General features: G+C 44.8%; 1 protein-coding gene across 1 annotated transcript; it reads left to right on the forward strand.

The window, feature by feature from the left end:
• The first annotated feature begins 31,816 nt into the window (after window positions 1–31,816).
• On the forward strand, window positions 31,817–60,488 carry ACP6 (acid phosphatase 6, lysophosphatidic). The gene is made up of 10 exons (XM_055402175.2): window positions 31,817–32,497; window positions 40,203–40,331; window positions 40,452–40,582; window positions 41,384–41,463; window positions 45,109–45,196; window positions 46,589–46,721; window positions 47,713–47,813; window positions 50,426–50,521; window positions 51,770–51,935; window positions 52,578–60,488. The coding sequence occupies exons 1-10, from the start codon at window positions 32,279–32,281 to the stop codon at window positions 52,719–52,721; spliced, it is 1,287 nt and encodes a 428-aa protein (XP_055258150.1). The 5' UTR covers window positions 31,817–32,278; the 3' UTR covers window positions 52,722–60,488.
• The last annotated feature ends 460 nt before the right edge of the window (window positions 60,489–60,948 follow it).

The following is a 60,948-nucleotide window of genomic DNA, read 5'->3' on the forward strand; positions in this document are numbered from 1 at the left end:
TACTATCTGCCTTAAAAGTTATAACATCAGTGAATAAGATTAACACATTAATCTGAAGACAGACACTCCTATTTGTAAATAGAAGCAAATACAATAGTAGATGAAAGAAGGGACCAACAAGCCATATTTAAAGAAATTTTATTTTTTTTTCAGTATACAAAGGTGGTGCTTTTTAAAATCAGACATAAACCTGTCAAAGTATTTTTGTTGGCTTCTCTAAAGGACTAGAGAATTGATGAATTAAAAATTTCATGTAAAATGGCATACCCTTTACCCAGTAATTCTGGGAAGTTATCCTAAGAAAATAATTTAGAACACATAAAACTTTTATGCACAAAATTTTCATTGTAACATTATTTATGCTAGTGAAAAACTAGAAACAACTAGAAACAATAATAATTATTCTAGAGGTAAATAAATTATAATACACTCAAATGTTGGAATAGTTACTTAAGATTATGATCAATGGTCTCCAAATGTACAAATGAGTTTTTTTCGTTCTACTTAAATATATACCGTTTTCTATAAGAAAGAAGCGGAGAAGGCAATGGCAAGCCACTCCAGTACTCTTGCCTAGAAAATCCCATGGATGGAAGAGCCTGGTAGGCTGCAGTCCATGGGGTCACTAAGGGTCAGACACGACTGAGCGACTTCGCTTTCACTTTTCACTTTCCACTTTCACACATTGAAGAAGGAAATGGCAACCCACTCCAGTGTTCTTGCCTGGAGAATCCCAGGGACGGGGGAGTCTGGTGGGCTTCTGTCTATGGGGTCACACAGAGTCGGACACGACTGAAGTGACTTAGCAGCAGCAGCAGCAGCAGCATAAGAAAGAAGAATACTTTTGAATTGGAGGGAAAAAAACTTTATTGATTAAAAAAGATAGAGTTGAGATTAGATAATCTCTAAGGCTGGGTTCTTTGGCAGCAGATGTTAAGTTGGAGTTTGGGTATAAGATGTTTGGAGGTATCAACATTGTAAAGAAAGGGAGAGGAAGAAGGATTAAGCAGAGGAAAGGTTTAAACTCTAGTAAAGACCTGAGAAAATCTTAGCCAACCCACTAGGAAGCTTTAGAGCAAGGAATACCCACAAGAGTGTCCCACACTGGGCAAAATGGCCTGACCTCTATTCTCCCAACCCTCTCAGTCACCAAATGCAGGCTGCACACTCACGTGACCTAACCTTCTGTAACGAAGGCAGAATCAGAAAGACCTGACAGCTGGAGGCTCTCTATTGATTACACCACCAAGAAGGGAGATCTAGGTGGCTTTTTCCATTTATCCTGTATCCCTCCTGGGTCCAAGTTCTTTTTTTTTTTTAATTTTTATTTTTATTGGAGGCTAATTATTTTACAATATTATATTGGTTGGTTTTGTTTTACATTGACATGAATCCGTCCCGGGTGTACATGAGTTCCCCCTCCCGAACCCCTCTCCCACCTGCCTCCTCCCCTTATCCTCCCTCTGGGTCATCCCTGCATACCAGCCCCGAGCATCCTGTAACATGCATCGACCCTGAACTGGCGATTCGTTTCACATATGATAATATACATGTTTCAATGCCATTCTCCCAAACCATCCCACCCTCACACTCTCCCACAGAGTCCCAAAGACTGTTTTATACATCTGTGTCTCTTTTGCTGTCTCATATACAGGGTTATCATTTGCATCTTTCTAAATTCCATATATATGCGTTAGCACACTGTATTGGTGTTTTTCTTTCTGGCTTACTTCACTCTGTATAATAGGCTCTAGTTTCATCCACCTCATTAGAACTGATTCAAATGTATTCTTTTTAATGGCTGAATAATACTCCATTGTGAATATGTACCAAAGCTTTCTTATCCATTCGTCTGCAGATGGACATCTAGGTTGCTTCCATGTCCTGGCTATTATAAACAGTGCTGCAATGAACATTGGAGTACATGTGTCTCTTTCAGTTCTGGTTTCCTCAGTGTGTATGCCCAGGAGTGCAATTGCCGGATCATATGGCAGTTCTATTTCCAGTTTTTTGAAGAATCTCCACACTGTTCTCCATAGTGGCTGTACTAGTTTGCATTCACACCAACAGTGTAAGAGGGTTCCCTTCTCTCCACATCCTCTCCAGCATTTATTGCATGTAGACTTTTGGATAGCAGCCATTCTGACTGGTGTGAAATGGTATCTCATTGTAGTTTTGATTTGCATTTCTCTGATTATGAGGGATGTTGAGCATTTTTTCATGTGTTTGTTAGCCATCTTTATGTCTTCTTTGGAGAAATGTCTGTTTAGTTCTTTGGCCCATTTTTTTATTGGGTCATTTATTTTTCTGGAATTGAGCTGCAGGAGCTGCTTGTATATTTTGGAGATTAATCCTTTATCAGTTGCTTCATTTGCTATTATTTTCTCCCATTCTGAAGGCTGTCTTTTCACCTTACTTATAGTTTCCTTTGCTGTGCAGAAGCTTTTGATTTTAATTAGGTCCCATTTGTTTATTTTTGCTTTTATTTCCAATATTCTGGGAGATGGGTCTTGGAGGATCCTGCTGTGATTTATGTCAGAGAGTGTTTTGCCTACGTTCTCCTCTAGGAGTTTTATAGTTTCTGGTCTTACATTTAGCTCTCTAATCCATTTTGAGTTTATTTTGGTGTATGGTGTTAGGAAGTGTTCTAGTTTCATTCTTTTACAAGTGGCTGACCAGTTTTCCCAGCACCACTTGTTAAAGAGACTGTCTTTTCTCCATTTTATATTCTTGCCTCCTTTGTCAAAGATAGGTGTCCATAGGTGCGTGGATTTATCTCTGGGCTTTCTATTTTGTTCCATTGATCTATATTTCTTGGGTCCAAGTTCTTATGGTCCAATTTTATATGCTTATTTATTGAACAAACATTAATAACAATAATGCAATCTTATAAAGCACTTTTATAATGGTGTCACATATGGCATGCTTCCTTAATTTTTAGAACTGAACCAAGAAGACTCTGAGGGATATTTTTTAAAAGCACCTCCTTCACAGATTTTTCATGACAATTGTTTTCACCATATTTCAGTAAGAACATTTTATTTAAAAAAAAAAATTACTGAGGCTGAATCAAAGCGATTGTCCACTTTCTAAGATTTTAAAGTACACAGCAATATTGAGCAATCCATTTGGGGATTTAATAAATATAACGTGCATACTGTATAAGACTTCTGTTAAACAAAACCAAAGATGCCTAGTGTCTACCTTAGAGGAACTTACAAATTTTTGGCAGAAACAAGTACACTTAACTTCAATACAAGGCAGAAAGTAAGTACCATGTGAGTGACATAATGATCCACACCTAAGAGTTTGGCAAAGTAGAAAATTACTACTTTGGGGCTGATGAGGAAGATTTTGTGGAGGTAGAGCTTTAAGGATGTAACAAGTTGTTAGAAGTTTCAGCTGAGGCACATTCCAGAATTTTGTGTTGGACCAAAATGCAACCACTTTCAAAGTGAAGTGAAAGTCGATCAGTCATGTCTGACTCTTTGCAACTCCATGGACTATACAGTCCATAGAATTCTCCAGGCCAGAATACTGAAGTGCGTAGTTTTTCCCTTCTCCAGGGGATCTTCCCAGCCCAGGGAGGATTCTTTACCAGCTAAGCCACAAGGGAAGCCCAAGAATACTTGAGTGGGTAGCCTATCTCTTCTCCAGTGGATCTTCCCAACCCAGCAATTGAACCGGGTCTCCTGCATTGCAGGCAGATTCTTTACCAACTGAGCTATCAGGGAAGCCTGATGGTAAAAAGAGGAGAAGGGAGAGGCAAGTAACTCTTAACTGGTCACCCACATTGATGACATAAACGGATGCTGAACTGGAGATAGGAAGCTTTTTGAAAAGGATTTCTTTGGAAAGAACTATTAAGTATGAAGGGTTCTATCTTTCTCACTAAGGATGAAGGAGGAAGAGGAGGGACATGTGCTGTTTTTCTTGTTGTTGCTGTTTAGTCACTAAGTTGTGTCCAACTCTTTGTAGCACACCAGGCTTCCCTGTCCTTAACTATCTTCCAGACTTTGCTCAAATTTATGCCCATTGAGTTGGACGCTATCCAGCCATTTCATCCTCTGCCACTCCCTTCTCCTTTTGCCTTTAATCTTTCCTAGAATCAGGGTCTTTTCCAATGAGTTGGCTCTTTGCATCAGGAGGCCAGAGTATTGGAGCTTCAAGTTTCAGCATCAGTCCTTCCAATGAATATTTAGGACTGATTTCCTTTAGGACTGACTGGTTTGATCTCCTTGCTATGCAAGGGACACTTTAGATTTTTCTCCAGCACCACAATTCTAAAGCATCAATTCTTCAGGGCTTAGCCTTCTTTATGGTCCAACTCTTGCATCTGTACATGACTATAGGAAACACCATAACTTTGACTATACAGACCTTTGTTGGCAAAGTAATGTCTCTGATTTTAATACCTTGTCTAGGTTTGTAGGCCAAGCTCCTCTGTCCATGGAATTCTCCATGCAAGAATACTGGAGTGGGTTGCCATTCCTTCTCCAGGGGATCTCCTGCAGTACAGGCAGATTCTTTACCATCTGAGCCATCAAGGAAGCCCATCAGCTCCTTACCTCAAATCAAAGGACAGGACTTTGATGGAATCATCTGCAGAGTTTAATGTGTGCCTCCCACGTTTGAAGGACACAGGTCTGCTGACTGGCTCACACTTCAGAAACTGAAATCTCGAGGACTGAAGTGTGGGAAAGTAGCTGCATTCTCAGAGTCTGCCTGGGCAAATGGGGTTTCCTATGGACAAGACGAAGTCCCTAAGGGAAAGGGAGTTGAGGTGGTTATGCTTTGCTCCTCATCAAAATGGCCTCCGGGGAGGAGGGTGAAAGCTGGAGATGAACTGCTGCTGGACACCTTGATGCTGCAGAAACGGGGAAAGGGAAGGTCTCTGAGGAACCCATGAAAGTCCCTTGAGAAAGAAATCAGCTTTCAACATCTGCAAAGTCCAGAGACAGTGTGATCACTTCCAAAGCATCAAACAAGAATTTTGTGAATCAACGAATTCCCCTCCTCAAGCTCCAGGTCCTGAAAGGGTCAGAAACAAGTTAGTAAAATGGTAGAAGAGAAGAAGGAACATGAAAGGAGTATAAAGAGAGATGAAGCCAAGAACCCTTCTCTCCCTGGTCTTCAAATTTCAGACTTTTAGCCTGTGGCCAGCCTGAGCTGGAGGAGAAGAGACACTTCAACTGTAAGTTAGAGTTGAAGTTACAACAATTCTTATCTGGAACTGCCATTTAAATTCCCGATTGACATTTTGTGCCTTAAAAAGTGACGGTATTGTTTTTACCTCTGAGGAAACACCTATGTCTTTTCTAAGAGTAAGAGATAAATAGCCCCTTGGTGCAGACTTAAAGAGACAGTTCAGTTCAGTTCAGTTCAGTCGCTCAGTCGTGTCCGACTCTTTGCGACCCCATGAATCACAGCACGCCAGGCCTCCCTGTCCATCACCAACTCCCGGAGTTCACTCAAACTCATGTCCATCGAGTTGGTGATGCCATCCAGCCATCTCATTCTCTGTTGTCCCCTTCTCCTCCTGCCCCCAATCCCTCCCATCATCAGAGTCTTTTCCAGTGAGTCAACTCTTCGCATGAGGTGGCCAAAGTATTGCAGTTTCAGCTTTAGCATCAGTCCTTCCAATGAACACCCAGGACTGATCTCCTTTAGAATGGCCTGGTTGGATCTCCTTGCAGTCCAAGGGACTCTCAAGAGTCTTCTCCAACACCACAGTTCAAAAGCATCAATTCTTCAGCGACCAGCTTTCTTCACAGTTCAACTCTCACATCCATACATGACCACTGGAAAAACCATAGCCTTGACTAGATGGACCTTGGTTGGCAAAGTAATGTCTCTGCTTTTTAATATGCTATCTAGGTTGGTCATAACTTTCTTTCCAAGGAGTAAGATTGCTGGGAGAAATATCAATAACCTCTGATATGCAGATAACACCACCCTTATGGCAGAAAGTGAAGAGGAACTCAAAAGCCTCTTGATGAAAGTGAAAGAGGAGAGTGAAAAGGTTGGCTTGAAGCTCAACATTCAGAAAACAAAGATCATGGCATCTGGTCCCATCACTTCATGGGAAATAGATGGGAAAACAGTGGAAACAGTGTCAGACTTTATTTTGGGGGTCTCCAAAATCACTGCAGATGCTGATTGCAGCCATGAAATTAAAAGACGCTTACTCCTTGGAAGGAAAGAGACAGTAGGAGAAAAAATGAATTTGGTTTAAGATTGCATTCTACCGGTGGTCCTCATTCAATGTAACCTTTACAGGTAAAAATAGGAGAAGGCCTCAAGCAAAGGAATAGAGGTGACCAGATCCAAGCTCTACTTGGAAAAGGAAATATAAACGTATCTCTCCTTGGGATGGGGGAGGGCAGCAGGGAGCTGGGACTGTAGACAGGGGGCTGACTGGAGGGCCTCCAGAGCCAAGCTCGAGTCATTTAAATACTGGATAAAATTTCAGGATATTTTGGTACTTATTTCACATAGTATATAAATACTCGAGATCAGTAAAATTAAGTATTTTTGTTTCTTTCTGTTTGTTTAGTTGCTAAGTCATGTCCAACTCTTTTGTGACCCCATGGACATGCTTTTGATCCCTGGGTTGGGAAGATCCCTTGGAGGAGGAAATGGCAACCCACTCCAGTATTCTTGCCTGGAGAATCCCGTGGACAGAGGAGCCTGGTGGGCTGCAGTCCACCTGGGGCCACAAAGAGTCGAACACGACTGAGTACACACACACTAGCATAAATGTAAACCTATGGAATATATTAAACATATTATTTTAATATAAAAATAGAATCCTGCTTAAAGTACTACATAAAATAGTTTAATTGGGGTTTAAAGTGAAGTAAAATTCCGTTCCGTTCCGTTCCGTCGCTCAGTCGTGTCCAACTCTTTGCGACCCCGTGGACTGTATGTAGCCTACCAGGCTTCTCCGTCCATGGGATTCTCCAGGCAAGAATACTGGAGTGGGTTACCGTTTCTTTTAAGTGATATTAGTCTATCAACGATATCATCATTGAGCTGTGAAAAACTTTCCAGTTGTTGAAAACTTCTGAATGTATGCTGGTTAAAGGAATGATAAGGAGATATGTATAAGATGTTCTCAAATATTTTCTCTAGTCTTGCGTATTCAAACAACCCTCTCTCTAGGTTAATAAGTTCGAGGAAATTGGGGTGAGGGGCAATATTTTCTTTCTTTGCAGGGACAACTTTTTGTTTGTAACAATCTTTTTTTTTTTTTTTTGCTTCAAAGAAAGTATCTCTCACTTGTCTTCATCTCCCTAGCTCATCTTACATTTATGAAGAGTCTAATGTGGACACCATATTAATAACAGTAGTGTTCTGACCCTACTCCTTCTGTTGGAAATCTTTGTAACAGATAAGAATTACTCTTGCGTTAGAAGCTTTGCTTTAGTGGTTGTAATTTTCTTCTTTGGCTTAAGGATTATGGAATTATAGAAGATAGCTTTCTAAACAAGCTCACTTATATTTGATTCAAAATTTTAATGAAGCATGTCTCTGATCTGCCTGAAGATATAAATGATTCAGATTTTTTAAACTCCAAAATAATCATATCACACCAACAAGACTGCCAGTATTCCAGGACTTTAAAACAGCGTGGGAGACCAGAGCAGTGGACCACTGAACACTGATACTGTAAATCATTCTTCCATGGGCAATGTGGGGCCAATAGAGATGTTTAAACAAGGAAATGACAAAGATACATAGAAACAGATATAGACAGACCCAGTTAGAGTTGTAGAGAGTGTTAAGCCCACCCACCTCTGCTGAAAGGTCAGCAACTTCAGCGTGAGTCACTGACAATCACATGGGAAGATGATTAATGCGGGGAAGAAAGCTGGGAGAAAGGCATGGAAACATCTGTTGTTTTCCCCCATCATTCTGTCACTCGTTTCTAGTAAAAACAGTTCTGAGTCTCCTTTGAAGAACTGCCTGTACCCATCTAGCTTATGTGTGTGGGTTTGACTTCCCCTTCAACTCCAGAGATGGTTGGAAGTGATTTGTCATGAATTAAACATGTGTCTCCAATCTTGCAAATGATTGCGGTCTAGGGTTTATTTATGTGGGGGAAAATCTTTTTTTCCGGATATACTGGATGGTCAAGAGATAGAACTGCTATAGCCATTGTGTGACCCAGGGGTGAGTTAGGAGTCACTAGATAAAGCTTCAGGAAAAAGGCAACAGAGTGAGAGAAAGATCTGGAGGTTTCAAAAGAACCAGAACCCATTATTATCTGAGCTTATACACAGCCAAGCCTTCTGAAGTTTCCGATTATGCAGCCTAATTAATTCCTTTTCTTTTTTCATATTAAGCCAACTTGAGTCAACTTTTCTACATTTACAACAGAAAGTTCTAAATGATATTCAAGAAGAAAACAAGAAAAACACAGAAAGCCATCAATTAGGACTGAGGTGATAGTAGGAAGAAGACTTAGTGGCCCCAAGTCATGAAGGAAAAACCCTTTCAGTCTCCCAAGTTAGAAGGGTATAATGAATGCAAGTAAGTAAATGCTAAGTCCTTTCCGTCTGTGACCCCACGGACTGTAGCCCACCAGGCTCCTCTGTCCGTGGGATTTGCCAAGCAAGAATACTGGAGCAGGTTGCTATTTCTTTCTCCAGGGGATCTTCCCAACCCAGGAATGGAACCCGAGTTTCTATGTCTCCTGCATTGGTAGGTGGGTTCTTTACCACTAGCACCACCTGGACTGAATCATGTATGCAAAATGGCACACAAATTACTATCCCTTCCCCAGTGAGTTCAGCAGTATAGTATCTGTGGCTCATAGTGCTGGCTCAGATGTCAGGCAGACATGGGTTCAAATTCAGACCACCTAGACTCTTGGACAAGTTACTTGCATCCTTGGACAAGTTACTTAATTTTTGTTCTCTAACCTGTTTCTCAAGAGGCAGGTCAGGTGGTCTGGTATTCCCATCTCTTTCAGAATGTTCCACAGTTTGTTGTGATCCACACAGTCAAAGGCTTTGGCACAGTCAATGAAGCAGAAATAGATGTTTTTCTGGAACTCTCTTGCTTTTTCCATGATCCAGCGGATGTTGGAAATTTGATCTCTGGTTCCTCTGCCTTTTCTAAAACCAGCTTGAACATCTGGAATTTCACGGTTCATGTATTGCTAAAGCCTGGCTTGGAGAATTTTGAGCATGACTTAACAGGCGTGTGAGATGAGTGCAATTGTACGGTAGTTTGAGCATTCTCTGGCATTGCCTTTCTTTGGGATTGGAATGAAGACTGACCTTTTCCAGTCCTGTGGCCACTGCTGAGTTTTCCAAATTTGCTGGCATAGTGAGTGCAGCACTTTCACAGCATCATCTTCTAGGATTTGAAATAGCTCAACTGGAATTCCATCACCTCCATTAGCTTTGTTTGTAGTGATGCTTTCTAAGACCCACTTGACTTCACATTCCAAGATGTCTGGCTCTAGGTGAGTGATCACACCATCGTGATTATCTTCGTCGTGAAGCTCTTTTTTGTACAGTTCTTCTGTGTATTCTTGCTACCTCTTCTTAATATCTTCTGCTTCTGTTAAGGCCATACCATTTCTGTCCTTTATCGAGCACATCTTTGAATGAAATGTTCCCTTGGTATCTCTAATTTTCTTGAAGAGATCTCTTGTTTTTCCTATTCTGTTGTTTTCCTCTATTTCTTTGCATTGATCGCTGTTTTCCTATCTCTCTTTGCTATTCTTTGGAACGCTACATTCAGATGCTAATATCTTTCCTTTTCTCCTTTGCTTTTTGCTTCTCTTCCTTTCACAGCTATTTGTAAGGCCTCCCCAGGTCAGGAAGCAACAGTTAGAACTGGACATGGAACAACAGACTGGTTCCAAATAGGAAAAGGAGTACGTCAAGGTTCTATATTGTCACCCTGCTTATTTATGTACCTGCCTGCAGAGTACATCATGAGGAACGCTGGGCTGGAAGAAGCACAAGCTGGAATCAAGATTGCCGGGAGAAATATCAATAACCTCAGATATACAGATGACACCACCCTTATGGCAGAAAGTGAAGAGGAACTAAAAAGCTTCTTGATGAAAGTGAAAGAGGAGAGTGAAAAACTTGGCCTGAAGCTCAACATTCAGAAAACTAAGATCATGGCATCCGGTCCCATCACTTCATGGGAAATAGATGGGAAAACAGTGGAAACAGTGTCAGAGTTTATTTTTTTGGGCTCCAAAATCACTGCGGGTGCTGATTGCAGCCATGAAATTAAAAGACGCTTACTCCTTGGAAGGAAAGTTATGACCAACCTAGATAGCATATTAAAAAGCAGAGACATTACTTTGCCAACAAAGGTCCGTCTAGTGAAGGCTATGGTTTTTCCAGTGGTCATGTATGGATGTGAGAGTTGGACTGTGAAGAAGGCTGATCGCCGAAGAATGGATGCTTTTGAACTGTGGTGCTGGAGAAGACTCTTGAGAGTCCCTTGGACTGCAAGGAGATCCAACCAGTCCATTCTAGAGGAGATCAATCCTGGGTGTTCATTGGAAGGACTGATGCTAAAGCTGAAACTCCAATACTTTGGCCACCTCATGCGACAAGTTGACTCACTGGAAAAGACTCTGATGCTGGGAGGGATTGGGAGCAGGAGGAGACGGGGACGACAGAGAATGAGATGGCTGGATGGCATCACCGATTCGATGGACATGAGTTTGAGTGAACTCTGGGAGTTGGTGATGGACAGGGAGTTGGCGTGCTGCGATTCATGGGGTCGCAAAGAGTTGGACAGGACTGAGTGACTGAACTGAACTGAACCTCAGTTTACCCCACTCTAGTACTCTTGCCTGGAAAATCCCATGGGCGGAGGAGTCTGGTGGGCTGCAGTCCATGGGGTCGCTAAGAGTCTGACACGACTGAGCAGTTTCACTTTCACTTTCATGCATTGGAGAAGGAAATGGCAACCCACTCCAGTGTTCTTGCCTGGAGAATCCCAGGGATGGGGGAGCCTGGTGGGCTGCTGTCTATGGGGTTGCACAGAGTCAGACACGAATGAAGCAACTTAGCAGCAGCAGCAGCAACCTCAGTTTCCTTCTCTATGAAATGGTTATAGGACCTTCCATTTAACTTACTAGGAGGATTAAATGGCACATTGCATGTGAAAGGTTTAGCATGAGGCCAGGTATTAATATTATTATTGACAGTTTCTCTTTTCCAAATTTGCTGGAGATATTACTGGGGAAAATTTTTGTTGGAGGTAAAAATACCAATGTCAGTTACCTGCCTCCAAGCTTATGTCTTTATCTCCTTTTCCATCTTAATGGGAGGTGGTGGTTTAGTCGCTAAGTTGTGTCTGACTCTTGCAATCCCATGGACTATAGCCTGTCAGGCTCCTCTGTCCATGGGATTCTCCAGGGAAGAATACTGGAGTGGGTTGGCATTTCCTTCTCCAGGGGTCTTCCCGACCCAGGAATCAAACCCAGGTCTCCTGCATTGCAGGCAGATGATTTACCAACTGAGCTATGAGGGAAGCCCCTTAATGGGTGAGGTAGCCCTTAATGAAAGAAGATTTAAGGCTCTTTCTGCCTAAGACTGATCTAGAGAGGTTGACGCATCTCCTGTCCAAGACTGATCCTTCTCCTTTCTTCTTTATCACAATTTCTCTTTAGAGATTTTCCCTATCAGTGATTCCTTTTTGTCTTCTTGTTTCTCCCCTCACTGGCAGTTTTCTCTCATTTTATTTAAAAAAAAAAAACCTCTCCCAGACCAAAATAATCCCCTCCTGGTACTCAGCTGGTAGTCCAGTAGATAAGAATCTGCTTTTTAATGTGGGGGAAGGCAGGTTCGAACCCTGGTTGGGGAACTAAGAACCCCTGAGTGCCACAGAGCGACTAAGCCTACACGCCACAACTACTGAGCCCGAGAACCACAACTAGAGAATCTGTGTGCCACAACAGAAAATTCCACATAACACACGGACGACCCTGCGTGTCTCAACTAAGACCTGATGCATCCCCTCCAAAAAAAATCCCCTCCTGACTATCAGTAGTTCTCAAAGTGTAATCTGAAGAACTCCTGTATCAGAATCACCTGGGGACCAGCAAGCCTCTGGCTACCTCGTAATCACCCTCTGTTGTGCTGCTGCTACTTCACTTTCCCATGTCCCTCAAATCTTCAAAAGTACCAAAGCTACCCCTCCACTCTCAGGGAAAAAAAAGAATCATCCCCCCTACACACACACACAAAACCCCTCTAATTCCCACACTGTAAGTGAAGCCTCACTTAGGTCTACTTTTTCTTTTTTCCCATTTGTCAACGTTGACAATATGTACCGTCTTCTGAAGCTAACAGTCTCCTAAATACTTCACTCAGTTATCCTGTCTTTTGTATTTTCAGCCTCTCCCTATCTACAGCCTTATTTCTATCAACATTTAAGCACACATAGGAACTTCTCTCATCTTCAAAATACAGTTCAGTTCAGTTCAGTCGCTCAGTCGTTTCCGACTCTCTGCGACCCCATGAATCACAGCACGCCAGGCCTCCCTGTCCACCACCAACTCCCAGAGTTCACTCAAACTCATGTCCACAGAGTCGGTGATGCCATCCAGCCATCTCATTCTCTGTCGTCCCCTTCTCCTCCCGCCCCCAACCTTTCCCAGCATCAGAGTCTTTTCCAGTGAGTCAACTCGTCACATGAGGTGGCCAAAGTATTGCAGTTTCAGCTTTAGCATCAGTCCTTCCAATGAACACCCAGGATTGGATCTCCTTGCAGTCCAAGGGACTCTCAAGAGTCTTCTCCAACACCACAGTTGAAAAGCATCAATTCTTCGGTGATCAGCCTTCTTCACAGTCCAACTCTCACATCCATACATGACCACAGGAAAGACCATAGCCTTGACTAGACGGCCCTTGGTTGGCAAAGTAATGTCTCTCCTTTTTAATATACTATCTAGGTTGGTCATAACTTTCCTTCCAAGGAGTAAGCGTCTTTTAATTTCCTGGCTGCAGTCAGCATCTGCAGTGATTTTGGAGCCCCCAAAAATAAAGTCTGACACTGTTTCCACTGTTTCCCCATCTATTTCCCATGAAGTGATGGGACCAGATGCCATAATCTTTGTTTTCTGAGTGTTGAGCTTCAAGCCAACCTTTTCACTCTCCTCTTTCACTTTCATCAAGAGGCTTTTGAGTTCCTCTTCACTTTCTGCCATAAGGGTGGTGTCATCTGTATATCTGAGGTTATTGATATTTCTCCCGGCAATCTTGATTCCAGCTTGTGCTTCTTCCAGCCCAGCGTTCCTCATGATGTACTCTGCATATAAGTTAAATAAGCAGGGTGACAATATACAGCCTTGACGTACTCCTTTTCCTATTTGGAACCAGTCTGTTTTTCCATGTACAGTTCTGACTGTTGTTTCCTGACCTGCATACAGGTTTCTCAAGAGGCAGGTCAGGTGGTCTGGTATTCCCATCTCTTTCAGAATTTTCCACAGTTTATTGTGATCCACACAGGTTAGTTCTCCCTTAATTTCCTGAATCAAACACCTCATTATACTGTACTTGTTCACCTCCTCTTCTCAGCTAAACTTCAGGAAGATGTCTACACTGTCTTCCTACTCACTACCCAGTTCTATTTGATTTTCATCCCACTATTTCACTGAAACTGCTCTCCCTAACGTGGCCAGAGAATATTTTGTTAAATTCAGGAGACACTTGGTCCATCCATTACGACCTCTCAGCTCCATTTGACACTACTGTCCATTCTTTTCTTTTGGCTTTCTTTCTTCTCTTGGCTTTCCTGATACCTGAGTCTTTTCTATCTCTGCCACACCTTTAAATTTTTTTTTTAATTTTTAATTAAAAAATTTATTTCTGCCACTCCTTATCATTCTCCTTCTCAGGTTTCTCTTTCTATGCCCTTCCCTTTAATGATAATGTTTCTTATGTTACTAATCAAGGGCTTCCTGCCTCACACGGAAGCCAGCACAGAAGCTAGTATTATAGCACTGGTTTTTGAGAAAAGAAAGCATTATTGCAAGGACTACTTGATTTCGGACATGCACAGTAGTAAGTGGCAGCTTGCAACAGGCAGCATTGAGCGGTAGCTGGAAGCAGGGTCTCAGTTTCCCAGACGGGGAATCCTAACCACTGGACCACAGGAGCCAGCAGTTAGGGCCAAGTTCCGTAGTCTTGCCTGCCTAGTCAAGAACTGTCGGGAGCCATCGAGGGAAATCCTACCCATGGCAAAGGTCAATTGGGGAAGAGACCTGACGGGCAAAGGCTAATCAGGACTCGAGGAACCCCCTGGACTTACCTGAGCATCTACCCCAAAGAAAACCGGAGTCTAACTGCCTTACGCCTCTTACCAAGTCCTCTAATACTTACGGGGGCTTCCCCCAACCACCTTTCTCTGAAAACATTAATTCAGAGCTGTAGTTTAAAAGTTCTCCTTGGCTTAATAGGAGTGTTCCAATCCAAGCCCCTCTGATAGCTTTCTAACTTGCATGACAAGTTTGTCCGGGCTCTTACAACTATGAGTGTGACTGTTTATAGCCTCCCAGCCATGCAAAGACAGAAAGCCTAATATTCTAAAATACAGGAATCTGTTGAAGAAGTTAAAATCATTAGAATAGTACTAAAAAAGATTTCATTGTTGAATCAATGCTTGCTGCAAAGTTTCCTCTATCTATTGTATCCTTGGAAATATATTAATCACATATAGAGAAAATAAGTAGTAGCCTTTGATTTAACCACATCAGATCTTAAGTTAATAAATTCCTTTCTTGTAGCTCACTACACCTGTGCCTTATAGGAATGTAACTTTGTCATGATTCTAGCACCTGACTTTAGGAAAATCATCTTAAAAGAATATAAGACTTTTTCTAGCTAACTAACCTTTGTTACGAGAGAGGGCCATAAACTGTTAGCAGGCCACCTGGCCAGAAGATGATGTAAACCACCTAAAACTTTTGTATATCACGAGACATACAAAAATAAGCCCTGATCCTGATAAGGGTCAAGACTGCTGACCCCGCATGATTTTGGCGTGACTCTATACCTCTCTTTCTCTATTTTTTATGTGCACAACTTAGGGTATAAAAACAGCACTGGAAAATAAAGTTTTGGGCCTTGCTCACTGAAGCTTGGTCTCCCCATGTCGTTCTTTCTCTTTTTCCGTCCTTTTCTCTAGTCTCCTTTTTCTGGTTGAGATCCTTGGAGCGCTGGGCCCTCTGCGTTTACTTATCTGCCTGGGCTTCTAAGACCCACTCGAGGGGGTGCCCTGGTGGGGTGACTCCAGTGATTCGATAGGGCGCCTGCGGCCTACGTAAACAGAGCAAACCCCGTGCTGGGGTTTTATTGGTCTCCTGCGTAAACCAAGGAATCATCAGCCCCTGTCTCTCTCTCTCTCTCTCCTTCTCTCTCTCTCTCTGACGCCGACGCCGTTCATCCCGAGGATACCCTGGGCCATATCGAGGCTGGTCCCCGATAAAGAACGAATTCAACTGAGGAAGCAGAAGGTAAACGGTAAAGTAAAAAGTTTATTGAAATGAAAAGTACATGTGGAAAGGCATACAGGTGAGATCAGAGAGAGAGTTGTGCCTCTGGAAGTTTAAATCCTTTATAAAGGGGCACATTTGTGGGTCTTCATCTTTCCTTAGGCCAATCACTTTGCTTTGTCTCCTCGCTGGTTAATTTATCTCAGGACATTCCCCTGAGGTGCACAAGCACACCCTAGCCAAGATGGATCTCAAAGTGAAGGCTTCTGAAGGAACAAGACTCATTATGGCCTGGAATTATCCTCTGACTTTTGGCTCCAAGGAGCCTTTCTGCACATGTGTAGTGTCTACCTTATCAGACAGGGTTTTTTCCTTTCTTTGTCCCTGCCATGATTATTCCCTTGAGGTAAGAGAGAAAGACTGGCTATTTACCCTGTTTTTGTTGGCTGAAAACTCCTGAGCTGAAGCCCACCTATCTCATCTCAATAAATGCAAGCAGAAGGGTGACTGATTATGAATTTCCAACCTGGAGCCCACCTATCTCCTACCTCATACTGACAAAGACACAGGAGGCAAGGCTCTCAAACCTGTCTCATCAACCCAGAGTTTGGGGAGAAATTCAAGGGGTTAGGAGAAAGAAATGGCAACCCACTCCAGTATTCTTGCCTGGAGAATCCTGTGGACAGAGGAGCCTGGTGGGCTGTTGTCCATGGGGTTGCATAAAGTCGGACACTGCTGAAGCGACTTAGCATGCGTGCATGCATTGGAGAAGGAAATGGCAACCCACTCCAGTGTTCCTGCCTGGAGAATTCCAGGGACAGAGGAGCCTGGTGGGCTGCCATCTATGAGATCTCACAGAGATGGACAAGATTGAAGCGATTTAGCAACTACAGCAGCAGGGGAATTTCAAACCTGGAAGCTGATTGGTTAGTCTTGAATAGTCCATGTGAGCTACTGTAAGCCAGATTTTCCTTATTGAAGGACTTGTCATTTTGTAAAGGGCTCTGGTGGCAACATTTATATTCTCTGAGTTCTGTAGACTGAAGATTTTTGGTTCTAGGGTCATCCTGGAGACATGGGTTCCTGTCTGGCACACGCGCAGTGCTATCTCTGTAAAATAACTCCAGCTTTGATTAATCAACAACCTGTTTAAAGGAAGTAAAACCAGTTTAAGCTGGCGCTGTTTCAGTTCGATTAGTCAGCAACCTATTGAAGGAGGCAAAAGCAGTTGAAGCTGGTTGATGTTTTATGTGCTATTTCAAAAGATCTCCCCTTTTTATTTGTAAATTCTTCAGCCTTGAGGGAAATAGGGCAATGACCATTCTAGGTGCTTCCTGTTGATTGGAGGTATGAATTTTTATTTGAGGAAGGAAATTGTTTTGCATTTAATCATAAATATTTGCAAATTCCACCTTGAACTCTTAAGTCTTGAGCAATCTCATGCAAATGGGGGTGGCCTTTTTAAATATACACGATGAACAATAAGTACAAAATCTGATGAATGAAAGGATTAACCTTTAAATACACAAAACTATGACTCCTAACTTTAAGAGTCCTTCAAAAACACACCTATTCCTTTGGGAATCCATGAAAACATGTAGTATCGAATTGTTTTACAATATGAGCTACTCATGCTGCATGATCATTTTCAAAACTGTAATAATACATAGTTTTAAGGAAGATTCTTTCATATAACATTTCATAAGGGCTCATTTGGAGAAGGCAATGGCAACCCACTCCAGTACTCTTGCCTGGAAAATCCCATGGGTGGAGGAGCCTGGTAGGCTGTAGTCCATGGGGTCGCGAAGAGTCGGATACGACTGAGCTACTTCACTTTTACTTTTCACTTTCATGCATTGGAGAAGGAAATGGCAGCCCACTCCAGTGTTATTGCCTGGAGAATCCCAGAGATGGCGGAACCTGGTGGGCTACCGTCTATGGGGTCGCACAGAGTCGGACATGATTGAAGTGACTTAGCAGCAGCAGCAAGGGCTCATTTGGAGCTTGTGTCTAGGGGTTATTCTTATCCCAAGCTAAGTTGGTTTCTGACATATTTTGGTGATTGTTTTTCTAAAGGTATGATTCATCTTTTCAGTTTATCCTGTAGACTGAGGTCTCCATGAAGCATATAACTTTCACTGTATTACAAGGGTCTAAGATAACCCTATGAGGGACTGGGGGTGGGAGGAGACGGGGACGACAGAGAATGAGATGGATGGATGGCATCACCGACTCGATGGACATGAGTTTGAGTGAACTCTGGGAGTTGGTGATGGACAGGGAGGCCTGGCATGCTGTGATTCATGGGATTGCAAAGAGTTGGACACAACTGAGCGACTGAACTGAACTGAAGATACCCCTTGAGTTATCTTGGCTATGAAATCTCCACTGTCACTTTGATAGAAAGAGGCAAGTAAAAAAGAGGGAAACTTTCCTTTAGTAGGTCTTTGTTACCTCGGAAGCTTTCTCTGTTCAGCATAGAAATGCTTCGACCCATCCTGTGAAGGTGTCCACAAATACAAGCAAATATCTGTTATCTCTCCTGTTCTTGGCCTAACAGTAAAGTCTGTTTACCAATCACTTCCTGGTTTTGTCCCTCAAGTTTGCACCCCTTTTACTATTGGGCATGGCCCAGTTTTAGGAGTGTTTCTGGTGCAAATGAGGCAATTTTGTACTACTTTTTGGATGATCCTTTGAATTTGCTAACCAACAATAAACTTTGGTAGCCAATGATAGGTTGTATCCTTCCCATAATGGGCTCCTTGATGTAGATGAGTAATAGTTCTTTCCAGTAAATGTGCAGATGTAAGCACTAGTCCCTATTCATTTTAAGTCCAGCCTTATTTGGTTGTTTGGTACTGATTATCATCTAAGTCTTGAGTGTTAGCCACTCAGTGGTGTCTGATTCTCGGCCACCCTATGGACTGTAGCCTGCCAGCTCCTCTGTCCTTGGAATTCTCCAGTCAAGAATACTGGCCTAGGCTGCCACTCCCTTCTTCAGTGGACCTTCTAGACCCAAGGATCAAACCCAGGTCTTCTGCATTGCAGGCAGGTTCCTTACTGCCTGAGCCACCATGGAAGCCCGAAGTCTTAAGAGTCATCAAAATCTCCATAAGTCTTTTTTTTTTAGCTACATTTTTTAATACTAAGGCTTAAAAAGTGATGAATCCACTCTTGGAAATAGTGCAAGGGCCTTAGGATCCGGCGTTTTGGCTCTGGCTGCCTGTTTATAGCCTGATCCATCAAATTATTTCCTTTAGCTACATAACTATCATTCTTTTGGTGGCCAGGGCAATGTACTATGGCTACTTCTTTAAGCATTATAACAGAGCCTAATAAGGCCAGTATCTCCTCTCTGTATTTAATTTCTTTCCTCTCTGATATCAGTAGACCTCTCTTTCCCTCTGGCCCCCTGGGTATGCACAACAGAGAAGACATACTTAGAATCAACATAAACAGTTACCTTTTTCTTAGCTCTAAGGTATGCGGCTCTCAGGAGGGCTATGAATGCTGACTTTGGGGCAGATGTACCTGCTGCTGCTGCTGCTAAGTCACTTCAGTCGTGTCCAACTCTGTGTGACCCCATAGACAGAAGCCCACCAGGCTCCCCCGTCCCTGGGATTCTCCAGGCAAGAACACTGGAGTGGGTTGCCATTTCCTTCTCCAATGCGTGAAAGTGAAAAGTGAAAGTGAAGTCACTCAGTCGTGTCCGACCCTTAGCGACCCCACAGACTACAGCTAACCAGGCTCCTCCATCCATGGGATTTTCTAGGCAATAGTACTGGAGTGGCTTGCCATTGCCTTCTCCGAGATGTACCTGGGAGAGGGCTATTGCTTCTCGGACTTCTGATGAATTACAATTGCACGATCAGCCTTTTGAAGTCCTGGTCCGTGAAGCTGCTCCATCTATAAACATTTCCACATCTGGCTTTTCTAAAGGTTGATCAGTCAGGTCAGGTCTGCTAGAATAGACTTCTTCAGTTATTTTTATGGTATGCAGTGCCTTAGGGCATTCCACAGCCCAGCTTAATGGTTCACTGTCATTTCTTCTAAGAGCCTCATATAAGGATTTAGCCATGAGTCCAAAGTTAGGAATTCAAATATGGCAAAACCCGGCCATTCCTAAGAATCCTTGCAGTTGCCTTCTGGTGGTGGGTACAACCACCATACCTAATGCTAATGCTTCCTTTAGATTTGTCTTTGTCCTTTTGGTAAATCAAGTCCTAGACATTTTACTGGAGAAGGCAATGGCAAGGCCACTCCAGTACTCTTGCCTAGAAAATCCCATGGATGGAGGAGCCTGGTAGGCTGCAGTCCGTGGGGTCACTATGGGTTGGACACGACTGAGCAACTTCACTTTCACACATTGGAGAAGGAAATGGCAACCCACTCCAGTGTTCTTGCCTGGAGAATCCCAGGGACGGGGAAGCCTGGTGGGCTTCCGTCTATGGGGTCACACAGAGTCGGACACGACTGAAGTGACTTAGCAGCAGCAGCAGCAGACATTTTACAGTTGGTTGAGAAATTTGTACTTTTCCCTTGGACTTTATAACTCTGGTCTGCCAAAAAGTGAGGACTGTATTTTGGCCTGAAGCAATCCTTAGTTTTACAAGCAATTAGTATAAGGGAGTTAAATGAGGGAATCTTTTAATTTGAGGTCCTTTGGCTAATGCTACCCTGAAGTTGGTGGGAGCATTCTTAAATCCTTGTGTGAATATATTAGTCACTGGATCATCCCATTCAAAGTCAAATGTTTCCTGGGAGTCAGGATTTAGTGATTAGATGCATTAAAAGGCAACTTTTAAGTCCAGAATTGTAAACAAGTCAGTCTCAGATAAAGTTGCATAAGGATTTGGCACCACTGAATGTATATTCTCCACAATTTGGTTAATGGCTTTCAAATCCTGCACAAAATGATGCTCTTTTGTCCCAGGTTTTTGTACGGGCAGGACTGGAGTGTCACATGGGGACTGACAAGGTCAGATTAATTGGAATTTAAGAGAGATGATTATCAGAGGCTTTATACCTTCCTTGGCATGCCTCTTTAAAGGGTATTGCTTTAAATTTGCGGCCTTGGCACCTGGACAGAGTTGGCTCTCCTTTTGGCTCTCCCTATGCACCCATCAGCCCAAATATCTGTTCTTACACTTTGTGGAATTTCTTCAGGGACTTCTAGTTGAGGCTTGTCTCCCAATTGTAATCGTGCAGCTTAGAGGGAGCAGGGTTGCTTTCTTTGGTGATAAAGTCATTTAATTTTGTTAGTAGATCTCACCTACAAAGGAGTAGAACATTCAGGCAAATGCAGAAAGCTGTGCTTTAAATATTTTTTTTTTCCCAGTTGTATCGATCAGAGGTAGAAAAGCAGGAGGACACATATACAAATCCCCTGAGTTGACCTTGGGCACCTAGACCTGTGGGAAATTGCCTCCATGGATATTACCCTGCCTGAGGCAAAGTACCCCTGGGCTGAACCGAGTACCTTCTTGGGTATGAGGGGGCTTCTGTGGCTCAGACAGTAAAGAAACTGCCTGCAATGTGGTGTTATGCCCTGAGTCCGGTCCCCCCATACTGGTAGAATAAGGCACTCGCAGCAATGCAAAAGCAAGAATGGGGTTTATTTGTAGCTCGAGCTAGGGCTCATGCCTCCTCCAGCGCAGTGGAGTGGTACAAGAGCCCCGAGCCCAGGTCACAGCGGTTTTTATAGTCTCAGATTACATAAGCACCTATTTTTGTTCAAAACATCAAGCTGGCAGAAGCTCATTGGCCAGTTCATGCACGTACAGAAGCTCATTGGCCAGTTTATACAGCGTGGGGGTTTTTCTGGGGGATTTCCCTTTTTCCTCTGATTGGCCTGATTTTTGGCGCTGGCGGGACTTTTCTAGGGAGGAGTTTCTTATTTTTGGCTGGCAGGATCTTCTTAGGGAGGAGTTTCTGTGAACTTAGCCTCCACCCTGTCTCCAGGAAATCGAAACTTAGGCCTAAGCAAGGTCTCAGGCCTATCCTGGCTACTCAGATGTTAGGGCTCCTAACAGTGGGAGACCCAGATTTGATCCCTAGGTCGGGAAGATCTCCTGGAGAAGGGAATGGTAACCCACTCCAGGATTCTTGACTGGAGAATCTCATGGACAGAAGAGCCTGGCAGGCTACAGTCCATGGGGTCACAAAGACTCAGACACGACAGCAACTAATGCTTTCCGTTCCTTTTTGGGTATGGGGAGGGGAGACTGTTGATTGACTGGTGAGGAAGGTTCCAGGGCTAGCGCTGGACCTGGGGCTCTAGGAGGATTATTGGTAGAAGCTTCAGCACCACTCACAGAGATTTCCCCCTTCATAGGTGGGGGAACAGTGGGAGGCACCAAAGGAGAGACAGATGTAGTAAGTCAGGATCATCATTGGGCTCTGACTCAGGGAAGACAGTTTGTGGGGGTCTTCCTCTGAAGCATAACTTTACACATCTTCTGCAAATTCTTATTCTGATATAAAGACTCTGTTTGGACACGTTGCTGAAAAATGTACAAAATAACTTAGAAAAACCAGTTGAGGTCAAATGTTGTGAGGCCACTACTCATACCTGCCAACTCTTGATCTGAGGAAAGTTGATAACCACAGTGCAAGGCAGAGCTGATGGTAGGACAGTCAAGAGTTCTCCAGTTGGTAGTCCCTTCTCTGAAGAAAAACAGGCCCTAGTCAAGTCTGAGCTTTGCAATTGGCTGACTGGATTGCCTTCATTTTATTGCTCAAAATAGTGTATACATGTACACACATGCTTAAAAGTAGTTCAGTGCTAACTCCTTGAGAGAGGAGTTGTACAACTCTCAGTGAAGAAAGGCTAAAATGTGTCCTATTGTATAAAAGCTCTTCCCTGTAAGAAATGGGGATAAAGCTGATTTTGTTCCATTTATCCTCTTTTTTTTTTTTTGCAAAACAAGTCTAATTGTAAGATAGTCTTATAATTCCTAAGTAACATTCCTCATTTTGTGTTTTCTTCCTTAGGATAACCAGAGCAAAATGACAAGAAGCAGATTCAATAAAGCTTTGCTGTGACCATCCAGTAGTTAACCCTATTGCTGTTGTTCAATTGCTAAGTTGTGTCCAACTCTTTGCAACCCCATGGACTGAAGCACTCCAGGCTTCCCTGTCCTTCACCATCTCCCAGAGCTTTCTCAAACTTATGTTCATTGAGTCGGTGATGCCATCCAACCATCTCATCTTCTGTTGTCCCCTTATCCTCCTACCTTCAATCATTCCCAGCATCAGGAAATTTTCTAATGAGTCTAACTCATTACAGTCAATCTAACGAGTCTAACTCTAATGAGTTAACCCTATTAGCCAAGCATCACAGACTCTGTGGACATGAGTTTGGGTGAACTCCGGGAGTTGGTGATGGACAGGGAGGCCTGGCGTGCTGTGATTCATGGGGTCGTGGAGAGTCAGACACGACTGAGCGACTGAACTGAACTGAACTGAACAGATAAAAAAATCATAGACAAACATACACAAGCAGAGAAATCCAAAGACCTTGGCCTCTAACCCAGGGCTTTCGACTCTAATCCTCTTGAGTACTTTACTGGCTGTAACTGTACAAAAAAGATCTTCACGACCAAGATAGTCACGATAACGTGATCACTGACCTAGAGCCAGACATCTTGGAATGTGAAGTCAAGTGGGCCTTAGAAAGCATCACTACGAACAAAGCTAGTGGAGGTGATGGAATTCCAGTTGAGCTATTTCAAGTCTTGAAAGATGATGCTGTGAAAGTGCTGCACTCAATATGCCAGCAGATTTGGAAAACTCAGCAGTGGCCACAGGACTGGAAGAGGTCAGTCTTCATTCCAATCCCAAAGAAAGGCAATGCCAAAGAATGCTCAAACTACCGCACAATTGCACTCATCTCACACGCTAGTAAAGTCATGCTCAAAATTCTCCAAGCCAGGCTTCAGCAGTATATAAACCGTGAACTCCCAGATGTTCAAGCAGGTTTTAGAAAAGGCAGAGGCACCAGAGATCAAATTGCCAACATCCGCTGGATCATGGAGAAAGCAAGAGAGTTTCAGAAAAACATCTATTTCTGCTTTATTGACTATGCCAAAGCCTTTGACTGTGTCGATCACAATAAACTGTGGAACATTCTGAAAGAGATGGGAATCCCAGACCACCTGACCTGCCTCTTGAGAAACCTGTATGCAGGTCAGGAAGCAACTGTTAGAACTGGACATGGAACAACAGACTGGTTCCAAATAGGAAAAGGTGTACGTCAAGGTTGTATATTGTCACCTTGCTTATTTAACTTATATGCAGAGTACATCATGAGGAACGCTGGGCTGGAAGAAGCACAAGCTGGAATCAAGATTGCCGGGAGAAATATCAATAACCTCAGATATGCAGATGACACTACCCTTATGGCAGAAAGTGAAGAGGAACTCAAAAGCCTCTTGATGAAAGTGAAAGAGGAGAGTGAAAAGGTTGGCTTGAAGCTCAACATTCAGAAAACAAAGATCATGGCATCTGGTCCCGTCACTTCATGGGAAATAGATGGAAAAACAGTGGAAACAGTGTCAGACTTCGTTTTTTTGGGCTCCAAAATCACTGCAGATGCTGATTGCAGCCATGAAATTAAAAGACGCTTGCTCCTTGGAAGGAAAGTTATGACCAACCTTGATAGTATATTAAAAAGCAGAGACATTACTTTGCCAACCAAGGTCCGTCTAGTCAAGGCAATGGTTTTTCCCGTGGTCATGTATGGATGTGAGAGTTGGACTGTGAAGAAGGCTGATCGCCGAAGAATCGATGCTTTTGAACTGTGGTGTTGGAGAAGACTCTTGAGAGTCCCTTATACTGCAAGGAGATCCAACCAGTCCATTCTAGAGGAGATCAGTCCTGGATGTTCATTGGAGGGACTGATGCTAAAGCTGAAACTGCAATACTTTGGCCACCTCATGCGACGAGTTGACTCACTGGAAAAGACTCTGATGCTGGGAAAGGTTGGGGGCGGGAGGAGAAGGGGACGACGGAGAATGAGATGGCTGGATGGCATCACCGACTCGATGGACATGAGTTTGAGTGAACTCCGGGAGTTGGTGATGGACAGGGAGGCCTGGCGTGCTGTGATTCATGGGGTCGCGGAGAGTCGGACACGACTGAGCGACTGAACTGAACTGAACTGAACTGAACCTTTTATATTGGCTCCCTTAGGGAAGGACTCTAATCCACAAACTGGACTTGCCTCTAGAAATACTTCCACCAGAGCCCTTTACTAAGTGAGAAGTCCTTCAATAAGGAAATTCTGGCTTCTAGCAGCACGAGTAGCTTATGTGGACTAATTCAAGACTAGCCAATCAGCTTCCACATTTGAAATTTCCTCAACCCCTTAAACTTTGCCCTTATACTGGATCAAGGAGACAGGTTTGAGAGTCTTGCCTCCTTATCAGTCAACCTCAAGATAAAGTTCTTTCTTTTCTCAAAAGCCAGTGCCTTTTTATAGCTGAGTAATATTCCAAAGGGGTAAGATGGGGAGACGAAAAGATGGGTAAGATGGGGAGTGGAAGCCCACTCCAGTATTCTTGCCTGAAGAATCACATGGACAGAGGAGCCTGGTGGGCTACAGCCCATGGGGTCACGAAGAGTTGGACATGACTGAAGTCACTTAACAACAGCAAGATGGGGAGGGAGGTTTAAGAGGGAGAAGACGTGATTATGCCTGCGGCTGATTCATGCTGATGTATGGCAGAAACCATCTCAAAATAGTAATTATCCTCCAATATAAAAAAGAGAAGCCACAACCATAGTATTAGCTTCTATGTGCATTATACAGTGAGTCCTTGCTCGGTAACACTTAGAGTCCTGTTTTAGCCTTCTGTTTTTCTCCTTCTACTCTATTCACTCACCCTGGGAATCTTATCTGCTCCTTTTGTTTCAATTAATAATTATGTGCAGAGGAGTTCCACCTACATTTTCCTAGACCAAATATATCCTGAGGGATATGTAATCTAGAGGGCATTTCTATTTAAAAGCTTCACAGGTAACCTCATAATGTACATGTTCAAAATTAACTTGCTAATCTCCACTCAATCTCCCTCCAAAAGTCATTCTCTGCAAGTTGCCCAACCCAGGAACTAAGAAGTCATCCTTGACTCCTCCCTCCCTCTCACTCTCTATTATTAGCTCTCTGTCTTAAAGATTTCACACCTGGAGGCCTGCAACACCCTCACTGACCTTTCTCCAGTTTTGCCCCCTTCCAATCCAAAGAAAGCTGAGCACTGAAGAATTTATGCTTTTGAACTGTGGTGTTGGAGAGGACTCTTGAGAGTCCCTTGGACTACAAGGAAATCCAACCAGTCTATCCTAAAGGAAAGCAGTCCTGAATATTTATTGGAAGGACTGATGCTGAAGCTGAAACTCCAATACTTTAGCCACCTGATGCAAAGAATTGACTCACTAGAAAAGACCCTGATGCTGGGAAAGATTGAAGGTGGGAGGAGAAGGGGCCGACAGAGGATGAGATGGTTGGATGGCATCACTGACTCGATGGACATGAGTTTGAGTAAGCCCCAGGAGTTGGTGATGGACAGGGAGGCCTGGCGTGCTGCAGTCCATGGGGTCACAAAGAGTCGGACCTGACTGAGCTACTGAACTGAACTAGTCCGGGGTGATTTTCCTGGAGGAAAATATCACAGTTATACTAGCTATTAGATTCTAAATATTTGCTGTGGTCAAGTTTAAAATTAAGCTCCAAGCTTCCTGTCAGCCAAGGCAAAAATGAAGGAAAAGTAATCTTCATATGTTTTGCTGTTTTTTCTAATGCTAACACTAAAACAAGGTTCTCAAGAGGAGATTTATATAGGGAGCAATAAGTGATGTAATGAACAATGTCCTCAACACTATTCCTATGATATAACCTATAATTTCATCCCACAAGTATTTGTGGGGTACTTATGAGTCAGGCACTATGCTCACTCAGATCAGTTCAGTTCAGTTCAGTCACTCAGTTGTGTCCGACTCTTTGCGACCCCATGAACCGCAGCACGCCAGGCCTCTCTGTCCAACACCAACTCCTGGAGTCCACCCAAACCCATGTCCACTGAGTTGGTGATGACATCCAACCATCTCATCCTCCGTCGTCCACTTCTCCTCTTGCCCTCAATCTTTCCCAGCATCAGGGTCTTTTCAAATGAGTCAGCTCTTCACATCAGGTGTCCAAACTATTGGAGTGTCAGCTTCAACATTAGTCCTCCCAGTGATCAACCAGGACTGATTTCCTTTAAGATGGACTGGTTGGACTTGCAGGATTTCCTGCAAGATGGACTCCTTGCAGTCCAAGGGACTCTCAAGAGTCTTCTCCAACACCACAGTTTAAAGCATCAATTCTTCAGCACTCAGCTTTCTTTATAGTCCAGCTCTCACATCCATACATGACCACTGGAAAAACCATAGCCTTGACAAGACAGATCTTTGTTGACAAAGTAATGTCTCTGCTTTTTAGTATGCTGTTTAGGTTGGTCATAACTTTCTTTCCAAGGAGTAAGCGTCTTTTAATTTCATGGCTGCAATCACCATCTGCAGTGATTTTAGAGCTCAGAAAAATAAAGTCAGCCACTGTTTCCACTGTCTCCCCATCTATTTGCCACGAAGTGATGGGACCGGATGCCATGATCTTAGTTTTCTAAATGTTGAGCTTTAAGCCAACTTTTTCACTCTCCTCTTTCACTTTCAAGAGGCTCTTTAGTTCCTCTTCACTTTCTGCCATAAGGGTGGTGTCATCTGCATATCTGAGGTTATTGATATTTCTCCCAGTAATCTTGATTCCAGCTTGTGCTTCTTCCAGCCCAGCGTTCCTCATGACGTACTCTGCATATAAGTTAAACAAGCAGAGTGACAATATACAGCCTTGACGTACTCCTTTTCCTATTTGGAACCAGTCTGTTGTTCCATGTCCTCTAACTGTTGCTTCCTGACTTGCATACAGGTTTCTCAAGAGGCAGATCAGGTGGTCTGGTATTCCCATCTCTTTCAGAATTTTCCACAGTTTATTGTGATCCACACAGTCAAAGGCTTTGGCATAGTCAATAAAGCAGAAATAGATGCTTTTCTGGAACTCTCTTGCTTTTTTGATCATCCAGCAGATGTTGGCAATTTGATCTCTGGTTCCTCTGCCTTTTCTAAAACCAGCTTGAACATCTGGAAGTTCATGGTTCACATATTGCTGAAGACTGGCTTGGAGAATTTTGAGCATCACTTTACTAGTTCACTATTGGAGATAAAACAGTGAGTGTGGTTGTTTCTTACCTAATCTCATAATTCAACCTGAGTTTGGGCATAATATTAAAGCCAACCCTCTAAGGAGGGTGAAAGTAAAGCCAAGGTCACAATATCAGTTGTTCAGTGCACCCACCACCTACTACCCCCAACCCTTGCTGCTCTGCAGTCCCAGAGCATGATTTCAGGATTTCTAGTCTTTCTTTTATCTTTTTAAAAAACTTTTAATCTTGTATTGGGGTATAGCCGATTAACAATGTTATGATTGTTTCAGGTGGACAGAAAAAGGACTCAGCCATACATATACATTGTATCCATTCTCTCCCAAACTCCTCTCCTATCCAGTCTAGCCTTTCTTTTAAAATGCAATTTATTAACATGGCCCGGACCACTGTATACAGCACACCAAATATTCATAGGATTCCCCAAGTGTTATCTCACATGTGCTGAGAAACAGGGCTTTTATTAATAAACAACCTCAAGGAATCTATCATTTTTCCAACCTTAATCTCTCTGGCTTCTGGCAAAGGTCTGCTGCTAAGACTGCTCCCCATGTCAACCACACACTTGTGTCCTGACAGCATGCACTCTACCAGGTCAAAGGTGCTGCTCACGATGCCTGACAAGACTGTGCTGAGGCTGCCAGGGAACAGCATGTGGACTAGGCTGACCTATCCATTACGCAGAAGGGAATGAACCTAGATGCCAACATTACATTGCCCTGGAGCTGCTCTGACATCCTAGAACGACCAGGGCTCCTGTAGCTGCTCAAATGCCAGGGCCCTTCTGTACTCAAGTCACACCACATTTTCGCTCAACCGCTGAGAACATTTTTCCCCACTGAGGTTACATTTCATCACTCAGTTTCCGAAGCAGTGTTGTCTAGTGCTTCTGATACCTTACTTAGGCTAGAGAAACAGCTTTCAGTTTTTAATAATATCAGAACACACAATAAGACTCTGAGAAGTGAGTCCATGGGCCAGGCCAGGGAGAAAACTGTGACAATGTGCAGTGTTTCGAAATGACCCCTCCCAATGATAGGACATTCAGAATTTTCTAGCCTGATGAAGAAATTTAGACTCATGTCAGGAGCCATACTCCATAAGTATGTTGCCTTTACATCTGACCCAGTTTGACACAATGATAGAATTCAGAATGATACAAGAACTGGTTGGATGTTGTTAAAAAGAAAACCACAAGCCCCAAATGGCATTGTTTGTGTTGCCAAAATCTTGGCTCTCTGTGCACTGATACCAGACAAATACAGGGACAGTTATGGAGGAGAAGGAAAGTATGGCTTTATTATTTTGCCAGGCAAAGGGGGAACACAATAGGCTAGTACCTCAAGAACTGTGCCCCCCTCCCTCGTGAGTAGGAGGAGATTATATAGTCAGGCAGGATATGTGATAAGTCAGTAACAGTCTTCATTCTTTCTTCTTTAAAGTTTCAAAAGTGTGGGGTTGCTGACAAGATTAGGGTGTGTGCAGGGTCTCAAGTGACTCATCTCCTAATCCTGTCTCTAGGACAGCAAGGAGATCAAACCAGCCAATCCTAAAGGAAATCAACCCTAAATAGTCATTGGAAGGACTGATGCCGAAATTCCTATACTTTGGCCACCTGATGTGAAGACTCATTGGAAAAGACCCTGATGCTGGGAAATATTGAGGGCAGGAGGAAAAGGGGGTGACAGTGGGTGAGATGATAGGATGGCATCACCGATTCAATGGACACGAGTTTGCGCAAACTCCAGAAGATGGTGAAGGACAGGGAAACCTGGCAGTGCTGCAGTTCACAGGGTTGCAAAGAGTCAGACATGACTTAGAGACTGAACAACAACAACTGGTCCCTTTAATCTTGCCTCAGGTGGTTTCATGAGTCTTTCTCCTTTGAGTAGTAACTGTTCTGCCCTTTGGAACTCAGAGAAGGTCATGGAGGCTGGAGTCTTGCCTACAAGGAATGGGGGACAAAAAGGCCTCCAGGCCCAGGATCCCACAAGGCCCTGCTCAGCATCACTTGGACTAAAGTCCGTGGTACCAAACCTAGATTTAGTATCTCTGTCAAATTGCAGTTTTAACCTCCCCTAGAAATGTAATGTTAATGGACCAGTCTGGAATTTTCTCGTTAAGCACCAGTAAGTTAAGCTGTCACAGGGTCCCTCTCCATCAACTCCCCCATCCCCAGATGCAAAAGAGGCAGTCTGCATGATAAAACCCTTGCCAGTTCCTTTCTCCTTCCTCTTCCCAGTAGGGGAATTCTTCTTTTCTTTTATTACTACCATCTTTTCTTTTGTTAATACTTTCTTGCTCCCCCCTATGAAAAACCTTCCATTTTGTACAACCCCTCCCAGCACCCTTCTAGTTGCTAGATGGGGTGCTGCCGAATTCATGCATAGTTGAATAAAAACAATTAAATCTTCAAATTTACTCAGTTGAATTTTTTTTTTTTGAATTTAAAAAAAAATGTCAATATACTCAGACTCTCCTCACAACTTGACCTTTGCCTTGAGGACACAGATGTGCCCTGTTGCAAAGACCTGGAACAGAAGTTTGGAGCCGCAGTATACTCATGAGAAACCAGACCAGCAGGTGGTTTAGGCTAGCTAAGGTGCTTACCCACTGGGACATCTACAGATAAGGCCTGGATTTTTCCACTAGAAATATTCTGGATACAAGTAACGCATCAATGGGCTTGAACTTCTATATGTTTGCAACCAAATAGGAAAAGGAGTACATCAAGGTTGTATATTGTCACCCTGCTTACTTATGTACCTGCCTGCAGAGTACATCATGAGGAACGATGGGCTGGAAGAAGCACAAGCTGGAATCAAGATTGCCGGGAGAAATATCAATAACCTCAGATATGCAGATGACACCACCCTTATGGCAGAAAGTGAAGAGGAACTCAAAAGCCTCTTGATGAAAGTGAAAGAGGAGAGTGAAAAAGTTGGCTTGAAGCTCAACATTTAGAAAACTAAGATCATGGCATCCGGTCCCATCACTTCGTGGCAAATAGATGGGGAAACAGTGGAAACAGTGGCTGACTTTATTTTTCTGAGCTCTAAAATCACTGCAGATGGTGATTGCAGCCATGAAATTAAAAGACGCTTACTCCTTGGAAGGAAAGTTATGACCAACCTAGACGGCATATTAAAAAGCAGAGACATTACTTTGTCAACAAAAGTCCGTCTAGTGAAGGCTATGGTTTTTCCAGTGGTCATGTATGGATGTGAGAGTTGGACTGTGAAGAAAGCTGAGTGCTGAAGAATCGATGCTTTTGAACTGTGGTGTTGGGGAAGACTCTTGAGAGTCCCTTGGACTCCAAGGAGATCCAACCAGTCCATTCAAAAGGAGATCAGTCCTGGGTGTTCCTTGGAAGGACTGATGCTAAAGCTGAAACTCCAATACTTTGGCCACCTCATGTGAAGAGTTGACTCACTGGAAAAGACTCTGATGCTGGGAGGGATTGGGGGCAGGAAGAGAAGGGGACGACAGAGAATGAGATGGCTGGATGGCATCATCGACTCGATGGACATGAGTTTGAGTGAACTCGGCGAGTTTGTGATAGACAGGGAGGCTTGGCATGCTGTGATTCATGGGGTCGTAAAGAGTCGGACACGACTGAGCGACTGAACTGAACTGAACCCTCTTTAAACATATAAGTGGGATATCAAATGATTAAATATAAAGCCCCCCTCCCGCCAACCCCCGTTTAGCCAAGAGTAATCATTCAGTAAGTGGTGCCTTGGCTCTTAACTCAGTAACTTCAACTTCAAGGAAGTCTTCTATGCTCCCTGGACTCCAAATAGATGATCTACATTACCCAATTCTATCTACCCCTTTATTCATGTCTCCTACCCCAATCAGCCTGGCAAACTCGCCAATTCATTCCCACACACTGGCCGCCCTGCCCCAGAAACTTGCAACCTGCTAGCCTACCAGGCTAGGCCCACTGCGGAGGGCCGGGTAATACCTCCAACTAAGGCCTGCGGCGCGCAGCCTTGTGGGAGTTGTAGTTCTCGCAACTCAGAGTCCCCGGACAGGCGTCACCACGGGACTCGTTTTCCCGTGCTCCTTTGCGCAGGTCCGCTTGGGGCAAGTCCCTGGGTAGGTGACAAAGTGTTTCCCAGCTTGCTTATAAAAAAGTGGAGTTCAGCGGTCCTTGTTAATGGAGCCACTGCCACGGAGGAACTCAAGGCGTGTTTCTGCCCCGTCAAGAGTGCTGGAGGCCGAACTTGAAATACAAGTTTAAGGTTCCCTAGAGGACGAAAGATCAGGAGCTGAGCTCCCGGCTCCCGGTATCCCCGCCCAGTCTGCTGCAGGAGCGGCCAACCCCGACCCGGGTTAAAACTCCCGGGAAGTCTTCGCTGCTCCCACTCTGGGTCCCCTTGAAAGCTGGGAGTCGTAGTGGTCGCAACCTGGGCGGCTGGATGTGTGCGCCCTCCGGTTCCCGGGAACTTAGGGGAGGCTGCTGAGCCCCGTCGCCCGCGGGGGACTTGTATTCGCTTTCTGCACTCTCACCACGAAGGGCAGCCCAAGGGTTTCCACCATGATCTCCCGGGTCTTCAAGCTGCGCTTGTGGGCCCCCGTGGGCGTCCTGACCTCGCTAACCTACTGCCTCCACCAGCGGCGGGTGGCCCTGGCCGAGCCTGGGGGGGCGGACGACCAGAATCCTGTCGACCGAAGCCTGTTGGAGTTGAAAATGGTGCAAGTCGTGTTTCGACACGGGGCGCGGAGCCCTCTCAAGCCGCTCCCGCAGGAGGACCAGGTGAGAGACCGGCACGGTTGGGGAGCGAGAACTGTGTGGCCAGCTAGTGGCGGGCCAGGGTCTTTGCCCCAACGCACACCACCTTTGGAATTTTACTCTCACGGAGCGGGAATTCGGACTGGGTTCTGAGGAAGGGAAAACAGGGTGAACAAAGGTGCTGATCACGTACCCCCAACCCCTCCCTTCCCCCTCGGACACGCGGATTGTGGGGCAGCCCGGAAACTTCACATGGCTGTGATGTAGCCCAGCTAGTAGTAGTGTGCTTCCTGCTAGGTGCGTATAAATTGCCTAGGGATCTTGTTAAAATGCGGATTCAGTAGATGTGGGCGCCTGAAACTCTGTATTTCTAGTGAGTATTTGTGGGAACTTGAATACAAGGGTGTAATAAAGTTCTGTGTGACCATTTGAATGGTTGTCAAAGAGTTGCAGGGATCTTTGTGACAGGAACCAACCTGACTGGGATCACAGTGCATAAGAGAGGTTAATAATGCCTTTGGAAAGGGACCTCCGTGGCGGCTCAATGGTGGCTCCTGCCAATGCAGGAGACAGGGATTCGATTCCCTGGATGGGGAAGATCCGGGCAGAAGGAAATGGCAACCCACTCCAGTATTCTTGCCTGGAAAATCCCATGGACAGAGGAGCCTGGCGGGCTATAGTCCATGGGATTGCAAAAGAGTTGGAGTGACTTAGCGACTAAGCAACAAAACCAGCACCACTTTTGGGAACAGATTTTACCTCAACTTTCTCTCCGGGTTTGCCGGAGACCAATTGAGATCCTGAAGATTTTTTTTGCCTACAAGTGCTGTATCTTGGGGCTTTCCTTTTTCATTCTGGGTTCCTAAACTTACTGTAGAAGAGATCTGAGGTAGGGAAAAAAGCAAAATTAATTGACCAGTCTTAAAATCCACCTGGTTTTGCTCAGGATAATTATGATTAAAGTACAAATAGCCGGTTTTGAAGATGATTACCCTTTCTGGATTTGATTCTTGGGGAGACCCAGTAAAGATCTCTGGCCTTCCATAGCAGGCAGGCCTGTGATTAAAGAATTGTCTTCCTAATGAGGATAAATAGGCAACCTGGAATTCCCAGGCTTCCAGGTGGCAAATGTACCTGTGGGGTGCTTTTGCATTGTTGGTTCTCCAGGTTGATGTTGGAGCAGGTTCAGCAGGATGTCCAAATTGATATTAGGCATACTCATGACAGTTGCTTTTAAGATATCCTTAGGGTTCTACAACTCACGGTGTACAACTGAAAACCCAGTTTTTAAAGTGGGCCACACGTGAAATCAAACCTCAAAGCATCTCCCACATAATAAATCTTGGTAGGCACTTAATTCTGTTATCAAGTTTCTATTTAGCCTTTCTATATGACTATCCCACATTCTATCTGGAACCTGAACTTCACTCCTTTTCTTCTCTTTCTTTCCTTATTCGAATATTTGGATCTTTTCCCAGTCTCTTACTTTGCCTTTTTATATTAGATCACTAAATTTTCCTTCTAGTTTTGTACATAGCCCAAGTCTTGTGTACTCCCCTTTCTTCTCCATTTATTCTTGGTACAGAATTGTTATTCAATCACTCAGTTGTGTCCAGCTCTTTGCAACCCCATGGACTGCAGCATGCCAGGTTTCCCTGTCCTTCACTATCTCCCAGAGCTTGCTCAGCCTCATGTCCATTGAGTCGGTGATGCCATCCAACTGTCTTGTCCTCTGTCATCCCCTTCTCCTCTTGCTTTCAAACTTTCCCAGCATCAGTGTCTTTTCTAATGAGTTGGCTCTTTGCAACAGGTGGCCAAAGTATCGGAGCTTCAGTATGAGTCCTTCCAATGAATATTCAGGATTGATTTCCTTTAGGATTGACTGGTTTGATCTCCTTGTGGTCCAGGGTACTCTGCAGAGTCTTCTCCAACACCACAGTCAAAAAGCATCAGTTCTTTGGTACTCAACCTTCTTTATGGTCCACCTCTCACATTCATACATGACTACTGGGAAAACCCATAGCTTTGACTAGACAGACCTTTGCTGGCAAAGTAATGTCTCTGCTTTTTAATATGCTGTCTAGCTAGGTTGGTAATAGCTTTTCTTCCGAGGAGGAAGCGTCTTTTGATTTCATGGCTGCAGTCACTATCTGCAGTGATTTTGGAGCCCAAGAATAAAAGTCTGAATGTGCAGGCCTGGACCTCTTTCAGACAGTATATGTGTTCCCTGAAGGAACCGGAAAAAGATTTAGATTCTTTTAGGGCTTTCTCCTGAGCCAGTGGGTGTGTGATGGGTATCTCTGCCTTTGTTGGAAGGGGCAGTAGCTAAGGTAGAATGCCGACTTCATTCATCTTCTGTTTTGTAGCCACAAAATATGGTGCATTTGAATCCTTTGTCTCATTTTGCAATTAAATAAGGCACATTACCACTCAGGCCAGCTCACATTTTCAGATGTAGATGCACTGAACGCCTTTGGTTATTCTGTATAAAGTCTTGTGCATAAAAGCAAGGGATATAACCAACCTTTGTTCAACTTAGGCTATAAGTGGGTGTCATCAGCCTCCTGTGACTTGTTTATGGCTATTCTATCAGGATTTTTTTCCAGGCTCCAGGTTGATAGAGGTTGTTAGGTTCTGCTATTAATTAGAGTCAGAAAGGACTATTTGGCAGCAGTTCTAAAACTAAAATTGCCTTTGGTAGATATTTCCAGACTTCTGACTGGTTTATAGATAAACATCTAACAAGTCAATGCATTCATTATCTCACAAATCCTTAGAAAATATCATTGTTTAAAACTAGATGTTTTATTGAGTTTTTTTTTATGATTGAATGACTGATGATTAACCTGTCTCCCTGAAAGTATTGTGTCTGTGCTCTGGAAATAAAACTCTGGTCATTTTCTCTTATTGTTAGATTAGATGCAAGTATGCTTTCCAAAGATAAATTTGACCCTACTTCTGGATTTTTGTCAGCTTCTCTCTTTCATGGCAAGATAGCCCCCAACCCAGGAAGACTCCAGTTTTTAGAAAATAAAGTCCAATGCGTTCAAACTCCACAGTTCATAAAGACATTGCTGCTAAGTTGCTTCAGTCGTTTCCGACTCTGTGCCACCCCATAGACAGCAGCCTACCAGGCTTCTCCATCCCTAGGATTCTCCAGGCAAGAACGCTGGAGTGGGTTGCCATTGCCTTCTCCAATGCATGAAAGTGAAAAGTGAAAGTGAAGTTGCTCAGTCATGTCGGACTCTTCTCAACCCCATAGACTGCAGCCTACTAGGCTCCTCCATCCATGGGAGTTTCCAGGCAAGAGTACTGGAGTGGATTGCTATTGCCTTCTCTGTATGAAGACATTAGAGTCCACATTTATTCTATAGTTTAAATGAGCCGGGAAGAATAATGTCAGGTGGGCTGGGAAGGATGATATCAGTGTCATTGTAGATTAACACTTATTCAAAGCTCAGCTAAGATAAGTGGTTTTCAGGAAGCATTACATAAAGATGTGCCAGTCAGTCCATTAATTCCTGTGCAGTGGTGGTTCTTAACCTTGGTGGGACATTGGGTTCAACTGGGGAACTTTAAAAAATACTGAAGCCTAGGTTTCTCTCCCAGAAATTCTGATTTAATTGACTCAGAGTATCCAGTCATGATAAAAGCTTCTCTGGTGAAGCTTTATAATTATCTAGACTGAGTAGCATTTAAAAAAACTGAGCCCCATCCCTGGGAGACTTGGTTGTGATTAAACCATGTGGGGCTCAGGCATCAGTAACTTTAAAAATTTTTTCCAGCTATAGTAGTGTGCAGTGTGCAAGCTTTCATATCATTAGTTTATTCTGAAAACTGCACCTGGAAGTTTTTGTTTACTTTTATGTAGATTTTTTTTTTTTCCTTTTACCTGGAATGTAACATATTGATCCCTGTATAGTATTGTCTTCATGGAAATGTGCTTTGGTGAGATGCTATCATTCTGTGTCGAGGGAACAGTGAGAAACAATCCCACAAAACTCACTGCTGTGACTACTGAAAAGATGTTCATTATATTACTCTATCCTCTTTATGAGGACCCTTGGGAGGAATTTGTCTGTTCACTTGAGAAATGGTGTGCTTCTGAACAGTTGGCTTGCCTTTATCTTTAAGCTTGTCTAGCTGATCAGGTTTCTCCTTTTACATAAAAGCCAGAAAGCTTAGTGCTGAATCTTTTGGCCCACCTACAGTAAGTATATAGATCTTCACAGCATGTATTAATATTTTTTGAGAAACTTTATTGCTGTATCCATTTTTTTGGTTGCTCTACTCACTTGCTTTTGTCTTTCTTTTCGACTTTAAATTGGTTATCTTGGGAATTCCCTGGCGGTCCAGAGGTTAGGATTCCATGCTTTCACTGCTGAGGGCACAGGTTCAATCCCTGGTCAGGGAACTAAGATCCCACAAGCCTCATGGTATAGCCAAAAAGTAAATAAATCGGTTATCTTGCTATGTTTTAGGTATTGCTACCACCTACTTCAAGTTCGTTCTTGAAAATGGAGTATAAATAAATAAAATTATAAAGTTACTCTTTGCTGCTGACTCTGGACTGAAAAACAGGAGCAAGAATGACAGAATGTATGTGGGATGGACACTGTGTGTGGAACTGATGTATCATCCATTCTTGAAAGTCTGAAAACATGTATTTTAGACTTGACGTGACCTAGACCTCAGGAGTCATCTCCTAGGAGAACCAGAGGTCCTCTGTTGGTGGACACACCTAACAGAAGAAGACTTTTTAGTGTGGCTGAGCAGGCCTTATGGACCTGGTGTCGGAACCTGTGCTCAGACACTGCACTTACAAGGATGGATAATTCAATCTCAGCTATAAAAAAGAAGAGTTTACAGTGTGATGAAGAAGAGAGACAAAACGGACTCCAGTTATGGGAATATGCTGGGAATGCTGGAAACTCAGAGGGGATATCTCAAACTTAAATTGTACAAAACTGAACTCAGTTTGTTAACTGTTCTGTCTTAGCCTCAGTTTTAGTCAAGAAGTACCTCCATTACCCCTTACCACATCATGCACCCAGACTCCAAGTGAAAGTAATTTTTTTCTTTATTCTTTCTTGTTCACCTACCAATATAGCTTTCAAAAAAAAGAAAGAAAGAAAAAGCTTTTATCTACTTACTTGCCAGGACTGAAGCAATGTCTTGAGTTCACCCCTTCTGTTCTGACCGCTTAGATGAGCCCTTAGGTGCTTGCTGGCTCCAGTACAGACATCTTGAAATTGGCTTTTTCTGGGTTGAGTCTTCCCAATTCAGTTGTGATCTATCTGAAAGTCTTCAAACCATTCTGTAGAGCCTGTGGGCGAAAGGGATGCTGCTCTGAGTTCCCACTCCTGCTTCAGCTAGAGAAACTCCAGGCCTTTTGTGGCTGAGTAATATTCCATTGTATGAATATACCACGACTTCTTTATCCATTTCTCTGTTGATGGACATCGAGGTTGTTTCCATGTCCTGGCTATTGTAAGTATTGCTGCTCTTTACAGTGGCTATTGTAAATATTGAGGTACGTGTATCTTTTAGAATTGTGGTTTTCTCAGGGTATATGCCCAGTAGTGGGATTGCAGGTCACATGGTAGATTTATTCCTAGTTTTTAAAGGAATCTCCATACTGTTTTCCATAATGGCTATATCAGTTTACATTCCCACCAGCAGTGTAGGAGGGTTCCCTTTTCCCTACATCCTTTCCAGCATTTGCTGTTTGTAGATTTTTTTTTTTTTTTTGTTATGATGGCCATTCCAACTGGTATGAGGTGATACTTCGTTGTAGTTTTGATTTGCATTTCTCTAATAATGAGCAATGTTGAGCATGTTTTCATGTATTAGTAATAAGGTTTTATGAAGCTTCCCTGGTGGCTCAGTAGTTCCAGTGCAGGAAAGATGGGTTCACTTCTTGGGTCAGGAAGATCCCTTGGAGAAGGAAATGACAACCCACTTCAGTATTCTTGTCTAGGAAATCCCATGGACAGAGGAGCCTGACAGGCTATAGTCCATGGGGTTGCAAAAGAGTCGGACACGGCAGAGTGACTAAAAACAACAACAATAAGGATTTATACTCTAATAATAAGATAAAAGAAGGACCAGTGGGAGTGACATTTTCTTCTAGCCAGTGATCCACAGGGTTTGGGGTGGAAATGAGGGAGCAATGGGAAGAGTCAGGTTTGAGTTCTAAGGATTAGAATTGGGGTAGCCTTGAGAGTCATACCACCCTTATGGCAGAAAGTGAAGAGGAACTCAAAAGCCTCTTGATGAAAGTGAAAGAGGAGAGTGAAAAAGTTGGCTTGAAGCTCAACATTCAGAAAACTAATGGGACCATGGCATCTGGTCCCATCACTTCATGGGAAATAGATGGAGAAACAGTGGAAACAGTGTCAGACTTTATTTTTTTGGGCTCCAAAATCACTGCGGATGCTGATTGCAGCCATGAAATTAAAAGACGCTTACTCCTTGGAAGGAAAGTTATGACCAACCTAGATAGCATATTAAAAAGCAGAGACATTACTTTGCCAACAAAGGTCCGTCTAGTGAAGGCTATGGTTTTTCCAGTGGTCATGTATGGATGTGAGAGTTGGACTGTGAAGAAAGCTGAGTGCTGAAGAATTGATGCTTTTGAACTGTGGTGTTGGAGAAGACTCTTGAGAGTCCCTTGGACTGCAAGGAGATCCAACCAGTCCATTCTAAAGGAGATCAGTCCTGGGTGTTCATTGGAAGGACTGATGCTAAAGCTGAAACTCCAGTACTTTGGCCACTTCATATGAAGAGTTGACTCACTGGAAAAGACTCTGGTGCTGGGAGGGATTGGGGGCAGGAGGAGAAGGGGACGACAGAGAATGAGATGGCTGGATGGCATCACCGACTCTATGGACATGAGTTTGAGTGAACTCTGGGAGTTGGTGGTGGACAGGGAGGCCTGGCGTGCTGTGATTCATGGGGTTGCAAAGAGTCGGACACGACTGAGCGACTGAACTGAATTGAACTGGGAGTCATAATAAGTTGGGAAGAGGAGCTGGCATATGGAATTAGAAGGAAAGACTGGTTTTTAAAATTGAGTCATCACATCCGCCTCAATGAGTGTAAGAATTTTATGGGCTGTTGGAGCTATGAGGCCTATGACTACTTGTTATGTTTTGAAAACCAGTACAGCTGGGGCAGGAGCCAGATTATGGGGAGTAAAGGAAGATGGTAAAAAGTGAAGGTTTCTTAGAGGGCAGCTACTTGTTTGAGAAATTGGATGAAAGGAAGAGATATATTTAGTAGTTCAAGGGGCATTAAGTAGAGTCTTTAACGAGGGGCCACAAAACCATGCAGGTTGATTCCTTAAAAATTCTTACAAGTATATGGTCACTGAGATTGTATTATATTCATTCATCTGTTCATTCATTCACCAAGTATTGGGTGCCAGGCCCTCTGGCTGCTTCTACCCTTTACTTCAGTCTGGGCTTGTTGCCAGAATAACTCCTCATCAGTGAGTACTAGTGTGGCAATTACAGGACTTGGGCTGAGGACACCTGGAATAGTAAATTACAGTCATTTCTTCCCTTAATTGGAGCTGGAGTTGAAGTTTCTTTCCTTCTTCCCATCCTTCTTGGGAAGGTTGCTCGTCTAGCATCAGTGTGATTCTAGCTATGTGCTGCCAGATGTTAACGCTCTAAGTTTCCAGAACCTTTTTAAGCAATGTGTTGTTTTTTTGTGCTCACCGCAGGTAGAGTGGAAGCCCCAGCTATTCGAGGTCCCACCCCAAACTCAGCTTGATTACACAGTCACCAATCTTGCTGGTGGCCCGAAACCACACTCTCCTTTCGACTCTCAGTACCGTGAGACCACGCTGAAGGTGAGCGATGCTTTCCTGCTCCCTGAAGCGCCTTGCAGAGCTGTGATGGTCCGCCCTGGGCCGAGGTTATTTAGCAGGGTGTGAGATTTCTTCATTCTTCTCTCCCCTCCTACACCTCAGGGGGGCATGTTTGCTGGACAGCTGACCAAGGTGGGCATGGAGCAGATGTTTGCCCTTGGGGAGAGGCTGAGGAAGAACTACGTGGAGGACATCCCCTTTCTTTCACCAACCTTCAACCCACTGGAGGTCTTGTGAGTCACTTGAGAAAGGATTATAGCACCCAGTGTCAGGTCTTGGGTGTGAGAAAACCTGTCCTGACCCTCTGTGTGGTTCCCACTCTCATCCAAGGTAGTCTAGGTGGGAGATGTGAGGATGATTTGGTTGCAACCTGTCGCCCATTGATCGCCAGGGTTGATTTTGCTCATCTGGCTGGCTAGGCTGGTGTCCCCTTCCTCTCCCACTGCTCTGTGTATATCCCTCCTGATGCTGCATGCTCGGTCGAAGAGGACGACCTTCCCTGAGGGAGGAGAACCGTTCTTCGGTCAAGGGTATACAAGAAGCTGCGTTCCCTTGCTTGAACCTCCTAGGCAGTCTGGGGACATTTAACCTAATATGATAGGATTTGGAGAACAAGCGGTCCCTGGAGGTCATGTTCACTGGCCCTCAGGTCCCTTGGGCAGCTATCCCACAGAGAGAGAAAGGGTATTTCCCAGCCCTCTAGCTCCCTTTTGGGGCTTCCCCAGTGACTTAGATGGTAAAGAATCTGCCTGCAGTACAGGAGACCCAGGTTCGATCCCTGGGTTGGGAAGATACCCTGGAGAAGGGAATGGCAACCCACTCCAGTATTCTTGCCTGGAGAATTCTATGGACAGAGGAGCCTGGCAAGCTATAGTCCATGGGGTTGCAAAGAATCAGGCACAACTGAGTGACTAACACTGTAGTAGCTCCCTTTATGTAGTTTAGAAAGCCTATGAGTGCTCTGTGGAATAAGGTAGTGTGCACATGTAAATCTTCCTTCTGTCAGTTTCTTTATGTTTTTGTTTTGTTTCCAGCATCCGTTCCACTAACATCTATCGGAACCTGGAGTCTACCCGCTGTTTGCTGGCTGGACTTTTTCAGCATCAAAAAGAAGGTTCGAGTTCAGGGTCTACAAGTCAGCCCCTGTCCCTGAGGTGCCTTTTCGTCTTGCTTCCGAAGCCCCACTCTCTCTTTCTTGATGTCTGTCCCCACTGGGGTCTCTCTCCGCCTGCTCCTGGGGCCTCTCTGGCGTACCAGCTGTGTGGCGGGCCCCTCGCTGTCTGGCCTGCCGCTGCACCTGCCAGCCTGACCTCACACCTACACCGACATGTCAGCTGCTCCGATGCACCCCTGGCTCCTGACTTTTTCTCTCAAGTGTCTGCACAAGCTGCATAAGGTAGCTGCAGCCAGGTTTTTCAAACAGTACCTGGGGCTTTTTGTTTAGTTGAGACACTGCTGGGAAGGAAAGAGAGTAAGAGGAACTCTTTACTGGGACCCAGGCCTGCTGCCACGGTCCTGCTCTCGGTGATAATACACAGCATAACCCAGGCGGTGTTAACAGTGTCCCATATGGCCTTTCCCAGTTAAGGAAGTCTGTTGAGTTTGGGTTTTGACATATTCAGCCAGTGAATGATCACAGTAGTGGGTTCTGCAACTTTTTAACCTCAAGGACTACGTTTATTATTTTCCCTTATGGATCTCATGTATTTGAGGGCTTTTGACTATCAAGTGAAGCTGCATTTTGTCATTTGTAATTGATTCAAATTTACACTTAATTACTGGTATGAGTTTCAGATCATGACCCCGCCAATATTAAAATACTCAAATGATGCCATAAGGCAAAAGTTCTTGTTACTTTGTTTAGCTTTTTTAGCAGTATCTCAAATTGAGATAAAATTTCCATCAGGCTTTTAAAAAATGTGTAAGATACAGAACCTCCAGACCAAAGGAGGCTGGCCTTGCCCCTAGCTGGTTTGGGTATGGCTGCTAATTCTGGCTGACACTGGCTGAACACAAATAGCCTGAGTAACAGAGCTACTTACTCTGTAGCCTGCTCCTTACCTTTTGGGAGCCCCTGAGCTTAGGAATAGTCTACAGTGCCTGGCCTTCTGAAAATGGTTCACTTGCTCAGCTTCTGAAAGGCAAATGTCCTGTCCCCAGAACCACCTGAAGTATAAGTAATGTAGAAAGGGTGTTTTTTGGTAACAGCCTGATCTACAGGTGGGTCTCAGACTCAGGCTGCCCCAGGTTTCCTGCGAGGAAGGAAGTGGTATCATCACCAGCTGCTGGTGTGGCTGCCTGGGTAGACGCTCCCTGGACTCAGAGAGCCTCACACTCCAACTTGACTTGTGACCTGGCTACTTCCGTGCCTTGGCCAGGATCATGGGATTTGGATAGACGAAAGAACCCCACAAGGAGCTAACATTGGTGGGAGTGGTTCAACTTTGGGATATCGTGTCAAGAAGTCCTAGTGAAGTCCAAGAAGGTTTTGAGTAAGCTCCAGAGAATCAGTCTGGTGGGGAAGGGCTGGAGGGTATTGCTCTGTATCACTTGGTCATTCATGGCTTCAATACATATCTGAGTGCTAGCTCAGATATACCTTATTTATCATAAACTGAAGGTCTGTTATCCAGACATATGACAGGTACCAGGTAGGAATTACCATGTGTTAATTGGAGGCTTAAATCATAGTTACTATTATTCTCACATTTAAAGGACTCACTGTACATGAAACGTGGTTCTAAGAGCTTTGCAGATACTGACTTAATTCTTGTGATGACCCTGTGAAATAGGTAGCATCCCTGTTTTACAGATAAGAGAACTAAGGCAGAGGCTAAAGAACTGTCTGAGGTACACAAAGCTAGTAAACGGAGGAGCTGGGATTCAAGTTTAGGCAGTCTGGTTTCCCAGTCCATACTTTTCACTCTTGTGCCATCTTGCTTCTCAGAAGACTTGGGTGTCTGGAGAGGGCCTCTGATCTTGAGGTCTGTTTTACAATGTGTCCTGCAGAACTCCAGGATTCTTCAGAGGGGTCAGGAGCTACAGAAAAGGAGTGGGTTGGGGCATGCAAGTACACCGTGCTTCAGACCCCTGCCTTGTTCCTTGACCCCTTTTCTTTTATTACCTTAGTTCATAGTGGGAGAAAAAAGCTCCCGCTGCTTTAGAAACAGTTGGAAATTGCTGATACTAGTCTCACCCCTTCAATTTACACGTGAGCCCCAAAGAAGAGAAGTGACTTTCCAAAGTCATCCTGCTGGTTGGTTGTAGATTCAGGGCTAAACTCATGACACAGTCTGATTTCCTCCTCCTGTCCAGACCAGCCAAGTGTGTGTGAATTCTGGTATTCTGCTCAAGTCACCATAGGCTGCTCTTTAATCCTGAGGTTTTTACTATCAGTAGTTTGTTTGGGAATGGTAGTTCTTTGGGGTTTGGATTCACCTGAGGGCTTCCCAGGTGGCACTAAAGAATCTGCCTGCCAATGCAGGAGATGCAAGAGACGTAGGTTTGATACCTGGATTGGGAAGATCACCTGGAATAGGAAATGGCAACACACTCAGTATTCATGCCTGGAAAATTCCATGGGCCGAGGACTTGGCAGGCTATAGTCCGTGGGGCCGCAAAGAGTTGAATACAACTGAGTGACTGACCACATAATATAGCAATCATTCCACAGATTGACCTCAGTGAATTCCATAAAGCTCCTCTGCCATCAGAGAAGAAGAGGCTTGAGCTGTGTAGAACAGGACGCTGGTGCAGAGCAAAGCATGGAAAGGTGTTAAAGCACCTCCTTTGGGCATTGATAGGAGACGGGTACCTGTCAGCTCTGAGCAGGAGCTCTGCTGTGAGGTGTGTAAGAAACACTGTAGTCTATAATTTTTGGTTTCTGCTAGTGCATCTAGAAGCCTGGCTTTTCTTTTGGGCAAGGCCATGGGGTCTTAGAGGATTTGTGACCCTGTGGGCACCTTTCTCAGATTGTTTCATAAGTCACCATATTGGTGTATGCATGCATGCATGCCAAGTTGCTTCAGTCGTGTCCGACTCTTTGTGACCATATGAACTGTAGTCCGCCAGGGTCCTCTGTCCATGGGATGTTCCAGGTAAGAATAATGGAGTGGGTTGTCATGCCCTCCTCCAGGGGATCTTCCCAACCCAGGGATTGAACCCACGTCTTACTTCTGCATTGGCAGGAAGGTTCTTTACCACTAGTGCCACCTGGAAAGCCCATATTGGCCTATAGGATTGGACTCTGCAAAGCAAGAAAATCACCTTGTTCTGCTAAAGTAAGAGATGGCCCATTTGTTAGAATCTCCGAGTGCTGGTAGTATCTTGAGGCAGGCATTTTTTTGGGAATGCGTCATAGATGTGCCTGGAGTAGGAAATAGCTACCCACTGCAGTATTGTTGCCTAGAAGATCCCATGGACAGGGGAGCCTGGCAGGCTACAGTACATAGGGTTGCAAAGAGTCAGACATGACTGAGCATGGATGTGCCAGTCTGATCAAGTCTGTACCTTCTCCAGGATATAGGTAGCCCAGCAGGAGAGGTTGTGCTAGACAGAACTGGGCTGCTGTGTGCTTTCTCAGACCACAGGGGAGCTCCTATTGGCAAAGCCAGGGCATATTGAAGGCATTCACTGTCCTTAAGGAGTAACCTGGATGATGGCCTCTGGGAGCAGCTCCATCTGTGTAGACAAAGAGAAGAAGAAGCGGGTGGAGCTGCTGGGAAGAACAAGCTGAAGCCACTTCCCACCTTCCTTCCAGGACCCATCGTCATCCACACTGACGAAGCAAGCTCAGAAGTCTTGTACCCCAACTACCAATACTGCTGGAACCTGTGGAAAAGAACCAGGTAACTGCCCCTGACTCTTGTTCTTCAGGGTGGGGGTACAGGCAGCATTGTACCATCTCTGCCAGCAGACTGGCTGTGCCGGTGGATAATGGATGGGAGAGATGACATTAAATGGGTCTGACATCAGCTGTCTAGGACGGGAGGCAGCTGTTGCTCACAGGACAGGCTCATGGTGAAGGGAAAGGACATCCAGGGAGACCCACACTCTGGGCTGGAGGGATGGTGTATACAGCCACGAGTGGGGCTTCACCATTTACTGAGCGTTGTCCTTTGTGTTCAGTCCTGGGCTCTCAGGTGGGGTAACTGAAGAAACTTAGGGAAAAGATGAGTAAGCCAGTCATTAACTGCAAATCTAGATGGGCACACCAAAGAAGACACAGATTCCCCTTCTCTTACCAATGTGCTGCTGTGTAGGATAGATTGGTTTGGAGCTGATGGCACTATTTAGGTTTCAGGTATTTGGGGATGGCACTTATACTATGTAGAGTGTGTTCCCCAGAAGAAGTAGACGTGTTTTCAAGCAGACCTGGCCATGCTTGCATTGTTTTGGGTATAATAGAAGGGAATGCTAGAATGGGATTTGGAAAATCCATTATTCTAGCCCTGGTATGTACTAACTCACAAGTCAGTTGGCCTCGTAGAGTTTCAGTTCAGTTCAGTTGCTCAGTCATGTCCGACTCTTTGCGACCCCATCAACCGCAGCACGCTAGGCCTCCCTGTCCATCACCCACTCCCGGAGTCCACCCAAACCCATGTCCATTGAGTCAGTGATGCCATCCAACCATCTCATCCTCTGTCGTCCCCTTCTCCTCCTGCCCTCAATCTTTCCCAGCATCACGGTCTTTTCAAATGAGTCAGCTCTTCACATCAGGTGTCCAAAGTATTGGAGTGTCAGCTTCAACATTAGTCCTCCCAATGAACAACCAGGACTGATTTCCTTGAAGATGGACTGGTTGGATCTCCTTGCAGTCCAAGGATCTCTCAAGAGTCTTCTCCAACACCGCAGTTTAAAGCATCAATTCTTCAGCACTCAGCTTTCTTTATAGTCCAACTCTCACATCCATACATGACCACTAGAAAAACCATAGCCTTGACTAGACAGATCTTTGTTGACAAAGTAATGTCTCTGCTTTTCAATATGCTGTCTAGGTTGGTCATAACTTTCCTTCCAAGGAGTAAGCTTCTTTTAATTTCATGGCTGCAATCACCGTCTGCAGTGATTTTGCATTTCGTAGAGTTTACCTGTCTTTAAATTGACAGTTATGCTAGCTAATCCCAATGAGTTGTTGAAAGGTAAGTGAGATCCTAAATGACGAATGAGATACACTTCGTAAACTTAATAACCATACAATATAAAGAAATATAAGGAATAACTTTTTTATTTTTCGGCAGAGGCCGGAGGCAGGCTGCTTCTTTGCAGCCAGGAATCTCAGAGGATTTGAAGAAAGTGAAGGAAGGGATGGGCATTGCCAGTAGTGATGAAGTGGACTTCCTCGCCTTGCTGGACAACATGGCTGCTGAGCAGGTGGGCTGGCTGTCCTCCTCGGGCTCTGGGAGGGTGGGGGGAGCCTGGGCAAGTCTTGGTGGACTGGCTCCTGAGTTAGAAGTGGGTGGAGGCCTTCTGGCTTGGAGGCAGCTGTGAAAGCACTTGCTGGCAGAATGGACCTGGGAACTAAGGGGTAGGGTAGACTCCTCACCATATTAGGAGCGTAGACATTTTAACTCTTGACCAGAGTTCTTTGAAGCATATTCACCAGAATGCCCATGACGCAAGTGTGTATAATGTGGGCAGGCAGGGCTGGGGTGGGTGATGAGTAGGGAGGGATTGTGGTCTAAAAAGTTTGGAATGCCTCTTTATTGTATCACTTTTTGGAGAGTCTATATGCATGTCAGCCTATTAAAGAACCCGAGAGCACTCTGGTAAAGAAAACTGGTGAATCTTTAATTCTGTTTTTCTCAAGCTTGTTTAGCCCTAGAATCTTTTTTTTCCCCTAATAAATACTGAAGGCCACACAATGGGAAATGCTGCTCCAGATTCAGAAGTCAGACACCCAAAGGCTGTACAGCCTGGATCCTGCTTCCTTCTCTTGTGAGGATGACAGTGTGCCTTGAAGGCAGAAATGCACCTTATGCTTAAGTGTAAGATGGGTTTAAGGTTATAAAACAAGAGTTGATAAAGTATTTATATGGCATACTTTTTAGAAATCATTTTGGGGATGATGAAGGCCAAGTGAAAATTTATGAATTCCTTGCCTTGTATTTTATTTATTTAGCTTAAAAGAACACAAATGTTTTTTACTTTGGAGTAGATGAGCATCAGAAAGAGAGGAGAAAACAATTTTTATCTGGGACTTCAGATCTGGAGGAATAGCTTCCGACAGGCCTTGGGGACATAGAGTTTTGAGCCAGTCTCTCTCTGAGAGAAGGCAATCCCCTTGGACTCCATGGAAGCGGACCGGCTGCCAGGCTCACTGGATGAGTATTTCTTTCTAAAACTCTACCCATGGCCCTTTCAGGTGCACAACCTCCCGAGCTGCCCCTCGCTGAAGAGGTTTGCATGGATGATCGAGCAGAGAGCTGTGGACACAGCCTTGTACATCCTGCAGTGGGGAGACAGGTGAGGGGGGAGCCTCTTCAGCTGCTGGCATACAGTCACGCTTGGTCAGGCCTCCCAGAGTGTGGGGAAGGGGACTCATCAGGCCCACTCTGTCAGCTGGCGTCTCTGTGTGCAGAGGTTGAAATCACCCCATTCCGCTGGCCTTCTGAATAGACTTGGCCCTGGGTCCTTTCATTTCTGGAGCAGGGACTGGTGACATAGTGTTTTCATTCACTGTTACACAAGACCAGGGGCTGCTACTCGATCAAGTTTCTGTCTCTCTTTTTAAAGTATTTATTTTATTTTTATTTATTTATTTGGCCGTGCCAGGTCTTAGAGGCAGCATGTGGGATCTAGTTCCCTGACCAGGGATCAAACCTGGGCCCCCTGCATAAGGGAGCATGGACTCTTAGCCACTGGAGCAGCAGGGAAGTCCCTTGATTGAGTTTCTCTTAATCACCGACTTTTTCCTTTGCTTTAAGTTTCAAAACATTGGGGTACCAGGGGATGCTGAAGGAAGAATAATTAGTGCTCATTTTATTCATCACATTACAGTTTACAAATCATTTTCCTGTTCTCGCCATGAGGTTGGTGTCATCATCCTTGACAAGGCCAAGTCCTGGCTTTAGAGATGGAGAACTAGGCCCAAGAGATGTGGGCCACCTTGCGTAGGCTCAGCTAGCAGGAGGTGGAAGCAGGACTTGTCCTGTGTTTTCTCTGTTTTACTGGTATTTAGGTCTATGGGGTCGCACAGAGTCGGACACGACTGAAGCGACTTAGCAGCAGCAGCAGCAGGGCTCTCTTTATAGAAGGTCTATTTCCTGACTATCAGAATGAAGGGTATCTCTCTTCCCAAATATAAAAAAACACCTTTTAATGGTTGGTTCAGAGCATTCAGCTTGTACTCAGAATAGGTGACTTGGTAAGAGAGGGGAGTATAGAGGGGAAGTCCTGAGGAAGATGAGTGGGAGGAAAAAGCCACTCACATTTCAAGAATTTGCTTGATCTTGCATGAGAATAGGAGCCTCTGCCTGCTTTTCTGCCGCTCAGTCAGCGCATCCATTTTGCACTTGCCTCAGGCTTCTGGAAGGTTCCAGCCACACCTCTCAGCTCGCTGCCACTCCTGTGACCAACCACCTTCCCTCATCTTTTCCTGAAGTGGCCCCCCTGTTCCTAAATTGTCGCTCACTGCCTGCCCCTCCACCAGCACATACTTCCATATATTTTTTTTTGGCCTTGCTGGGTGTTCGCTGCTGTGTGCCCAGGCTTTCTCTAGTTGCATCAGGGGCTACTCTCTAGTTGTGGAGCACGGGCTTCTCACTGCGGTGGCTTCTCTTGCTCCTGAGCACCGGCTCTAGGTGCACGGGCTTCAGTAATCGCCACACCAGGGCTCAGTAGTTATGACAAACAGGCTTAGTTGCTCTGCGGCATGTGGAATCTTCCTGGACTAGGTATTCAGCTCTTGTCCCCTGCCTTGGCAGGTGGATTCTTGTCCACTGTGCCACCAGGGAAGTCCATCCACACATATTTAATAAATATGTTAGGCTTTGCAGGCCGTGCATTATCTGTGTGTCTATTCATCGCAGCCCGTGTAGCATGAAAGAAGCCATAGACGATACACAAACAAATGGGCACAGCTGTGTTCCAGTGGAACTGTTTACAGAAATGGGCGGCTGAGTTGGAATTGGCCCACAACTACTGTTTGCTTTCTCCTGCATTTTAAACAAGATCTGGGTCCAGTCCACTTTCTTTTCCATTAGCCCTGGTTTCTTAAAACTGATGTTTCTTCAGGAACAGATGGTTCCCGTTTCACAATGCCGTCCAGCTTGCCTTGGCCTGCATGGATTCTTTGGAAAGTATATGCTCTGTGGTATCGGTTGCCTAGTCCTCAGCTGTTGCCTCAACTTCCCTTGATTTGTGAAAGTGGCCAGTCACCATGAATAAGGATTGGTCTAAGCCAGTCATGGCAACTCTTTTTGTCAGTGGTTGGGTTCTGGGAATTTGGGGAAAGGTTTTTTTTCTCTTTGATAGAAAGTGAGAGTCACCCAAACCAAGCCTTTCTGCTGCTTACTAGCCTCCACGTTCCTGCTTTGTTTGCTGCTTCTCAAAAATGCTTTGAGTTGAGGTAACCACCTGTGATCATGAGGTGACCATCCTGAGAATGAAAGTGGTAGAGCCACAGAGCCAAGGCAAGAGCACTAGTGCTGAACTTGTTAAATCAAATAAATTAAGAAAAGTCCTTATGGTCTCAACGCCAAAGAAGGGGAGCTGGCACATAGGAAGTGTAGTTTAGGCGATTTCCCTTCAGGTGGCTTTTCTAAGGGCCTTTGGAATTCCTGGAATTCATTACACCTTGTCCTTCCCTGTTTTGGCCTAGTTCTCTATTACGTATCCAGGTTGCCATCCCCTCACCCCTCCCATCTCAGCCATGTTCATACCAAGTCTGTACCCTGCTGCTGTTTACAGTGAGGCAGTGCTGTTTCTGCCCTTACTGCTGTCTCTGTCCTTCTTGCATCCCTTGTCTTTTCTCAGCTCTCTGACTGGGCTCATGAGGTTCCAGGGGGAAGAAGCAGCCTGCATCCCTTGTGTGCCCAGTGCCCAATGGGTATTTCAGTACCTTTTACTCACCACAGGGAGGGCCTTCAGATGGCAGTTGGCCCATTCCTCTACATCCTGGAGAGCAACCTGCTGAAAGTCGTGGACCCTGCCACTCCGCCCAGCAAGACCAGGTACTTGGCCGAGCAGCTTGGCTTGGTGTGACTGAGGAGGGTGGAGGGGGCGGCTCTGGCTACAGGGAGGGAACCCAGGTTCTAGGAGGGTGAGAACCAGGCTGTTGGTAACTGAAAGTAGATGTTGGAGGCCATGTGTCCTAGAGACATTGACAACATTTCTACCTTTCTTCTTGACACATCTGTCCTACCATGCTTTAAAATTTTCATTTTAGTAGAAATGAACCCTAAAGTAATTTTTCCGTTTTTTAAAACATGCATCCAGTGGAATAACTAATAAGGACATCACAACTCCGGGAGTTGGTGATGAGCAGGGAGGCCTGGTGTGCTGCAGTCCATGGGTCCTCAAAGAGTTGGACATGACTGAGCGACTGAACTGAACTGAACTCATTTGGTATTAAAATAGCCCCAAACAATGATAGTTGCTTAATAGATTGTTTAAACACCTTCATTGAGTATATTGGAAGATAGGAATTCTACTGGGCATTTAAAGATGTTGGAAGTGGCTTGTGAACCTCCATAGCCACTTTTGGGGTGCCTGGAACTCCAGGTTAGGGACCATGGATTTGGAATGTGTGTCCAAGGCACTTGGTAAACAAAGTGTGGTCTGTAGATAAACAGCTTCACCATCACCTAAGATTGATTTTCCACCGCAGCCTGACCCACTGAATCAGAGTCTGCCTTTTAACAAGACTGCCAGGTGGTTTGTAAGCCCCTTGATAGTGGAGAAAACAACTTTGCGACCCCATGGACTGTATCCCACCAGGTTCCTCTGTCCATGGAATTCTCCAGGCAAAAATACTGGAGTGAGTAGCCACTCCCTTCTCCAGAGGAAACTTCCCAACCCAGGGATCTAACCTGGATCTCCTGCATTGCAGGCAGATTTTTCACTGTTTGAGTCACCAGGGAAGCCCATCTACTCCAAAGGAGTTTGTTTTTTTACCTCACATTTATTTATTTGGTTGTGCTGGGTCTTCATTGCAGCACGCAGGCTCCAATAGTTGTAGCAATGGGCTCCACAGCATGTGAGATCTTAGTTCGTGGACCAGGGATCAAACCCATGTCCCCTGCACTGCAAGGTGGATTCTTAACCACTGGACTACCAGGAAAGTCCCTCAAAGGAGATTTATACCAGGCTCAACTGATTTCTAGAGGTCACCTGGTGTCCTCACTCAAAGGAGGCAGGCGGTGTCTTGGCCTCCAGAGTCCTGTGGTGAAGAACTATGGAGAACTGCCTTCTTCTTGCAGGAAGCTGTACCTCTATGCAGCTCACGATGTGACCCTCATGCCTCTTCTAATGACCCTGGGAATTTTTGACCACAAATGGCCCCCATTTGCTGTGGACCTGACCATGGAGCTCTATCAGCACCGGGAGTCTGAGGAGTGGTTTGTGCAGCTCTATTACGGAGGGCAGGTAAGACCTCTGGGGCATGGTGGGGCGGCGGCTGGGCCACCCGCCCACCTGGGTTAGCACCAAGTCGCCTGCTTGGTCCCAGGGAGTCTCCACTGGTACACGAGCTCTCTGGATGCTCTCATGGCTGCAGCCCAGGGATAAGGCAGAACTGGGTCCCTAGTGGCAGGCTGGGACTGGAACCATGTCCCGGTTCTGCCACAGGACCCTTCTAACAGCAGGACCACCCTTTTCTTCTGAGGGTCTCTCCCAGGATGTAACTCCTGGCTGTGAGGGCTGTTTTGAAAATTAAAGATGAGGTCTTTGGGAGGAGATGTATGCCATCAGCTTCTCTGGTGCCTTGGCCACTTCAGCAGGTTGCTGTCCAGGGCAGAGGCTGAACCTTCCCTAAGGTTAGACCTTTAGCCTTCCCAGGGGTATAATGTCAATGTCTTCCAGTCAGTTCAGCCAACAGTTATTGAGTGACTTTCACGAGCAGGCCATTGTGCTTTTAATCTGGAAGCTGACTGATTAATGGGGGCTCCTTGGCTGTTATGTGTGTACGTACACATCTGATTGGGTCAAAGCCTTTCAGAACTCTGGACACAGCTGACAACAGCCAGACAGTGTCCCCAGTGCCCCAACTGAGTTACGTCTCTTCCACAGGAGCAAGTGCCAAAAGGTTGCCCTGACCGGCTCTGTCCACTGGACAAGTTCTTGAACACCATGTCAGTTTATACCTTAAGCCCAGAAAAATACCACATGCTCTGCTCTGAAGCACAGATGATGGGACTTGGAAATGGAAAGTGATTGATTTGTACAAGTAAGATGTCTGGATTTTTTAAATAAAATGCCTTTACCCAATGCCTCCAGCTATTTGGTTTGGGGAAGGCAGGAACAAAGGTTAATGGACTTTAACATACGGTAAGGGTATTTCTTTCCTATAGGTATATTAAGGTCTCTTCTTGAAAGGATAAGGGTATAATGTTGAGACCAAAAGGATATATCCTATTTTGTGGCTTGATTTCCATGGCAGCTGCCTGTGACATGGGGCTTCCCTAGTGGCTCAGATGGTAAAGAATCTGCTTGCAATATGGAAGACCCGGGTTCCAACCCTGGTTTGGGAAGATCCCCTGGAGAAGAGCATGGCTACCCACTCCAGTATTCTTGCCTGGTGAATTCCATGGGCAGAGGAGCCTAGTAGGCTATAGTCCATGGGGTTGCAAAGAGTTGAACATGACTGAGCAACTAACACTTTGCCTTTCTTGCCTGTGACATAAGCTATAGAATTGCGTGTGGTTTTGGACCTCAGTTCTTTTCCTATCTTCATTTCACACACATTTATTGGACACCTACTAAATAGTGGTCATTATAAGGGTGAAAGGTTTCTGCCCTCAAGTTTTTTCAGTCTAGTAGGAGAGGCAGATAAAGTATATCAGTGATGACGATATAGTATGTATGGTTCATCCTGTGATAAGGTACCTCGAGGGCTATTTGGGTTCAGAGAAGACACCCTCAGCTCTGATTGGCAGGGGCTGGGGGGAGCAGTTAAAGGTTTTTTGGCAGGTTCTGCCCTGATCTGAAGAGAGAAAAACAAGTGAGTAGTAGTTAACCAGTTAAGTAAGGAGTGTCATGTAAAAGGTCGGCTAACCAGGTAAGCAAGGAGGAAAGGGTGTCATGTGAAAGGTCAGGGCGCGTAGCTGGGCAGTGAGGTGGAGCCCTGCCGTGGAGAGCCAGCAGGGAGGTCACTGGCTCCTGGTGGCTGTAGCCCCAGGAGCGTGGGTGAGGTGTCTGCATGGTGGGTCAGACCACTCTCAGCATATGTGCTCTGCCTTGACCTGGGCCTCCAGAGTTACCTGATGGTACCCTATTTCCTTTTCAGTTTTCTCATTCTTCCCCAGAATCTATTTCAGACTTTCTCTGATCTCAAACCATCAATCCCTTTACTTCTCAGAGAAAACAGCAAGCACAGAAACCTCTCTGCTTCCCGCTGTCTTATGGTGATGACTCCCAGATCTCCTTCTCTAGTTCAGGTTTTTTCTTCCAAGCTTCAGACTCTCATGTCCACTTGGATGTTTCATAGACACAGAATTTTCCCTCTCTCCTCCTAGACCTGCCCGCCCCACAAGCCTGCCTTACTTGAATGGAGGACAATTCCACCATCCACTCAGTTACTAAAGCGGAAATCTATCCTTATCTCCTTCCTCTCACATTTTTCTATGTCTGATCTATTCAGTTCAGTTCAGTCGCTCAGTTGTGTCCGACTCTTTGCGACCCCATGAATCACAGCACGCCAGGCCTCCCTGTCCACCACCAACTCCCGGAGTTCACTCAAACTCATGTCCATCGAGTCGGTGATGCCATCCAGCCACCTCATTCTCTGTCATCCCCTTCTCCTCCCTCCCCCAATCCCTCCAAGCATCAGAGTCTTTTCCAGTGAGTCAACTCTTTGCATGAGGTGGCCAAAGTATTGGAGTTTCAGCTTTAGCATCAGTCCTTACAATAAACACCCAGGATTGATCTCCTTTAGGATGGACTGGTTGGATCTCCTTGCAGTCCAAGGGACTCTCAAGAGTCTTCTCCAACACCACAGTTTAAAGCATCAATTCATCAGCACTCAGCTTTCTTTATAGTCCAACTCTCACATCCATACATGACTACTGGAAAAACCATAGCCTCGACTAGACGGACCTTTGTTGGCAAAGTAATGTCTCTGCTTTTTAATATGCTATCTAGATTGGTCATAACTTTCCTTCCGGGGGTAAGTGTCTTTTAATTTCATGGCTGCAATCAGCATCCGCAGTGATTTTGGAGCTCAAAAAAATAAAGTCTGACACTGTTTCCACTGTTTCTCCATCTATTTCCCATGAAGTGATGGGACTGGATGCCATGATCTTAGTTTTCTGAATGTTGAGCTTCAAGCCAACTTTTTCACTCTCCTCTTTCACTTTCATCAAGAGACTTTTGAGTTCCTCTTCACTTTCTGCCATAAGGGTGGTGTCCTCTGCATATCTGAGGTTATTGATATTTCTCCTGGCAATCTTAATTCCAGCTTGTGCTTCTTTCATGATATACTCTGTATATAAGTTAAATAAGCAGGGTGACCATACACAGCCTTGACGTACTCCTTTTCCTATTTGGAACCAGTCTGTTGTTCCATGTCCAGTTCTAACTGTTGCTTCCTGACCTGCATACAGGTTTCTCAAGAGGCAGGTCAGGTGGTCTGGTATTCCCATCTCTTGAAGAATTTTCCACAGTTTATTGTGATCCACACAGGCAAAGGCTTTGGCATAGTCAATGAAGCAGAAATAGATGTTTTCCTGGAACTCTTTTGCTTTTTCGATGATCCAGGAGATGTTGGCAATTTGATCTCTGGTTCCTCTGCGTTTTCTAAAACCAGCTTGAACATCTGGAAATTCACAGTTCACATATTGCTGAAGCCTGGCTTGGAGAATTTTGAGCATGACTTCACTAGCGTGTGAGATGCGTGCTATTGTGCCATAGTTTGAGCATTCTTTGGCATTGCCTTTCTTTGGGATTGGAATGAAAACTGACCTTTTCCAGTCCTGTGGCCACTGCTGAGTTTTCCAAATTTGCTGGCATATTGAGTGCAGAAGTTTCACAGCATCATCTTCTAGGATTTGAAATAGATCAACTGGAATTCTATCACCTCCACTAGCTTTGTTTGTTACTAAAGTCTGATCTGTTAAGTTCTATCAATCCTACCTGTTTATGTCTTAAATACATTCATATCTTCTTATCCTCAACCTTCAATATCCCTTCACCCTACTAATTGCTATATTTAATTCACTAAGGAAGTAAAAGCAATCAGAAGAGAATTTCCATTTCCATCACCCCTCCCCAGCCTGCTAACCCAGTTGCATTGGTACCTTCAAGGCCCTCCTTCCTGTTACTAAGAATGAACCATTCCTACTCCGATTGAAGGCCAACCCTCCAGCTTTGCTTTAATCCCTGTAATTATTTCTTTCCTGTATTGTTATTTTTCTCTTCCTACCAGTTATTCCCATTAGCTTACAAACATGCCGTAAAATCTCCTGTCTTGAAAAATGTTTCCCACATCTTTGACGTACTCTGCTATTTTCTTCTCCCCTTTACAACAAAACTTCTCAAAAGAGTTGTTTATACCCTGATTCTTCCCTTCCCCTTCTCTCTTGAACCAGCTGTGATTTGGCATTCACCCCTGCCACTCCATGGAAACAACTTTGTTAAAATCATCGGTGACCTCTGAGTGCTAAATCAGTAGCCAGTTTTCAGTCTTCTGACTCAACTTCTCATTAACACTCTTGGAATAGTTTTATTTTTTGCTTCTATGACAAATGGATTTCCTCACTTCTTGACTTCTCAGTTTTCTCTGAATCTACCTTTTAAAAATCTCTAAATGTTGGAGTATCTCAAGGCTTAGTCCTTGGACCTTTTATCCTGCACTTACCACACCCCCCACACACACACCTTTGGTGATGTCAAGCTATTCTGTAACTTAAAATATTATTTACGTAATGTCTCCCAAATTTATACCTTCATTCTGGACCTTTCCCCTGAATTCTGTTCTCATTTCCAACTGTTTACTCAACATCTCTACATGGATAGTTAAGATATTTAATGTGTATTAAACTTGGCATTGCCTGTACTGAACTCTTAATTCTCACTCCTCTTTGACTTCTCCACAACTTCCCCGTCAAGGTAAATGGCACTACCATTAACCCAGTTGGTTGGGCCGAGAACTTTGGGGTTACCCTTAACATATGTCTTTTTCTTATGTCCTGCATCTAATCCATCAGTAAATCCTATCGTGCCTTATACAGAATTGACTGCTTCTTAAGACTACGTGGATTATTGCCAAGTCTACTGTTTCCGTGCTTTCCCTCTCTGCTAATTTATTCCCAACATAGGTGTTGCTTTTAAAATACGCGTCAGATCATGTCAGTCTTCTGCTCAGAATTCTTCCCGGGCTTCCCGTCTCAAAAACAGAGCCAGTCATAATGGTGGTCAAGGCCTTTATGTAACTCCCTTTCCTCCGTCTCTTCTCACTGGGCTCCAGCCATACTGTTCTTGTCTCCCAAGAAGTCCCAAGGCATGTCCTCACCTCAGGCTCTGTGTACTGGCTCTTCCCCTCTCTGCAATGTTCTCCTAGGCATGGGCATTTTTAGCTCCCTCTCTTCATTCAGATCTCAGCTCACTGTCATCTCTGGGAGACCCTTCCATATTGTCCTATATGAGCCATTTCAGATCCACCCCTTTACACTACCTACAGCCCAATTACATTCTGTTGCCTTGTGTGATGGGCTGAATTATGTCCACTTAAAATTCATATTTTGAAGCCCTAAACCCCAGTACCTCAAATGTGACTATTGGAGTAGAGCCTTTAAAGAGGTAATTAAGGTAAAAAGAGCTGATATGGACGGGCCCTAATCCAGTATGGCTGGATAAGGAACAGAGCGTTAGGACTCTGACACAGAGGGAAGACCATGTGACGACACGGGGAGAGGAAGGACATCTATAAGCCAAGCAGAGAGGCCTCAGAAGAAACCAGCCCTGCTGACACCATGATCTTGAACTTCCAGAATGGTGAGGAGATGCATTTAAGGCAACTGGTCTGTACCAGAGTATTTTGCTCTGGTAGCCCAAGTAAACCAATCCACCTCATCCTCTTCACTGTGGTTTTTCTCAGAGCTTGATATTGCACATTTGTGTATTTATTTATCTCTCTGACAAGAACGTGAACTCCATGAAGGCAAACTTCATCTTGTTCACCCGTGTGTCCCCAGCACTGAGAGCAGTGCCTGGCACGTGCTAGTAGTCACACAGTGGTTGAGTGAGTGAGCACATCCCTTCTGCCTCTGCTCTCCTGGGCTCATATTTATCCTCCCAGGGTTGCTCAGTGCCTTTCTAATGGGTCATCTCCTTTGAGATGTGGCCCCTGCTTACCTCTCCAGCCTCATCCTTCATGCCCCCTCACGCATCCCCAGACTGAACTGTTTCAAGAACACACTCTTCCCTGACCCCTGACACACCCTCTCTTGCCCAACTATCCCTCTCATTTTTTTTTTTTCTTTTTTTAAGGAGAGGGAGAGACTTTTTTTTCTTTTAAAGGAGTTGGCTCACACAGTCGTGGGGACCAGCAAGTCTTTAGGAAGGGGACTCAGGTAAGAGCTGGTATTGCCATCTTGATGATTAGAAACTCAGACAGAATTTTTGTGTTGCTGTCTTGAGAATTCCTTCTTCCTTTTCTTGTACTTCTTTTTTTTTTTTTGGCCACACCTCACAGCACGTAGTAGTTTCAGGACCAGGGATTGAACCCACGGTCCCTGCATTGGAAGTGTGGTCTTAACCACTGGACCACCTGGGAAGTCCCTATCCCTTGCATCTGGATACCTCCCGTGTTTCTGTCTGTCCGTCAGTAGGGGACACCTGTCTTGTCCATTGCTGTGTTCTTGGAGCCAAGTACAGGACGTGGCACAAAGTGGACTTCAGCCAGGATTCACTGAATGGGTTCCGATGGCTCCCTATCCTCGTTTCTGCCTTGCAAGGAGGGGGCTTCTGTGCACTCTCCCCCACTCACCACCAGGGGGAAGCATGGAGTAAGGGAAACAAGGCTTCTGCTGGGTTCACATTCTGATGCTAACAGTTGTTTCTTTGTGACCCTTGGACAGGTGCCTGAGCCTGCTTTTCCTCTCATGTAAAATGGAGATAATTATTAACTATTATCAACTTATTAACTAATTAGGGTTTTTGTGAGAACTGAGTAAATGTAAGAGCCTTCAAATGCTCCTTTTTGCCCCACTGGGCTCAGCACTAACAGTTTAGTTTCCTCAACTAGTCAGGCGCTTTGGACTTCTTTCCAGCCGCCCTCTCTGCAGCCCTTGCTTCCCTCCGCCTGCCTTTACCAAGGAGAGCACGCCTATATGTGCAGGAGAGCCCTGGCCCCTCCCTGGCAAGTTGTATGACGGTGGGTAAGACATTTAACTTTTCTAAGCTTATGCTTTCCCAACTGCAAAACGGTGATGTTACTATTTCCCTAACCTGACAATTTGTTCTGAGGATGGATGTGAACCTATCCTGCCCTTGGCCTAGACTGGTTTCTCTTAATGCTTTTAAAATGAGTGTTGTTAAGGTTGAAATAATTTCCAGAGGGGATCTCACCCTTGGATGGCAAAGTAAAGGGCCTCCCAGGAGACAGGAGAATGGCCACTCCTCTTCCCCCACATAACCGAGCCTGTTCAGATAGTCTGACTTCTTGGGAACTTCACCTGACAGACCCTCCAGAGGGCCTCATGGCTTATCTTGCTCAGGAGCTCTTGGCTCTGGTAGGCGCTGGGATGAAATAACTGGTAAAGACAAGGCCAGGCACTGCTATGTGCTGACTCTCCTTTAATAGTTTCACATAGTAGTTTAAAGATGAAGCTCCAATACTTTGGCCACCTGACGCGAAGAACCAACACATTAGAAAAGACCCTGATGCTGGGAAAGATTGAGGGCAGGAGGAGAAGAGGGCAACAGAGGATGAGATGGTTAGATGTCATCACCAACTCAATGGCCATGAGTTTAAGCAAACTCTGGGAGACAGTGAAGGGCAGAGAAGCCTGGCATGCTGCAATCCATGGGGCTGCAAAGAGTCGGACACGACTTAGCGACTGAATGACATAGTTTGAAAGGACAGCAAAGACATTAAAACTGAAAAGATCCACCTGGAGAGAGGGAGGAGGAAAGAGTTTTTATTCCACCCCCACCCCCAGACCTCAGGGCACTGGGTCCTGGTGTGCTGACCTGTTTATTATAAGTAGCTTGCATCTTTGCAAGTGATAACCTGGCACCCTTTCTCCTCAGCTGGACTCGTCTAGGGCACTGCTCATATACTTGTGAAGAAGGCTGGGGGTTTAAAAGCAGCTACTTTAATATATACCAGGGAAGTATTATTCAGCTTTGGGGCCAAGAGCTGTGGTTTGCTGTGTACCCTGGCTCTGCACGGGCAGGTGTGGGTCCCTTTGGCTGCCTGGGGAATTCTCTGGGGAGAGGGCTGTGTGCTCTGCTCAGACCCTGCCCTCTAGTGGCCAAGGGGACCGGCCATGCAGTCCTGACCGTCCCAGTCCACCCCATCAACTTCTAGGATCCTGGTCCCTGTTCAAGGGTGAGTGTAGAGGGGAGAGAAACACTTTCCCCAATACAAACCCTGTCTTCCCTGAGCTCAAGTCTCACCTCTGTAGGTAGTTTCCATGTGCCTTAGGACATTCTACTAACTTCCTGTTAACAAACCTGCAGACCCTCATCTGTATACTGGGCCCTACGCCGGTGCCTCGTTCACAGAATTACCCCAGGGTTCACACAGGTGTGTAAAGCATGCTGTAATGTCAAAGTATTACACAAATGTGAGGCAATTGACAGAAAAAAAAAAAGTTGAAAACAAACAAGCAAAAAACACGTGAGGCATTGCTCAAAGTATTGCCAGAAAAGCCTCTCTGTGGCTTCTTGCAAGTGTTCCTCTGGCAGTTGAGGTAGTGGGCACCCTGTCCTGGGTGGCGTGCCATTGGTAGTATGACCCTGGTGACTTTTTTTTTTAAATAACATTAAAAAAATTTTTTTAAGCAGACCTTTCTCTTTTAAAAAACCTGATTTTTATTTATTTATGTATCGGTCTTGGCTGCACTGGGTCGTCATTGCTGCGTGCAGGCTTTCTCTAGTTGCAGTGAGTAGGGGCTGCTTTCTCGTGGTGCATGGGCTTCTCGTTTCAGTGGCTTCTCTTGTAGAGCACGGGCTCTAGGATGCTCCAGTTTCAGCAGTTGCAGCATGTGGGCTCAGTACTTGTGGCGCATAGGCTTAGTTGTCTCACAGCATGTAGGATCTCAGTTCCGAGATGGGATTGGCAGGCAGATTCTTAACCACTCAATCACCAGGGAAGTCTTTGCTTTACTTTTTTGGCTGCACGGCATGGCATCTTAGTTTCCTGACCAGGGATTGAACCCATGCCCCCTGCAGTGGAAGTCCAGCATCTTAACCACCAGGGAAGTCCCCTTGGTGACTG

The sequence above is a fragment of the Moschus berezovskii genome, chromosome 4 (assembly GCF_049115385.1).
Source record: "Moschus berezovskii isolate FMDL1 chromosome 4, NW_MosBer_1.0, whole genome shotgun sequence".
Taxonomy (NCBI): Eukaryota; Metazoa; Chordata; class Mammalia; order Artiodactyla; family Moschidae; genus Moschus; species Moschus berezovskii.

Excerpts from the sequence above, each read along its gene's own strand:
- ACP6 (XM_055402175.2), top strand. The coding sequence starts at position 32,279 with ATGATCTCCCGGGTCTTCAAGCTGCGCTTGTGGGCCCCCGTGGGCGTC. Across the intron at positions 40,332-40,451 it reads ACCGTGAGACCACGCTGAAG|GGGGGCATGTTTGCTGGACA; the intron begins GTGAGCGATGCT and ends CCTACACCTCAG. Across the intron at positions 40,583-41,383 it reads TTCAACCCACTGGAGGTCTT|CATCCGTTCCACTAACATCT; the intron begins GTGAGTCACTTG and ends TTTTGTTTCCAG.